The sequence below is a fragment of the Zalophus californianus genome, chromosome 15, assembly GCF_009762305.2.
Source record: "Zalophus californianus isolate mZalCal1 chromosome 15, mZalCal1.pri.v2, whole genome shotgun sequence".
NCBI classification, from domain to species: domain Eukaryota; kingdom Metazoa; phylum Chordata; class Mammalia; order Carnivora; family Otariidae; genus Zalophus; species Zalophus californianus.
The window spans coordinates 24,009,275-24,081,363 of record NC_045609.1 but is presented as its reverse complement, the minus strand read 5'-3'; the positions used below and the strand labels follow the sequence as shown (position 1 = coordinate 24,081,363).

The following is a 72,089-nucleotide window of genomic DNA, read 5'->3' as shown; positions in this document are numbered from 1 at the left end:
GCAGCAGTGAGTGAGAGTCACTGGGGCCGGAGGATGGAATGTTCTGGTTGGCCAGACCTGGGTCCTGTGTTCACGTAGACTGAGAATAAGACAGGTCAAGTCTCCAAATGGAAATGAAAGAGCTATTTTTTTCAGAAGGAGAAACTGATGCTAGGAAGGTGAAAACAAGCAATTTTTACTACAGCAGCTAGTGTTCCATTATTATTACTATAATTTACTTTTATTTTGATGGTAAGTAATAATATAGCAAATAAATTAATAAATAATAGTATTTATTATTATGCTACCATCCCCACTACTACCCTCCACAACTAGTACAAAAATCTGGAGGATCACTCAGTGAACAATGCGCCTGATGGGTAGGTAAAAGGGAAAATCATAGAAAATCATAGAAAAGCTATATCAGGAGGAAAAAAAAGGGTCCTGAATAGAAGGAAATAAGAAGAAAGAGCTCTTAGTAGTAGATGAGAAGTTAAAGCAAAGCCTAACATGGTCAGTTCTAGAAGATGATGTAAGCATCTTTCAAAAACAAAAGCTATCTAACGGCAATGCTATTTTGCAGTTACTAAACTAAAACCACTTCCCCGTGATTGTTAACATAAAGCTTACGTGACCATCGAACCAAGTGTGCTGTGCACCTTTCAGGAGCACATTGTCTCTCAGCTCTGACACAGGAATCCCTGAAACAAGCCAGCAAATTTCCCCGCACAGGAAACCCTTGTCCACAAATACCTCGCTGCAGACACAGTCAGAAATACATTCTTCACATAGAAACTTTAGGATGCTGGAACATTCTCATTTTTCTTTTCCACTCTTTTAAGTGAAATAGGTATGGGATGCGTGTATTGAATTTCTGGCAGAAAGTTCAGGAGCTGTAACCTATAGTGAAACATTGTTTGGCTTTTTGGCAATACTACACGATCCTTGAACAATTGGTTCACTCCAGGATTAATGATGTATACAAGTGTATAAATATAGAGAGAAGAAGTCAGCTGACTGGGCCAAGCAGATCCTTCAGTTCAACGTAAGCAGAATATATGTTCTCTGCTTGTTTGGTTTTTTTAAAAAAGATTCCGCAATGGTTATATCACTTAGGCTCCAATGAGAAAGAACACCTATAAAGTGAACACTTAAGATAGGCTTATTAAGGGCATGAGGGGAGTATCTTTTTTTGACTTGTGGTAGTGTTTTGGGGAAACTAGTCAGTAGTATGATGGGGTCTGATAGGCTCACCAAATAGAAGAGAAAAATATGACTTTACATTTCTAGAATTTTTACACTTTTCAAACCACTTGAGATGTAGTAATTCTCTCAGCCACCCCACGGGCAGGTACGGCTGACACCTAACTTGGTGCCCCCACCCCGCTCCCCGGCCACACACACCTTCTTCTGTAATAACACCAACAGAATGAAAACATTCTTCACCCACATTGAGAAAAGACAGTCATTTGGTTTTCTAAGGCTTTTTTTTTCCTTTCATATTTTGAAGGGTGGTGTAGACCAGATTAAAAAACATGGCTCAGGGAAGCAAGAAATCATTCCCCCAAGTGTTTATTAAGTGAATCACAAATTCATTCAGCATGACTGCTCACCCGGAGAAACAAAGGCAAAATGGTAACAAGCTGTGAGCCTCCGAGTACCTTCCACTTTAGGTTCTCCCTGGGAAAGGGTCACAAGTGTAATCATTTCCAGCTGTCCCTCCTGGCTTCCGCTGTCAGTGGAAATATCCAGGCAGGATGAATACGCTTTCTGACTAGACTCTGGACTGGCCTAGACAGCTTTTTGGAAATTCAGGATATACTTTTCCTGAAGCTTCTTAATTTCTCCCATCCCTCCCTGATTGAAAACATCATTTATCCCATTACAGCATGTGGAAAGAGAGAAGGGAGAAGCAGACGGGATCTGAATTCAGGATAAAAATTACTCTGTGAGTTTATTATTCTCATCCATAACAGATGACAATTTTCATGTCATTTAGTTGTTTCCAGAACGGAATCACCAAGAGAGATATTAAGTACTATTTTTCATACTATTTATCTTGAGGGCCCCAATGAGACATGTACACCTACATTTAATGACGTGATCCATAGCTTGTCTGCTTCCTGGAAGTGTTTGGTTAGGCATTATGATTTCCTTGGCCACACGTGAAAGAATCCCCCTCCTTCACTTATGCTGTGGTGGGTTCCAAAGACTGGGACTGGCTGCCGTGTCTGAGAACTGCCTGGAGCCCTGGAGTTCTAAAAAATTTGTGGACTCGTAGTTTCTGAAGTAACTCTATTCCTCATTTGTTGGATGACAGCTACTTTAATGCCGTGACTCTCCCATCGGCTCTTACATAGGCTCAGCTCTCTCCGATTTGGAAATCTCTTTGAAACCCTAGGATGATGTGTCATTTCGAGGGCAAAAAAGCAAAACTGTTATAAATATGGGCAGATGCTAGAGTCCCAAGGACTTTCAACAGGCTACAGGCCCCTAGCTGCTGACATCAGCAATGTGGTTCTTCTTACACAGTTGGGTTTCAGACTATGGTACTTTCCAAGTATCATTTCTACTTTATGTAAAGAACGTGGATTCAACACAGCTTCTGTTGAGTTAATGGACGATATTTGAAATGGATCTTTCTCTCAGCCATTCCTACAAATTAGGGAGAGGACTGGACCACTAACCCATTCCCAGGGACTAAGATAAAGGGCAAGAATCTGTCTCTGTCATTCATCAGAGCGGAAATTGTCTTTCAGCGGTTAAAACACCCAGCTGGCCCCAACTTTACTGGATAACTTAGAGCTTTCTAAGGCGGTAGGGAAATCACAAGCATCACTAAAACAAACAAAAACAAAAAAATCAGAGTAATCAGGTAGAAACTAACCATTCTGCCCAGAAACAACCTGTTCTCAGTCCGAACTTTTAAGTGAATGGATTGTTAACTTGAATGGGATACTGGGTGTTACGCACAAACAATGAATCGTGGAACACTACATCAAAAACTAATGATGTAATGTATGGTGATTAACATAACAATAAAACATTTTTAAAAATTAAAAAAAAAATCACCCCTTAAGCAAATACTAATCCAGCAGGGCCAAGTTTCTGGCTAAGTTCTGTATAGGTACCATCTCCCGTAACCCTCACAACTGTCCTGTGAGGTGGGTACTTACTGGCCCATTTTACAGATGGTTTACAGATGATGAGATCAAGGCACAGCCTGGCTAGGTAACTGGTCCAAGGTGACACAGAAAGTAAGTCGCAAAGATAGAAACATGAAAACAGTCCCAATTGACTTTAAATCCTGTTAACCATTCTGTTATACTGCCTTGATGATAGGACAAACCACCTGGCCTCAGTGGATTAAAACTGACAAAGAAATAGCAATTGTTACCGAATATTTCACTCTTTGTGTCATCTGTGGCTACCCTTTCCCTCTCCCTGGCCTCCTACTTGCTAGGCTTCTAATGATACTTATATTTTTCATTTGGCAAATCTCCTTTTGCATGCTACCTCTTTTTTTTTTCCTTTGCATTAGAGTGATGCATATTTCATATCAGCAACAAAGTATCCAGGAGAGATCTGTGCACAGCAAGGTGGAAGGAGTCTTCCCAATTTGGTTGGCTTGTAAACTTGACACATGCTGCAAGTCCTAATGGAGCTTCCTGCCCTGTAGAAGTCTCTGGTTTTCCACTCCCAAGATTTCTAGGCCATCCAGAAGCACTTTTCTTACCTCCACAGGAGCAAGTTAAGGCTTCAAAGCAGAATCCAATTTCGTGATTTTTATGCCATTTAGGAAAATGATAAATAATTTTTGTTCTTTGAAAAATGTGTATTATAAGCTATGATTTCTTTTTTTAAAAAAGATTTATTTATTTGAGAGAGAGAGTGCCTGCGAACATGAGCAGGGGGAGGGCCAGAGGGAGGGAGAGAGAAAATCCCAAGCAGACAACACCCCTGAGCGCAGAGCCCAACCCGGGCCCATCTCACCACCCTGAGATCACAGCTTGAGCCAAAGCCAAGAGTCAGACGCTTAAGAGACTGAGCCATCCAAGCGCCCCAATAAGCTAACATTTCTTATTAAAAAAAAGAATATATATATATATATATATATATATATATACTCACTATAGATATAGATATATGCATTGATATGCCTAAACATTGTCTGGAAGGTTAAACAAGAAATTAAAAGCAGCAGTTACTTCTGGAGCTGCTGGGGATGGGAAGTGGCATCTGAGCAGAGGAGGAATGGGGCATTGGGTGGGAGGGAAGTTTCTCACTCAACACCTTTTCTTATTTTTTGATGTTTGAAACACGAGCATTCACTGACTACTCAAAAAAAAATTAAGTTGAAGAAAAAAAATTGCTCTTTTACATTGAAGGCAATCTAAGTTTACAATGTCACCACAAGATTAGTTAGTCAGGAGTTAGGTTAGTCTAGAGACAAATTTTCACAGGCAATGAGTGGCAGTCAAAAGCCTCAAAAGATGTGGTTTCCTTACTGCACACATAAAACATGTAACTCCAGTAAGGCTTTAGGAAGCTGAGATAATAAGAGAGCAGAATTTACCAAAGCATGTCAAATATGAACAGGTTCTCAAACAGCAAAACAACAAGTGGGGACCGCTGCAGGACTTCTCAGAGCCCTTTAACATGCCATTGTGCTTTAAGACCTCAAGAGGTCTTGAGAGAGTAGGCAGTGTTGTCTAAAATTATTTAATGATGGAATTCCACCCCCTTTAAGGAGTATCTCACATAATTAATGTTCTATGGAACACATTTGGGAAAATGCTAGATTGTCAAAGACCCTCCCAAATAAGAGATTCTGCCTAAACTATATGTGGGACCCTGGGTTCTACAGAGAAGTATTGTTATAACCACCACATTCACCAATGCGGTGTATCTTTGACCAAGACCTTCCTTTGAATAAGAAGTATACATTCAGTTCACTGCTGAGCAAGTCAGCTGAATGCTGAGACAGCATCTGTGTAAGGGGCGTGGGGGCGCTGGGTCTCCAGAAAGGAGTAACTAAGGTGCCTGACAAGTGGGATAAAACTGCTTCCCACAGCAGGGAGAGGGGCGAAGCCATCACCAGGGGCAGGGTCTAATTCTGGAGATGACATGACCTCCTTTACTCGAATCTCAGAAGTGCTTGTTTTGAGCTGGAGGGCCCCATACCCACTTCGGAATCGAACGGAGCATGAGCCCTGGCCTTTGACAGCAGCGGAGCTCATCACCCTTCCAAGCAGGGCCATGTCAGTGGACAACAGAGCCATGTGGGGCAAGGAGAGCATTTCCATCTCTGTAAATGGGTAACTTGACTCTCATTTTATGGCTGAAAACCAGAGGGGCCAAGCAGTTTCTCCCGATGTGGGTTGTGACGAGTCAGGAGGTAGGTCCCTGTGTGCACTGTGGACGTCATCTGTGTCTACGGTACAGCTGCACTCGAGGTCCACTTAACCAGCACGGAGGAGCTGGGAGAAGTGAAAGAAATTCTCTGTACATGAACCTTTTAAACTGATGTGGGTGATGAAAATAATAAACAAAGACCACTTTGAGATTTAATAAAACATGTTTAGATGGATCCTTGCCTCTCGCAAAGTCCTCATCACATCCTTGAGAGCGAAGGAGGTTCTCACATTCCCATTTTACAGAAAACCAAACAAAAACTCAGAGAGTCTCACTAGCGTGCCCTTGGTTCCACAGCCGGCACATAATAATGTGGCGAATCCAATCCACCTCTTCTGGGGCCAAATCCCACCCCCGTCTTAGGATACCACAGTTCTGTGGACAGAGCTGCCCCATGAGGGTTTATTCTCAACTCTCACTACTCACTACGAGACAGTATTACAAATTCACAAGCCTCTTCCTGGCTCTGTCACACATACCATGGCTCTCCCCCCTGCGCGATGTATTACCGTCACATCAGCGACACCTTGTCTGAAGACCTTGCCAATGGCCACTAGAAGATGCATAGATGAGGGCCAGAGAGTTCTCAGGGTCTCTGAGTAGGATTTCTGAGCTGGGTGAGATGGGTACCTGGGTTTCTTCCACACGGTGGTTCTCGAAGGTGGGTGTGTGGCATAACCACCTGAGTGAATGTCAACGATGCACACAGATTGCCTGGCTACATCACCAGACATTCTGCTTCACTAGGGTTTCTGGTGGAGCCCGAGGGTCAGCATGGATCCTTTTAAAGATTTTATTTATTTATTTATTTATTTACTTACTTACTTACTTATTTATTTAAGAGAGAGTGCATGAGCCAGGGAGAGGGGGTGGAGAAGAAGAGGGGGAAGAAGAGGGAGAGAGAGAATCCTAAGCAGACTCCCCCCCCCATCTTGGGCTCAATCTCCTAACCCTGAAATCATGACCTGAGCCGAAACCAACAGTCAGATGCTTAATGGACTGAGCCACCCAGGCACCCCTGGAGTGTCTACATTTTTAATGAGTCTCCTAGGTGATTCAGTTCCATAGTTTGAGCCCACCCTTCTTCAGTTCCAGGAACCTGCGGTGTTATCAGAATAAGTCTAGTGTTTCAAATAATTATTCATCCCACTCATCAATAGCTCTTTGAGTGTGCTTAATTGCACAATCATAGAAAATCAGTGATCAATCAAAATTCAATTCAGTTCAGCAGACATCTCCAGTTTACTTCACGCAAGGCTCTGTACGAGGCTGTCGGTATATACAACATGACCTCTGAACTCCACAAACTTATCTTATTAGATGAGATGGATGTGTACACAAATTACATAATCCAGTGAGTTTAAGAAGCAGAATTACTGGTGCCCTCCTGAAGCACAGAAAAAAAAGGACTTAGGCTGCCTGGAAGACTTGGAAAGCTGCAGAGGCAGCATCATTTAAACTGAACCTGGTCTCCTGACAGAGAAGAGGCATTCTCGTGGGGAGCGGGGGGGAACCACTGTGAGCAAAGAGAAGGAAAAAGTAAAATATAGATGTGTTCTACAAACCCTGAGAAGATACCTATGATAGAAAAGTAGCGGTAGTTAATAAAAATAGTTTTTGGTTTCTTGGCTTTTTACACTATTTCATTTAATCCGTTCAACTACCTGTTAGATTGGAGAATCGTTCCTATTTTAAAGGTGAAAATACTGACTTGTTAAAGAAAAAAAAAGCCCACAGGACCTATAACAAAATGCTACTTTTGGGTGATGGGGGGATAATGGGATCATAGAATGATTACGCTGCTATTGTCAATGTAGAAGGGGAGTATTGGTGGTTGGTAAAGCCACGTAGAGTAGTAGGAGAAGATACAGAAACACGCTACACCAAAGTGCAAAATTCTATGCAAACTCATGCCTTCTTTAAAAATGCGCATGTATTACCCCGTTCTGGCAGTAGTCTCACCACCCAATTCTCACTGTGCATTGATCATGCTCAGATTTGGGTCTCTCTAACTTTCCTCCATTAAAAGACCCCAACATCCTTTGGAAGGTAGCTGCCTTCATGTCTTGGGTCTCAGGGAAATGTCAGTATGGGTCTGGGACAGTCCATGCCACCAGATAGCGTGCAAACTTTTATAAAATGTGGAGGCAACAACCAAAGGACAGAAGAGTCAACTGAAAGGGGCTTCCCTTAGCCAGGCTGAAGCAAGGATGAATTAGCCTCTTGTCCTAGAAAAGAGCACTGACCACACAGATTCAATCCCTTCTCTCTTTGGAGATGAGTTGTGCCAACCAATGCTTCCTAAACTTTTCACTTCGTGGCACCTGTAGAGAGGGATAATATTTATTTAATCACGTATTAGTTTGTGACACACGAAAGGCTGCCCTCCCCTAAGGGTCCCGAGCACTGAGGCTCCGAGCAGCTCAGGGTAGAGGGGGTCTCTGTCTTGGCCCCCTGTAATTCATGGGTAGCAATAGGGAATGGCACAGTAGGCTGATTGCAAAGTTCTGCCTTCAGATGGCCCTTAAAAGTATGATAAAATACCAATAGGGTTTATATTCCAGTAAGGTTTATATTCATTTTCAGTAATGCTAAGAGGCCAAATCTACATCTCAAAATGGCAGGACAGTGTGTGAGATACGGCCAGGTGTGCCCAATTAATGAAGAAATCATTTTCAGAAAGGCACTAGGTTCGAAAAATGTACATCTATATGGAAGACAGAAAATTAAAACTCTTATGTTGTAATAGGTGAAACATAGTTATAGAAGGGAGCTTGGCTGGAAAACCAGAGAATAAGAACTACCTTAGATGATGCCACAGGTCAAACATCAGTTCTTTGATTACTCAGACACTGGAAACAGGTCCTTCTTCTTTGGTCAGATGAGATAACTAAAAACCACTAAAATTACTGTGACTTTCAGAAGGCAAACATAGAAATACATGCAAATAAAATAAGAGTATTTAAATCTAAGGTATAATATTATAGTAACTAGTTTTCATTTCAGGGTACGTATCAGCTTTTTATCACTTTAATAGTCCTCATGTCTTTTTAAGTGCTTAAAAGCCAAAGATAGTTATTATGATAGAATTGTGGTTTTAACGAAATGTTTAGAAGTATTGGCATTAGCAATCAATATTTAAATATTTGGGAAATTTTAATTTGATACCTACATATGTTTTCAATTTTTCCGTTTTTGAAGTATGTACAAGTATTTAAAGAAATATTGATTAAGGATTAAAGAAATCCTAATTATCTGATAATTCATAAGAATATTAAGCTCGATGTTAAAGCACAAAAAGTAATAAGTCCCAAAGGATGCTCAAATGTTAAAGAATAATTTATTGATGGTTCCTGTGATAGAGCTCATTTAATTTAATGAGCATACATTAATTAATTAATTAATTTATTTATTTATTTATTATTGAGATATAATCAACATATAACATTCTATTCACTTTAGGTGTACAACGTAATGATTTGTTATATGTGTATATTGTAAAATGATCACAATACCTTTAGTTAACATCCGTCACCACATATAGTTACAAATGCTTTTTGTGTGTGATGAGAACTTTTAAGGTCTACTCTTAGCAACTTTCAAATTATGCAATGCAGTATTGATAACCATAGTCACTATGCTGTTGCTGTATGTTAAATCCCAAGAACTTATTTATTTTGTTTGTACCTTTTTACCCCCTTCACTAATTTCACCCATTTCCTCACCAATCTGTTCTCCGTGTCTATAAGTTTGGAGGATTTTTGTTTGTTTGTTGTTCTATTTTTCTGTTTTTGTTTTGTTTGTTTGTCTTAGACTCATATTTAAGTGATATCATATAGTGTTTATCTTTCTCTGTCTGGCTTATTTCATGCAGCCCTCAAGGTCCATCCATATTGTTGCAAATGGCAGGATTTCTTTCTCTTTTTCATCGCTAAGTAATATTCCCATACATTATTTTTTTTAAGTGAAAAACTTAAAAATGTAAATTAAAAACCCCATCCCCATTTGCCCCACCCCACTCCCTAACACACCACATACGTCCACAAATACAAGACAGCTGAGTGAATCAACACAGTTACTCAGTGCTGCGGTATTTTTGTCTTCTGACCCCTCGCTCAGTATTTTCTTCTATGCCTCATGTGACAGAGGTACAGGTAACTGGACAGGTAAAGGGGACTTAGTCATGAGAGGCCTTGACAATCCTGATCATCTGACACAGGCAGTGAAATATGGCAGAACGTGTACTGGGAAAGAGATATGGTTTATTATCTTAGGTCTGTGAGTTACTAGTGGATGACTGGGGGAAATCTATTATTTTCCCTATGCCCCATTTTCCTCACTGGTTCAATGCAGACTTTAGAACTGCAGTTTCTAATGTCTCTTCCAAATTCTCTAATTCTATGAAATATTGTGAAGGAGGCTGATTAACTTCTGGAATCGAGAGAACCTTGCTAAACTTTCAGGCCCAGCTCCTCAGGATTTACCAACAAGAGTGTAAGTACACTCAAGATGGTCCAAGAAAGTCCCACAGTCTTCTGTCCTCTTCAGTTTTTCAGACATTAACTGAAATCTTTGGTATCATGCTAGTGTTCTTCCCATTCGCTTTGTTCTTATGAGGCTACTCTTTCACAATAATTTTATTGGACTTTTGGAAGGCAGAGAAAATGTTTGGGTCAGGCAGCCATCTTAACTGGCACCTCATCACTTGATTTTTGAGTAGCATTGCCTTACAGGGGCCTGATGTCTTACCTCCTCTTCCTGTCAGAGACATTTCCACATAGTAGTTAAAGTAACAGTCTGAAGAAATGGATAAATCTAAGTTTATTTATTTGAATATAGACAATTGTGTTCTTTAAAATACAAAGATTTTGCTATCGGCCCTCAGTGTTTCAGATGGTACTTTCCAGTATTTTTTGGCTTTAGTTTTGTTTTAATAGTCCCAATTCCCTCCATTTTAAAAGCAAGCTTGGAAGAGAAGAAGGAGTGTCTCAAATTTCAGAGGCAGTAGTAAAATTGCCATCATAAAACTTTGGCCCATATCAGTGGTTCTCAAATTTTAGCCTACATCAGAATCACCTGGAGGGCTTGTTAAAACACAGACTGCCAGACCACAACCCTAGAGTGTCTGGCTCAATATATCTGGAGTGAGGCCTGAGAACTTTCATTTCTACCAAGTTCCCAGGTGGTATCAATGATGCTAGTCCAGGGACCATACTTTGAGAGCCATAGGCCTACATGAAATACAGCATTTAGGTGTTAAAAGTAGATACATGACTTATTTATTCATTTGATAAATGTTGAATACTCTGTATTGAGAATTGTTATAGGCACAGGGTGATGAGCAAAAAAAAAAATGTGGCTTCTGCTCTCGATGAACCTTTCTGATGGAATTTTCCAGTTTTTTTTTAAGATTTTATTTATTTATTTATTTATTTGAGAGAGAGAGACCGAGAGAGAGCAAGAGCAGGGAGGAGAGGGAGAGACAGGTTCCCTGCGAGCAGGTGCTCGATCCCAGGACCCTGAGATCAGGACCTGAGCCAAAGGCAGATGCTTAACCGACTGAGCCACCCAGGCGCCCCAGGAATTTTCCAGTTTTTAAGCAGAGATTTTGATTAGAAGTCTGCTCAGCACAGAAAGTCTCCTCATGGTGCAATAGCATAGCATGTTCATTCTTTTCCTTGTGCTTCATTGTGGTTGTCTTATTTGTTTTTCCTTTCAGTTTTATTGAGATATAATTGATATTCAACACTGTATAAATGTCAGATGTAGACCATAATGACTTGGCATACATATACATTGTGAAATGACTACCAAACAAGTTTAGTGAACATCCATCATGTTCACCGGGGCTCTCTTACTCCTCTTTTAAGTGGAAAGTCCCTTCTCTCTAACAGATCCAAGTCCCTATTCCATCTCTCTCTCTTCCGGAGCCCAGGCCTTGACCAGCATTGTCCACCTTCACCTCCACCATGGCAGTTAGGAGTTCCTAACATACCCTTTACTCTACACTGTTCTGTATCTCCAGCTGCTTCATTTGCACCCTCACCATTTGGAGCCCCTGCAAGGCCATGGGCCATACATTACATTGTTTTTCGGCTCCAACTCTCAGCTCCTCAAGGAGTTAGAAACATTCTAGGAGCTAAATGTGAGCTTAATGATTTGTTTGGAATCCCAACCTTCTTTTTAGAGGATCTAGGGTAGAACTGAAATCGCCATCACCAAAACAACCAGTCAGACCACATGGTCAGACGGTGTTTGTGGTGGCCGGGGTGGAGCTGAGGGATTGGAGACCAGGAAACAAATGGGTGTTTGGGTTAGGATTGTACTAACTGGGAAGAAGCCAAGAATGGTCAATTTCTTTGTAATACAATATTCACCTTCTATAAATGGGGTTTGTGCCTAAGAAAAAGGTAGTGTGGTCAGAATGAACTGGAGAATAAGTTACAGAATCAAATGGCCATCTGTGCTTTCTTGACTAGTGTATCTTAATTTTACTGAAAATTAGTTCTGAGTCAGTTATAATTGAATAAATATGTCTGAGATCACATTTTTATTACAATTGGGTGAACTGCAAATTAACTGCCACAATCTGGTCCAAATACATTCAGATAACAAGGAAACCGTGTTCATCCTGAACTAGAATGTTACATAGAAATAGAGGAAAAGTGCTTTAAAGCTGGAAGAATCTCTGAGATCCTTCCAGAATAATAGTACCAAATAGAAGTTATGTGTGAAGTTCTGACATGGAGACTGGTCTAATCCAAAGTGAATCTTTATTCTTCCTCCTACTATCTATGTGATCTTAAGAAAGTTTCTTTATCTCTCTGAGTCTCAGTTTCCTATGTGTACAGAATTAGAGATTAAAAAGTATCACTTACTAAATAATTAAAAAGTATCACTTATTAAAGGGAGAAATAAATGACAATGTATTAATGTACATGAAACTCCTAGTACAATGTCTAGCACATAGTAATAACTCAATAAATGGCAGTTGCCATGTCGTCCAACCCTATCATTTTACAGATGAAGAAACTGAGGATCAGAGTAATTGAAGTAATTCAAGTAATTCAGGGCTAAGACAAGAACTTGGAATTTCTCAATTCCAACCCAACACTCTATTCAGGGTAATTACCATTTATCACTCACTCCATAATTTGGATCCTTCAAGTATGTAATTTGTGAAAACTTGAACTGGGCTGAAATACATGTTTTCCTACTTTCTGTGAAAATTGGGTTTCAAATTGGAGATATATATATATACACAACCTACCTATAAAAAGGGCTATTTTCAAGCTCTTCAATAGTATCTTTTATTAAATCAACCATAAACATCATTTGTAAGCAAGTTACAGGTCATTCTTAACTGTTTAATCGAAAGATCTTATTCTTGGCAGCATTAATTTGAGTGTTGACTAAATCGGTCTGAGTTGTGGTACACACTTACATGTGCCCAGTAAAAACTGATGATCTCCAGTCACACCACCTAGCAATACAGGAAGTCATCAACCCAAGGTGTCCCTAATGGGAATAGTTGTCTCTTGTGAGTAATTTCAGTGAGAGCAAAGTCATTACACCCAACACATCTAGTTCTGTATTTTAACTCTTGTGATAGTCAAAATGTCCCTCAAGCTCTCAGATAATCTTAAATCTAGCATCTACATGGCACTTAATATATTCCAGAAGTTCCAGCCATCATTGGTCAGCCTGAGAGTTTCTCCTCCCTTTCATTGACAGAGCCTGGGCAAGTTGTGGTTTGTTTATTATGCAGTGTAAGCATAGCCAGATCCCAGGTAGTTCACCTAGTCCAGATGGGAGCCAGTTGTCATGGACAGAGGTATTCAATATATGGTAGTTGAATTGAAAGTGTCAAAGATGTGTAGAAATCCATTCATGTGAGGTGTGTTGATAAAAGTGATTAAAATTTCATTTTAGAGAATGACCTACAGAGAATATGCCCATGAGGAAGCTTTGACCTAATGAAAGAGAAACAGAGAGCTGGACAAATTTTTTCAATGACAGTATGATTCCAGATAAAAGATGTATTGGCCAGAATAATTTGGGGTTCAAGAGACAGAAACCTACTTGAGAAGAGAGGGGAAATGTATTGGCTTATGAACCTATAGGAAGATGAAATGGGGCTGGCTGAACTCAGGGCTACTGACCTCTCTCCACTCATTCTCACACTAGCTTTTCCATAAGGCAAGAGACGCATCTGACATTAGTCATGCGTCCGTATCCTTAACAGCCTTGGGAAGAGAGAAAATAGGTCCTCTTCACTGTTTCAATTGAAATAACTCAGGGAAGGACTCTGAAAGGCCTGACTTTGAGCCACATGCCCACCATGGACAATCGTCATGACCAGGGACGTGAGGTACCCATGAAAGAGGATAACTTTCTGAGCACCCAAAATTTGTCTACGACTGCCAGCACTTACTGAATATTTTCTTTGTGCCAGGCATATAAACTCTCTCATTTACTTCTAGGGTAAGGATTATGACTCCAGGAGGCGTCTGTAGGGAGACATTGAATTGTTCTGAGGGATACAAGGGAGCCTGGCCTGGAAGACGAGAGAGGAGCCCTAAATCACTGGTGAAAATGAAAAGCTGGACCCCCACAGCTGGGTACCCCCTCTATTCCTCAATCCACAGGAACAAGAGTGAATTCCAAAGGCAATCCCCTTCACCATCACCCCCAGCTCTGAACACCTCTCTGAACTGGGGTGGATTCAGGTTTAGGAGGTTTAGAGTTTATACAAGTTGGGATCCCCCTCTAAGAAAAAGAATACAAAAACAATTTACTTTTGCAAATTTTAAAACAACATATGACCACGCAAACAAATTATGAGTGCCCCTTAGGTGTGTCCCAGAATACAAGCTTCACTGGTTTCATGACAAATCCACCTCTGGTACCCAGCAAACTGCAACTGGAGCCAGGACTTAAATGACATCTAGTACTTCAAACACCCATCCTTTTTTTAGAACACCACCCAGTAGGACCCCCTCCCCACTGGCACTTGTCTTTCGAGAACTTATACAATTCAGGCTCTTTACTAATTTAGAATGTCCTTCTACCTCAATTAACTCAAATCCTGGAAATGCATCATTTTTGTAATTATCTGAAACTGACTTCCCACCCATCCCATAGAGGCATGATTTTTCTTTCTTTAGCAAAATATGGTCACTGACTAAGGAGAAAGAGGCTTGAGAACACCACTTATTTCAAGGCAAACACTTTGGCCTCCATGTCACAGGCTTGAACCTGACATTCCAGCCACAGCACTGCTGAAACTGATAGTCTAGTCATGTAGGGGATTTTCCTGACTCCGTGTCTGTCTCCCCATGGCTGTTTATTTGTACTGCTGTCTGCTTTGGTTTGGGACACTGACCTTATAAGCTGCTTCCTCAACCCAAGCCTGCAGCCAGAAAACTAGGAGTTTCCCTCTGTGCTCCTCGCAGCCAACTGGAAGGAACTAGCTATTAATTCACACTGTGTAATTGGAGAGAGAAAAATGTAGAGACAGAGAAAAAGAGAGAGAGAGAGAGATATTGAGAGAGGGGAGTTTTTTAAAATCCACACCAAGCCGGCTGTGGCCCTCTGGACAGCTGAGTCATAGACGACCAGGCAGTTCAGTTGGAAGGCACACTGTACGTGCTAACTCTTGGGTTCCGGCTAGGGCGGGGGATGGTTCAATAAAAAGGGAGGGAGGATAAAAACAGAAAGCCACAATTTAATCTCAGCACTTCATTCTGAGACTTGCTGTGATCAGAGGTGAAGGACAAGAACCTGGTTCCCCTCCAAATGAGATTCCATCCTCATGTAGTTAGTCAAGAATCAATTAGAGAAATCTGCGTATTACTGTTTTGTTTTTTAATACATAAATTACAATAATTGCTAGAAGATGCTGGCTGCTGACGTTTTATTGGAAATGGCTAAAGTTTGTCTTGAAATGTTGGCCACTGAGTCACAAGTTCATAATCAGCTGTGTCATAGCTGGATTTGGCAATCTCACGTCGTATAAGAAGGTCATTATTACAGAAATAATTGGAGTGATGGTTATAGTTCTAAAATTTGTTTGAAATGAAAAAATAATCACTGAAAGATGGCAATAGAGGGTTGAAAAGGATCTAAGGAACATAGATATGAGCATGGTGGAATAGCACTGTCCTGAGCAGGGAATTCATTCCAGGTAGCATTTCCTGGGTAGTGGAATTAACATGTGCCCACTTGCAGTGGGATCTACTCATTGGAGTCATCGCTGGTTTGTTGTATTTGTGATACAAGGACGATCCTCATGGAATCCATCAACCACCTGCTGTCACCCCTTAGTTCTGTGGCTAGAGAGTCCTCTATGTCAATCTTGTCTACCCAAAGTTCTAAGTAACTCCCAGACCTGTTCTTTCCACTTCTGTGCTCAGAGTATGGTGTGTTTCAGAAGGAAACCACAGGGATTTCCCATAAATCCCCACCATCAAGACCCAGGTGGGCCCAAGGCTAGGCAGTGATCCCTTTGTTCATCTCCTCTTACTGCTGTCTTGTTCCCACAAGGTGTTTCTCCTCTTCTAGACAGACTAGACAGACAAAAGGTGTGTGTGTGTGTGTGTGTGTGTGTGTGTGTGTGTGTGTGTGTGTGTGTGTGATGAGGAGATAGGAACCATGGTCTCTTCTTTGTGGATGACCTGAGCACACTCTTGCCTCAGGCCTCGGCTGCCAACATCCTCTCCTGCCCAACTCCAGATCTTGTTTTGCTCTAAGTTAGTGGTTTTCCACCCAGTCTAAACCAGAATCACTTGGGGCACTTTAAAAAGTACAACTAGCTGGGGGTCCCTGGGTGGCTCATTCAGTTGGGTGGCTGACTCTTGATTTTGGCTCAGGTCATGATCTTAGGATCCTGGGATTGAGCGCCAAGTGGGCTCCACACTCAGTGGGGAGTCTGCTGAAGGATTCTCTCTCCCTCTGCCCTTCCCCCCACTCATGCACACATGCGCACACACTCTCTCAAATAAATAAATAAATCTTTTAAAAAATTAAAAGAAAAAAGTACAGATATCAGGGCACCATCCCACCTCCAAATTCTAGATTCAGATCATCTAGTATGGCCCCACAAGGGTAATCAATATTATTTTTAAAGCTCCTCACATAATCCTAATGTGAAATCACCAGTCACCTCTCAATTGCTTTCTTACTGAGGTTACAGCAGCATTTTAGTGTCTGTCATGTAAAGGTCTTGTAACATTTAGCAGAAGCTCTTACACAGTACATGGAAAATCTTGGTTAACGATCACTCTGGCTGGTATAATTAAATTCATTTTGGTTTTGTCCGCTTCTAAGGAGAAGGCAGAAAGCCTGAGTTTCGGTCCAGACTCGGCTTGTAAAGCTTTGGGCAAGTAACTTATCCTCTTTGGAGCTGTATTTTCTCTCCTAGCAAAACGAATTGCTTAAATTAAATACTTTTTGAAGATTACTTTCAGTTCCAGGCTATCAGGATTATACAATCTAATGGGCTTTTGTTCAGTACTATCATTAAATGAGGCTATCGTTTATCAGCTGTGAGACCTTGGGTGTCTCATCCATCTCCTCCAAGCTCCTCAGGGCCACAGGTGTGAAATCAGATGGGAAGACCAGGTCCGGGTTTCCAGAACTGTTGTGCAGAACATCCCTAGCCCAAGAAAGGCAAAATGGATTCTCAGTGCACAGCAAAGAAGCTGACAAATCTTGAAGTAACACATCTAGGTTGACTCTCTGTAACTCAAAAAATTTCCAGTTATTTGACCATGAAGCTACTGTTTTTTTTATAAATCCGACTGACATCCCATAGAACTAACTGTGATACATGTGATCAGATTTCTTCCACTTCTTAAGTTCTACTGCTTTGTGGTCAAGGCCACAAGTTTGTTAGATAAAAGAATGAATAATTTACTTGTTTCTTTGACATGGAAAATAGAAGATTATTTGTTCACTGCTCCACCCCAGCCTTTGGCTGCTCAGCAGGCAAGGACACAATCTGCGTGTTTTGGGGCTTGCCTACTTTTGAGAAGACAATTTTTTAAAATGAGATGAAATGTCAGAAGTCATTCTGGCTCAAGTCTAAAATGGATTCTAACTCTCTTCACTGTAACCTGTATGAAACAGGTCGTGCACAAAAGAAGTAAACAAGAGTTGCTCACTAACGCACTTTCTTTAGTTTGGTCAAATAAGACCAATTTCACATAATCAAGAGTTCAGAATCAGAGAAATCATCTATGGAGGCAACACAGAGTGCCAAAAATGGGTCTAATGTTAGACTTCTCGGCTGGCCAGGTAACTTGGGCTCATCACTTCATTCTTTTGTGCCTTGGCTTTCTCATCTGTAAAATGGAGGTAGTAATTGTCCCTAATAAGAGTGACTTAATTATAGAAATAAGTGACTTAATACGTGTAAAGAACCTAGAACAATGTTAGCACAAGGTAAGTACTTAATAAATCTTTTATTATTGTCTGGACCACGAATCACCACTTTGTGATCAATGTTAAATACATCTTGTAGACCTATTTTATTCTGGCCCACAAAATGAGTATAATTTTCACATTTGAATGCCATTAGTGGAGTTTATACTCTCTAGTTTGCCTCAGGCCCCATGTCTCCCTGTTGTCATATCTGACCACTGCAGGCATGTGCTACCTGCTGGGCCCCGGGTCTAGAATGTAGACTTAGTAAGGCAGAAACTCAGTGTCATGTTTCAATGCTGACTCATCAGTGCTGAACAGGTAGATGGGGCTTTCTTAGTATTTGTTGAATGAACAAATAAGGACACACACACACATACACCAAATCCTTTCTATGATACCCTGTGCAAGGAGTTGTATTAGCTTTTGTATCAACATCTCCATGATAGGGCATTCAGTATCTGCCATTCTGTATTTGGACATTTCTGCTTGATGGGAATTTATTTATATATTGAGCTTTTTAATTCTCATTCAATTCTCTGACATTTTGAAGCTAGAGGACACACAGGAGAAAATCTGGTCCACTTCTCTTACTTAACAGTGTTGGGAGGCCTAGTGACTCCCAGAAAGTCATGTCCCATTGTTGTGATCCCAGCCTGTGCGTATGCACTTCCCTTATGAATCAGCATGCACCTTTGTAGTGTAATTGAGAGTCTCTAATGCCTTAAAATGCCAGTTCCTCTGGCAGTCATTCAACCATCCCTTGAATCCTGAAGAACTTTCCAAATCTACTTGATAATCTTCTCTTGAAATGTAATCATGAGTTCCTTCCTTTGTCAACCAAAACCTCAGTTATAAATTGTCAACCAATACCTCAGTTAATTAATCCTTTGGTGAGGATGAAGATGCACAAGAAGAATGGAACACAGGATAGACCCTAAGGGGAAAGACACATGTTTGGAGGATGAGGGTCTAGAAGGGAGAATAGAGGAGGGGGCACTGGAACCAAGCCTCATCTTCTTCACAAGAAGGCCAGACACAGCCAAGATCCACACGCAGCCTGGTCAGGATATTGCTCAACGTTCCCTGGGGAAAGGATGGGAGTAGGGGATAGGCAGTGGCTAACTTAATATAATCAACACGCAATAGGCTTCTTCACCATTAAAGGGAAAAGAAAAAAGAAGAAGAAGGATCTATTAGTATACTTTCTAGAGAATCTCAGTTCTAGCTGGAAATGGTTTCAGGGAAAGTGAGATGATGCAAGTCCAGCTCAGCTGGAATCGCCCTCATTCCTTGGCTCCCCACCAAACAATAGAAATCATTCATCAGGGATTGTGTCTCTCTCTCTCTTTCTCTCTCCTCCTTTTTCTCTGGAGTAGTGACTCTTAAACCCTTTTGATCATCGTCCTCTTGAAGCTGGTAAAAGTTATAAATGTTATCCCAGAAAAAAATTCACAAACATGAAGAATTTTGCACACAAACTCAGGCACTATCCTCACCCCCTAAAACCAGTGCTCATGGACTCAAGTTAGGAATCTCTGCTCTTTAATATCTGAGGGATGTGTTGGGGTCTTTCCCCTCTTGGCCCTTATATTACCTGGGGCATTCCTGGGGATCAGGAGAAAGCAAGGGTGTCCTGAGAACCTTGAGTAATGGTAATACACCCAACCAATTCTCTGACCCTTCCAGTAGGAAGGTCCTTATCTTTATGCTCATGCCACCCTATGTCTAATTCTATGCTAGTGGGGACCACTCTGTATTATAACTATCCATTTACCTGTCTATGCCATTATCTGTGAGCTCTGTGAGCAAGGTCAGACTTTGACTCATGTCTTCATGCTTGTATTTTCAGTGATTGGTACATAGGATCTCAGTCCATTCTTGTGGAAGGGAAGGAAGGGGGGAGGGAGAGAGGGAAGGAGGGAAGAGAAAAGGGAGGAAGATATCCATGGAGTTCTCTAGAACTTTTCAAAACTTCTAATTCAATAGTGGGGAACTAGGTGAGAAGGATGATCTGGTTCACAACATAGGTAGTCCTCTGGCATGTTAGTATGGTTGACCATCAGAGTAATAGAAGGCTAGACATTTTACTGAGCTATATTTGTTTATATTCAACATTCATGTCCTTGGAGAAACAGTCATGATGTTGGGCCTATTTTAAAGCCTACAAAAAGAAAGAAAAATTAGCTGGAGTAGTTGAGAACCTGCCAAATAGGATAAAAGCTTTTGGAGAATTCAGTGTGTTTGGCTAATGGAGATTTCAACAGCTGCCTTGCCTTCTCCCTCTTCCATGCCTGATTCTGCCTGAGCAGGGATGATATGAGAAAAGACCCTACGGGCGGAAGTAGGCACCCAATGGGAAGGTATGGCTGGTGTGTGGTAGAATTACTCTGAGTCATAATAGGAGTTGGTAGATCGGTGTCCAGGCTTTACTGGCTCATCTCCATTAGCTTTTTAGCATAAATGTTGGTTTTATTCTCTCAGCATCCATTTATACCTACACTGGTAACAATACAATTGTTTTCCTTTGGGCAGTGACTATACTCAAACTCTAAATCCTAGGTCTAGGTGGTTATGGTCTTTGACCCTTTATCTCTAGAGATAACTTGTGGACCAGATCTGCTTAATCAGTGTATTGCAACTTTTCAATCATAACAATCCACTTTCAGGAGCCATAAGACCTAAGCCCAGCCAATGAGTCAATTCTGGGATGCTTGTAGGAATTATTAGAAAGAGAAGCTCTCTCTCCATTTGACTGCAAGCCAGGAAGATACAAGCCTGGATCTGCTGGGAGCCATGAATGATGAAGTCAGGTGTGTGCATGGAGCCAAGACAGAGCAAAACAGGGCAGAGATGGGGAGCAATTGGGTCTTGGGTGCTGTCTGAGCCCTTGTATCCAACTCTTCTGAAGTTTTCCAGACCCTCCTTTCTTTGGTGAATGTTGGAGCCTAAGCCAGTTTGAGTTGGGCTTCTAATCTTATGAATAAAGGAGTCTTGTCTGCTATTTCTCTTTTCTGACCTTTCATTTTTTGTTAGGAACCTACCATTATGACTTTGACTTTTGTAGATTTCCTCCTCCCTCTCTCTATCTTATTATGTTAATGTTATTTCCTTGGTATCTATTTCCATTATGGAATATGGATGAGAAGGAAGTGTTCAGAGAGTGACCATAACCAAAGTGAGGTCTTCTGTTAGACCATCGGCTAAGAAACTGTCCCTGCGGTTTGAAGTGTTCAGGAGTCCAGAGAACCCCATGGAAGGTAGTAAGGATACAGAGTTCTCTGTCCAAAGATATTGGTATGCAGAACGTCAGTTGAGGAGTGTAGTGCATGTGTTAACCCATACTGAGCAGCCTGCCAATCTGGTATCCAGCATAAGATATGCCATGGATTGCAAACTTGAAAAATAGGAAAGAGTGGAGTGTGTCAAGAAGAAAGGAAGAATGGTGGAAGCATTTAGCAATTTTTCAGGGCAGAAATACTAGGTTACCAAAACAGCTCTTAGAACATAAGCAAACAAACAAGCAAATAAATAAAATTATTGTGAGTTATCAAATGCATCAAATTTAGTATATTATGCTTTAAAAAGCACAGCATGCATAATACACTTCAGGACTATTTTTATCTACTCCAACACTGCAAAATTTTCTAAAGATTTGGCATGAAAAATAGTAAGGTTTGATTATCTGGAAAATTTGCTTGTATGCAATACCTCTTTCTCTGATGATGCCTGATAAATTGAATACTACTACATTAGACATTATCCTGCCAAAAGATGAATTCTCTAAAAGGTCCTTTGTAAGTCTATCCTAAAGGATCCTAGGGAAGTATATTTCTTACATTTTGAAAGTAAAAGTCATATGTAAAATGCTATCTCAGGTGCAAAAAAGGAGAGACCCAGGGTCACCAAGAGTTCAGGGACCAAATGCTAATGATCAGTGGGCAAGTTGATAGTGAGGTTCCAGTACTGGTCACCCAAACCTATGTCTTTTCACTTGCAGCCAAACAACCCCTTTCCCATCTAGGTCTGATGAAACAGTACCCCCAAACCCCAAACTCCAGGAAAGTGGGCCTCTGAGATGTGTTGAGATAGAGGAGGACATCTTACTACATCCTCTCCACAGGATCATTAGCCCATTTAAGAATAAGGAAATTAAGAAGCCCACACATCTAGTCAGAGGACAAGGCCCAGGAGAGACTCAGAAATTCCTGGCTTGGATGAATAAACTCTGACTCTCATCAGTTCCTACTGCCAACTAAATGGTGACAGATTGAGGCCTTTAAAACACTCCAAGGCAGACGACATGTCAACCAGCACCACCTAGTGGAACAGAAGCTTTAATCAACTCACAACATTATCTTTACTTTTGCAGGGTTGTTTATTCATTCAACTATAGACTTATGAGAGCTGATTCTGTATCATGCACCTTGCAGGAAAAGTTGGAAATTACAAAGAAGAGAAATGCGTATGCCAAGAGCTGAAAATAGTTTGACCTTTGGAATGCTCTAGAAATGTGGGGAGAGAGAACTGAAATGGCTTATCATCACTGACCGTCACTGGGATTTAAACTTCTAAAAAAAAAAAAAAAAAAAAAAACAACCAGAAAGCATGTATTCTAAAGTGACCAAGGAGAGTATTATTTTGAAAGTAAAAGCCATATTTAATATGCAATCTCATGAGCAAAAAAAGGAGAAAATCTATAGGTATTTAGAGGAACACCTTGGGTTTGGCTCTGCCCATTCCTCTCCATCCAGTGGTCATTTGTATTCAGTCAGCAGAAGGGAGGCCATGAGAATTTGTTGGTGAACAAAAGATCAAAGTGCATAGAAGCTAATCGAGAAGCTTCCGGTTGAAAACTGTACTCTAACCCTTAGAACCAGTAAAACTGTGATTCTTACCTATTGCTCTCTTAATTGTCGTTGGCAGATTGGGAAAAAAAGTATAACTCGATAAATTGCAAACTTCCCCTTGTCCCAGAAACCATTAGAATGGCCTGATTGATGTCTGGTTATGAACTCTCAAGTATATATGTATAATTAGGACTCTTGAGCGCAAATATGCAAAATCCCAACTGGAACTAACTTAGTTCAGGAAAAAAATTTATTGGACGGTTTCTGGAGATATTTTATATAATCAAAGCAATAGTTGAACATCAAACTGTGCCAATGGGAGCAGTGCCTCTGGATGTCAAGAACAGTGGGAACCAGGGGCTGGAGGAGTTCCTGGGCTTTCTTACCTCATCCTTACCTTTGGTCTCTCTCTGGGTCAGTTTCACTTTTTCTCATTGCAAATCAATTTTTCCTTTATAATGAGAAACATGACCACTGAACATTCAAATCTCTCTTCTTACTGCTTCTGCCACCTAAGAGAGGCTGGCCCCCTTTCCTCAACTCTGATTTTTAAAATTCCATGGGGGACTGATTGGCTGAGGTCAGATGCCCACAGATGTTGTGCTGATAGTGCTGCAGGTACCCTTACAAATTATGAAAATAATGGCATTTTGGAATCACCACTACAACCTCCCATGAGATCTCACACCAGCCAATTCCTCACATTAGGAAATCTTCATTTTGGGACTCTCTCTCTCAGACACCTCCTATATATTCCTGACCATCCAGAATTCAACAGGGATAGGTCACTTGCCAGGGGAAACCAAAATTGCCTACATGCAAACCAAATCAGCTGCTGAAGTCCAATCCACACCCATATTCATATGGGAGAGCAAAATATTTCCAAACATAAGAATATTGATTCAGAACTGAACAGAATCATAATGTTGCATGTTCATTGGGCTAAGAAGCTGGAAAAGTGCTTCAACCTGGGCTTTTTTCCACAATGAGAAAACCAGAAGAAGAGGATTTTTATCTATGCCTAGGCTCCTTGAGTGGGGAGACAGAAATATCTCTGGAGGGAGGTAGCAAGGGTTGGATTTGAGAACAGAAAATTTAGGCTTTCCTGTGGTTGTATGTCCATCCGTTAGTCATGTCTCAAGGTTTCAAAATCATTGCCTATACACAGCACAGCCCTATTGCAAGCTTTTGTTCCCATTGCCTAAAATGTTGAAGCCCCTTTCCCCCTACACTGTAAGTCTAGACACTTTTGCAACCAAATTAAGGCAACTTGGGTTAAATAGTTCTCAGAAGTGACAAATGAAAACAATGGAGTCAATCTTCAAATGATTGAATTAGTGTGTTCTTGTCCTAGTTTTCAGCTGCTATGGGTGGCTGAAAATCGGTCTAATGTAAGATAGCATTCTAAATTGTGACAATGATTTGTCAGGGTATAAAAGACTCTAGGGTAGTATCAATTTTCTCCTCTTCATCCCACTGAGATCAGGATTTCTCCGTCAGTAATTGCAGCAAACCCAGAGGAAGAGGTGATAATGAGAGGAGAGGAAATCAATTAAGGAATGACACATAAGAGCCCAAAATATGGGTAACTAATTTCACAGTCATTGTGAATAGTTATTTTATCCAAAAAGCAATAAACCATAATATTTAAATGGCAGCTCATGAAAGAATTGAGAAGTTATTAGTACAAAGATAAAGAGATTCCATCTTTGGTAGAAAAGATAATACCGGTAAGCCAATAGAATGATGAAATTAACTACAGGAAAATGGAGAGGATTATTAGCAGAAGGGATCTTTGATGGGAAATGGGGCAGGTTGCATCACAGGACACTTGATGAAGCCAGTAACCCATCAAAATGAAGTTCTGTCTTGAGAGGGATTGTGGTAAGGGTAGATGAGATGAAGAGGTAGAATCATGGATGCAAGTATGGGTTGAACCACATAATATTTGTGATGGTTACAATTAAATGTTTCACTCTAAGCCCTAATTTTCTTCTACAAAATAATTGCTTTCTGATACTGAAGACCAGAATTTTCAATTCATTGGTTGGTGCTAAACTATATTTCTGGTTCCAGCGTAAGAAAAATAAGCTACCACAAAATAATTTTAAGTCCACTCTTTGAAGATCTAAATTTATAAAGCCTACCACACGATTAAAGATGTAACTGGCCCTTTTGGGGCAATAGACGTTGACATAGAATACCCAGAAGCTCCACTATATTTTCTCTTTATCAGAATTGGGTGCATACCTGGTGTGGAAAAGATTTCATTTGTAAATAAACTTTCATGTGTCCCATACAAGAATGCTGAGGAAAATGTCCAGGGAGAGGAGTTAGATGATTGGAAGGCCTCTGAAGGGAGTAGAAAACAGAAATATAGTCTTGGGAGGGTAAACTAGGGATCATTACATTTTTGTTACTGGAATTAAGTTCTAAGTTGAAAAATTTGTATTCATTAATTGCTTATCATATAGGTACTAGAAATAATTGCAGTAGACTCTAGAGATACAAATGTAAAAAGGCACACCAGCACTTCCTCTGCCCTCTAGGACGCAAAAGCTCTTATGCAGGGTCACCTTATTTCACTCCAATATTATTCAGGGATCAGGGTTGCAAGACACAGAAATGCACTCAAGTCTCTTAGGCAAAGAGAATTAGTAGGATTAGAGTCCTGATAATAGGAACATCCAAATCTCTATCTCTCTCCTCCTGACCCAACTCTTTTGTTCAGAGTGACTTATAATTGCTTTCCTGAGATTAGAGCCTTAGCTTTTGAAACAAGACTTTATAGTTATAGCACCTGCTGCTGACTTCTTCTCTTTGCACCCAATTCCAAATCAAGGAGAAAGAGACTCTGATGGAAACGATTCAGGTCAGATAATGACTCCCGAAGTCAACAAATATTATTGAGCACATACTATGTGCTAGGCACTCACTATTCAAGACCTCGGAGCCCCACCCATGGACAAAACTGATAACTTCATATGCTTACATTTAGGGTCAGGATGGGTAGGGTGCATCATGGATAATAGAGAGTGAATTTTCTAATAGACGCTCAAGGATGGTAAGTGTTAGAAGGATATCAACAAAGCATCTCTGAGGAGGTCTGACTTGAGCTGGAGCCCTAAGAAAGCAAGAGGGCAGGCCATGAGAATACGTGGAGAATAGCCTTTTGGTGAAGGGCCAGCAAGTGTAGAAGCGCTGAGGTGGGCCCACTTGGAAGACCCCAGAGGCTGAAGCAGAACAGGCAAGAGCAGAGTGGGCCGCAAAAAGGTCCGAAGTGGCACCAGACACAGCCCACATAGACTGTGCTAAAGTCTTGGGGAGCCATTAGAGGGATTTGAGCAGGAGAGTGTCAAGACCCAACTTTTATTGTACAATGAAGTTTGCCCAAGGTCTCCCAGCCAGGAAGTGGCAGACCCAGGATTTAAGCCCGAGCAGTCCGGTACCAGAGCCCAAGCTCTCAACCACGATTTGACTCCCTCTAATTATGATGCAGGGTCTCAGAATAAGATCTTCATGAACGTTTTCAGACAGTCCGGAAGTTCACCCATGCTCCCAACTACGCTGGGCTTGCCCTCTGAAGACAATGAGAGAAAATCTAGCAGTTGGAGCCTATTTTATAGTCAAAAGACACAGACATCTTGCTGTGACCAATACTCCACTCAGTTAATTCGCCATTGAAAGTCCTGGTTTCAGCTGCCAAGTATCTATAGTACTACTCAGAAGAGGTTTTTCTCCATCCCTTACTGCTCAGATACCTTCCACGTATCTTGTACAAACAGCACGTGGATTACCTTTTTTAATTAAGAGGGGGAAAAAGTCACTTAAGCAGGGTCACATAGCAAGGTCAGGACTATGCTGGCAACAGCGTTTCCGAAACAGCACAAGAAAGTCAACTGCTGGGTGTTATACACAACCAATGAATTGTTGAACACTAAATAAATAAATAAATAAATAAATAAATAAATAAATAAATAATAAATCTGACATTCAAGAGTTTAAAAAAAAGAAAGAAAGTTACCTGCAAATGGATGGCTCTGTGAGTATGCTGCACTTGCAGGAAACTCTAGAGCAGATTCACAAAATAGGAACCTGCTTTCTTTAGAACAGAGTCCTTTTCAAAGTGCATATCCTTTGTTAAAGAGTGAATGTGTTTAACATGATGCATGCTCCGCATAAAAGAATGCACAGCGTAAAAAGCAGAGCACACAAGAGACCACTTCTTTCCTTCAAATTGTAAGACACCTTGATGGACTGATTCCAACTGACCAGAAGCCTTGATTTGCTAAAATTGCGGCCCTGTGTCCATTTGCAGGAGGAAGAATCAGATCATGTGGCAACAGCTTTATTATAAAGTCCAACCCTAAGTGCCCTGAGGTGGGCCACAGGGTGTCATGGACACACAGATTCAGCCCAATCTACTTGAGCAAGGGGACTAAATGGTTAGAATTCATATTTAACTGGATTCATTCGTTCATCCCATAATATTTGTTTGAGTACTTACTACATTTCAGGCACCGTCCTAGGCCCTGGAGAAACAACTCTGGATGTTATGAAGGCCCTTCTCTCATGAAGCTTACATTGAAGGGAGATAGACAAAAAATAAACAAGTATGTAACATCTCAATTAGTGATACATGCTTTGAGGGGAAAAGGCAAAGCGGTGCAAGGGGGAAGAAAGGCTGAGGGGCGAGTGGGAGTGATTTTATTTTTTATCAAGTATGGTCATAAAAGGGCTCTCTGATTAGGTGAAAGTTGAGCAGAGATCTGGTCGACTATGTCATGATCAGAGAAAAAGTTGCATTTAGTTGCCATATTCTGCTAAGCCAAGGAAGAAGATGGGTGCATTTCAAGAACTATCTCAGCAAGATTTTTAAAGGAAACATTAACCCTCAGCTAATTAGAAAATCCAATTAGCCAGAATTCCTCCTAACCCTATTTCCTAGGCATTGCAGTTATAGGGAAGCAGCAATATATACATTTAAGCATCCTTGGTAATTTATCCAGAGACCACATGGTATAGTTGGCAAAGAATTGTTTTCAAAATAATTGAAGAGAAGAGGCTGTGTAATTGGTGGGCTCTGCTTAGAATTCCAAATCTATCTCTTAGTGATTTTGAGTCCACTGGTTAACCTACCGAAGTTCCACTTTATCTATGGAAAAATGATCACAACCTACTTTTTGGACTGGCCATAAGGATTAAATCAGATGCTATATATAAGATCTGGGCACCTAGGGTGTACCTAGAAACATGTTAAAACATGTTAATCATAGTCCCCCTAAAATCCCTAGAGAATAACAAATCCATGAAGAGTGTTGCAGAGCAATGTAATAAACATAACATTTTATTTCATTTTCCAGAAACAATTGTAAATTTTAGAAAATCCAGGAAACCAGTACTCAACTGCACTTAAGATTTATTGAAATGATTATACTACTACATTGTTGGTGTCAGTCTCCCATCTGGACTATTTGTTTAAAATCTTCTATTCCAGCTAAATAATCAGGTCAACAGACAATAAAGAGAATGAGTACCACGTCTGGAATTTGATACTAAGCCCTAACATTATAACAGCTAGTCAAGCATACTGGGCAATATACTTGGATACAACCTCTCATGGTCTACAAGATTTTCCCTTAGTCTAGAGGGATGGGTCTGAGATGGGCATCCAGAAATTTCCATGTAACCCTCGTTACAACAATTTTAGAAACCCAGTACATACTTCATTGGATTTCCCTAAAATAGAATGATGGGACCTGCTCAGTTCTATTTTAAACTGACTTGTGTATTATTCTTTCCCTTATTGCATATTTACAGCATTAGGGTTTGAAAAAATTCCTGCATCCTGTCTAGTACTTAGTGCTGCATGTGGTGGTTTCTTTATAATATATGAATGAGCTATTTTCTCATTTCTGTTAGTTATTTGAGGAGGCTAGTGGCATCAGAGCTCCAGGGTGCTCATTATTCTGCTCTTTCCAAAATTAGTTTTAAGTTTTCCATGGACAAATCTAGCAAAGAGAGCTTGAACCACTGTTGAACATCCCCATGCTATCCTTACCCCAAAATTTTCTTCTGAGGTTCATACCATTTTTACAGATGTGATTCCAGACTTTCTCAAAATGGGAAGGTAGTATCTTGCTTCATTATAAACCCCCTTTTACCATGGGTGTGAACTCTCCTTGAGCTGGCATTATGTGCATACCTGGAATGAACCCCACTGACTTGACATCTGAGGATTTTCTTTAAGCCTTCTAACAGAGTCAGCCCACTCATGGAAGAACCAGAGTGCCTAATACTTATCCACTATTTCAGAGGCCCTTGTATGCTTACTAGCCCTGGAATAAGTGGACTTGTCAGCTTTGCTTCCCAGTACCAAGTGTGAAGTCAACAGGAAGCACTGAACTTAGTTAGAGGGGCATTCTGATAAAGTGATAATAATCAAATCTATATGAAGAAGTCTGTTGCTGGAATGAGTGTCACTTTTAAATAAAACTTTGTACCTCATTATAAAGGTTTGCATAACACTTTCAAGGATATTAGCTTTTATGATCATTGCAAGTCAATGTGGAGGAAATTACCATGTTCATTTTACAGATGAGAAAATCCAAGGCTTAAGAAGTTAAGCAATTAGCCCAAGATTACACAACTAGTAAATGTCAAGTGGAACCGGACCCAGGTCCTCAGGGTTCAAGTCTCCCGCTCTCCTCTTTCCCCCGAGGTCATCCAATTCCTATACCCTATAGATATACTTATTCATTAGTTCATTACATCAGCTACCAACTTCTTTTTTAAAGATTTGTTATTTATTTGAGAAAGAGAGCACAGTAGGGGAGAGTTTGGGGGAGAGGGAGGGAGAGAATCTCAAGCAGACTCCCCACTGAACATGCGCAACTTGGGGCTCCATCTCATGATCCTGAGATCATGACCTGGGCTGAAACCAAGAGTTGGAAGCTTAACTGACTGAGCCATCCAGGCACCACCCTCCAACATTTTTTAATGCTGTTTTGCCTTATCACGAGACTTCTGATTTTCAGGTAGCTGATTTTCAGGTCATGGATCCTCAAAAAATCTCTAAATTCTGAAATGGATTGTGTATTGAAGAAGGTGGGGAGCAGATAATAAAATTACAGCAGACAGATGTAGTTCTGGGGCTTAATGACAAAAGAAGACATTTAATTTTCTGTTTCATTCCTTGTAAGTTATACCTCAAACGCTTTCTACTCTTCAAAACCCATCCTGTTCATCACAAATCACAGTGGGATCCTTCAGCATTTACTATCTAGATCTTCAGTCTCTTGCTGTCTAACTACTATCCGGATCCTTCAACATTTACTATTTAGATCACTCAATGGGTATTTCATGATGAATGCCTTGTGTACCCCCATGTTATTGACTTGTATTATTATTGTTGTTGTTGTTATTGTTATTATTGTCCTGAATTGACTCTCAGCTAGAGGCTAAGCTGATAGAAAGAAAGCAGGAGCCATATCTTAAACTTTTCTCAATTTCTTAGATTTAAGGTTGCCTATCAAAACATTTATAAAAATGGAACCAGACAAAATATGTTGTTATAGCTATGATAATTGGGTAGTCATGTGATCCAGAAAGGCCAGGGAGATATAAGTAGATTCATTCTGGAAAAGCTTTCATTTCCTTTTAAAATGGTCAGGGAGAAGAGAACTTGCTGGCCCATCCTTTCTCTTTTCTCTTGAACTGAATGTGGACATATGGTCTTGTCCTGTAACTGCCATTACGTGACATGAGGCGCTAAGCATTAGATTGAAAAGACACCAGCCAAAAATGGCAGGGCTGAAAAATCATGAGAAAAATCCTGTGTCTTTGATGACATCAATGAGCAGCCACACCAGTATCAGCAATCACCTCCCTCTAGTCTTCTTATTAATGAGACACCACATGTTTGCATTGGTTAAGCCATTTCTAACTCCGACTACCTATATTCAAAGTTTCCTACTGAAGTTGAACCACACATCTGTCTTTGAGCTTTCTGACAGACAAGACAACAACAACAAAAGAGATATTTGATCAGTTAATACTTGTCATCGTCCTTAAGGAGAAAAATATCAGTTACTCAAGGGAAGCGCTGCTTTTCATGGAACTTAGTTCTTCAACAAATGTCTCAGGAAGGGCATCAAAGAAAGACGCTGAATTAAGTAGAAAACATATTCAAATCATATCCCCACATTAAATGCAAAATTATATTTCATGTGGTTGTTTCTTGGAGCACTTTTTAATGTATATTAAGGACATAATACCAAACCCTCATTCAGTGAAAACAATTACTTAAGAGATATGGATTTTGCCATTTGTGACAACAGGGATGGACCTAGAGGGTATTACGCTAAGTGAAATGAGTCAGACAAAGACAAATACCATATGATTTCACTTATATGTGGAGTCTAAAAAGCATGACAAATGAATAAACAAACAAACAAAAGGCAGAATCAGACCTATAAATACAGAGAACAAACTGATGGTAGCCAGAGAGGCAGGGGATGGTGAGAGGCTGGGCAAAACGGGTGAAGGGGTGTGGGAGAGACAGGCTTCCAGTTATGGAGTGAGTAAGTCATGGGAATAAGAGGCACAGCACAGGGAATATAGTCAATGGTATTGTCATAGTGATGTACGGTGGTAACCATCCTACCAGAGTATAATGTAAAAACTTGTTGAATCATTATGTTGTACCCCTAAAACTAAGGTAACATTGTATGTAAACTATACTGAAAAAACAAACAAAAGCAAACCTAAATAACAAGGAAAATAAAGAAAGAGACACATATAAGGCCATATGGCCTTTAACAGTGTTTTGTTGGGCTTTGCAGTCATATAAATAATAAATAATACTTTTTATTTCTTCATCTAAGGAATTTTGATCCACCTAGGTTGCCATACGATCGATGGAGGATAAAACATTGTTCCCTGTTATATAATTTAAAGTTTCATAAGACAAATTACTCGACTATAGAAACTTCCCAAAATATTGCTATGGAGGAAAGAGGCTTTAGGATCTAATCGGCTTCCCTAGTCTTCTATGACTTCATTAATTAAATCATTGCTTAACTGTCTTTTTCCTGGTTAGATGAAGTCTGAAGAAGGTCATTTAATTGGCTCTTAGTCTATCAGACAAACCCAGCTGGCCCATTGCTGAATTAGGGAGAGAGGAAATACTGACTCAACCCATTTGAGCAGAGAGCAGCGTGGGCAGGGAGGGTCAACCTTACACATCTTTTATTGCAAAAGAGCTCCAAATCTCTTGAGACTGGATGAGTGGGAGAGAATGGATTATGCTTCTGAAGTAGAAACTATCTAGGAGGACAGGATAACAACCTTTTGGTACAAAAAAAAAAAAAAAAAAAAAAGAATGAGAGCCTGCCTTCAACATAGGCCACCATTTGACCATTTTGGTATCGGTGCAATAATTGGGAGTTCTAAGCCTTAAGAATATGCAATCATTAATACAAAACTGGAACTAATCTTAGCCTTGGTATTTTGTCTTAAAAACAGAATTGGCCCTGTGATCCATAAGTGACTCATTGAGGAAATACTTGGGCATGCCGCACAATATGAGGGCAATATTTTAACAACAGACAAACATGTATTACATGGGGAAAGATCATAAATGAAAGGAAAATAAATTAAGGAGTCAAGAACCAGAGGGAGGCTCACAGCAAGAGGCAGATACCATTACCCTGGAAGTGAAACGCCAGCACTTTGGAAACAAAACATATGTGCTGGAATCATCAATGAACTTGAAATGAGACTTAAGAAATACCCACACCAGTTTGCCTTCCCTTCCTTTTGTGCTTGCTGCATGCCAAATAGTTGAATATAAAGTGTCTTAATGGATGTAAAAGCATTTTACAAATTAAGTGCTCTGAAAATATAAGCCGTTATTATCATTATTGAGAAAGAGGAGACCACCATGTTACTCAGATGATGATGTCTAATAGCCAAATAGTTTCCCCAGAAGGAAGCTATGAAATTCTAAACAAAATTAAAACACACACACACACACACACACACACACACACACACACACACACACACACAATTTTTCAGCGTTTGGTCTTGAACTGGGTTATAGCTTCCTACCAATAAGAATCCCTTTTCAACATCCAGGGTGTTCAAATTGTGGTAACCAGGAAGGAGAATGTACTTTTCTACACTTTCAGAAGAGCAGAAAGAAGCTGAGCCATGGCCCGGAGTTCCTAGGCCAGCGTTGGCAAATAAGCAGAGTATTGCCCTTTCTCCTCCCACTCTGTGGCAGACATTGATAATACACCATGGCACTCTGTGAATCTCATCAGCAGCCTTAGAATTCTTGTCCACACAGTCTTCCAAGAAGCTACGATCAACTAATCAGTACACTGAACTGAAAACCTACTTGCCGTCTTGGCCCTAGGTGCACGGGAGTGCTATTTTAGCTCTCTACCCAGCCTGATTGGCAGAGTGGCTCCAACTCTGGATGGAGACATCCACTTAAGGAATAATAATTATGTCAATGATAAAAAAAAAATCAAGAGCAACAATAATGATAATAATAATACCTGCTATTTAGTTAGCCCTGGAACATTTTCCAGGGAACAGGATGAAGTGCCTTACATACTCTTATGACCTCCATTTTACAGAGGAGAAAACTGAACAAAAGTTAATAACTTGTCCAGACTCACAGATTTAAACCCAGTTCTCTGACTCCAGAGCCCACACTATTAACCATGCAATGAATAGAACTTGAGGTACAGAGGCTTTATAACATGGTTAACTATCTGCAACCCATATCAGAGCCTCTATTAATTGGAGAAGGAATTCTGCCCTTCCTTTTTTGGAGGGAAGCTAGTAGGTCTGTCTACCTCCTGAGAAGTGACACTTGCTGAAGTTGGAGGTTACTCTAGACAGCACAGAGTGAAATCCAGTCATCTCAGACTTCAAAGTATTCAGCGAAGTTCTCACAGTTTACACAAAAAGATTTTTGTGGGAAATGAAGATGTCATCTCTCTACTTCACATGTACAGTCATCTTTCCCCCCCACTCTGCTCCCTGCCCCGACCCCAACCCTAGGGCTTGGCCAGTTATCGCAAAGACGGAGCATGTGCTGATTTCAGGCAAAACGTCTTCAAACACAGTGGGAAAACCAGTCAGACTTTCTGGGCTTTCAAGAGCTATTTTGGTAAGTATTCTCTTAGAAAATGAGAATTTTATTCAGATACTAGATAATAGTCCAGTCTTGGTCACATCCGGGACACGACTTGAGTTTTGTCTTTCCAGAAGTATCATTTATGGACATGGGAACACAGCCAGGGGAAAAACACACACAAAGGTTTACAGCTTTCCAAGTCTTGCTTGTGGTGAATAAAGGCAAAATTAAGGCAACCAACTTCAAAGTGATGATACATCCCACTTTATCACTAAATCCCAACATCTTCAGATTTCCTGCTAGTCAACAAAGATTACTGAAAGGGTAATAACAAGATAAGACACAGAGAATAATCAATTATTGAATCATTCTCTTATTTATGAGCCTTAGAAGGAGTAGGTACATTTCTTCTGATGGAGTGGGCGAAACTGTTTATATTAACCTCTGTTCTTATTTGTGCTCTCCTTTCCCCCCCATCTCCATCCTGCACACTTAAACTCCCCCGTGTATTCTTTCTACTCCTAATCCTTTTTGCTCTTTCTGCTTTAAAGTTCCCATCAAAAGTTGTCTTCCCTGGGGCACCTGGGTGGCTCACTCGGTTAAGTATCTGACTCTTGGTTTGGGCTCAGGTCGTGATCTCAGGGTCTTGAGATCCAGTCCCACATCAGGTTCCATGCTCAGTGGGGAGTCTGCTGGAGATTCTCTCTCCCTCCGCCCCTCTGGTTTGTGCACTCTCTCTCTCTCTCTCTCTCTCTCTCTAAAATAAATAAATAAATCTTAAAAAAAAAAAAGTTGTCTTCCTTGAGTCCCTTACCCTTTGGTCCTGCCCTTTACTAAAAGATTGATAGATTAAGTCTGGCCAAAATATTAGCCCAGATTTAATAATCTTGATACTTCTAGCAGCATGTCTGGGCTCATGGGAATATGAATTGGAGTAGGAGGAAAGGGCTTTCCGATGCTCATTTAAACTATTTAGGCAGGCAGCCCTCTGATTATGAATAGGGGCAGGACCCATGCTGAGTTGAGGTGGATTGAGGTTTTCCACGCTATCCCTTTCTAACACTGAATCTCATAAACGCAAGTGAGCAAAAGGGACAGCCCACAACTATCCTTCACCTCCGACTGGAAATAATGTAGACAGCTAATAAGCTAGAAGCAAAGGTCGCTACCAAACCCCTGCCAACCCCAAGGGAGAGGGTAGCTTCCATGGGCCTGTGCTATAGTGTGGAAAGCAACAGTCCCCGTCATGCGGGGAACATCCGTCTGTGGACCGTAGTGGCAGTTGAGCCATCGAGAGGAACAATTACAAGGCTCTGCTGACGTCAATTCTTGGAAAAGAGCTTTGCCTGTTATAAAAAGCTGCTGCCCATTGATTGTATTAAGCCACATCACTTAAAGCAATCAAGGTGATCTATATGAATAATAATAGCCAGGGTGCTTGTCATTTCTGTTCCTGCTTCACAAGGACATGAGTGCAGCGAGCTAACTAGAGGTGCTCTGCTCAGAAAAGTTACTACTTTTTCTCTGCTCCTCTCCCTCCCTGCTTGTTAGTCCTAATCTTGACTACTCTTTTCTTGTCTCTGAGACCAAGTGTACATATACTGACCTGCCTTCGAATTCCACTATCGTCGCTTATTAAACGTGTGACTTTTTGTCAAGTTCCTTAATCACGCTCTTCCAAGAAATTTTTTTTACCGCATGTGATACTGTTTCGGTTCTGCCTGCTTCTTTGTTTCACAATTGATTATTTTTTTATGAGTATTATTTCTTCATTTATATCAGAAATGCTAAGCATACTGTTTGTGTTCTGTTTTCTCTATTATTTAAATCAACATCCAATAAAAGGGACTTTTTTGATGTAGGGCTTTATGCATTTTGACAAACACAGGATTCATGTAACCTTCACTGGTACTCCATAAAGAACATCTGACTAGGAATTTAAAATATTCTTGGACATCTACTCAGGAAGTGATTATTAGGCAACTGCAATGAGAAAGTGGTGAGGGGTGGGGTGAAGAGTAGAAGGAAGACTGTGTTTTGTTTGTTTGTTTGTTTATCAAACAGACCTAAATTCAATTTTCTTCCTCTATGTCTATAACCAAATATGAACCCTAAGGGTTTGTGTTCTTTGTGGAAACACTAACATACCAGCTACGGAGCACATTTACAGGGTACTGTTTTAAAACTCTTGACAGCGCAGGTGCTACTTTAGTTACCAGTGGAGAAACCAGGTCTCCAAGCGGTTAAGAACTGTCCTTTCTTCAGCTCTTATTACATGCCAGATGATATATTAAGCATTTTCTATACACGTGACAAAACTTGATTAAGCAGGTCCTGCTATTAATCTCATTTTCCGGACGAGGTAACATCCCATGCTGGAAGGCAGCATGGAGCCAGGATTCACCAGCAGGCATCTGGAGTCCTTGTCCAATGTTCTCACCATAGACTAACCACTGACCATAGACACTTCACAGCGTGGTGCTCTAACCCCCCTTCCGAGTCCAGGTCAGCCAGCCTGCCTTCGAATCCCATGGTCTCTTATTAAATTGTGACTTTTGTCAAGTTACTTACTCTCTTCCAAAAAACTTTTTCACACCCATGTGATACCATTTCAGTTCTGCCTGCTATTATGTTTCGCAATCTTATTCTTCTTTTTATGAGTAGGATTTCATCTGTATCTAAAATGCTAAGTATAAAGTTTTGTTCTTTTTTTTAATTAACATCCAATAAAACTGACTTCTTTGATGTACAGCTCAATGCATTTTAACACACATATAGATTCATGTTAAACTTCTCCACAAACAGGTTACAGAAAAGCCCAGTGCCGTCAAAATTCCCGGTGCCGCCCCCTCTAGTCACACCCTCCTCCTATGCCATTCCCCTGGCAACCATCGATCTTTTCTCTATCATTTTAGTTTTCTAGAATGTCATTAATTGAAATCATACAGGATGCAGCCTCTTAAGACTCTTTGACTCAGCTGAAACATTTGATATACACCCATGTTGTTGCATGTATCATTAACTAGTTCCTTTTTAAAAAAAAATTGAGAGAAAGTGCATGGCAGGGAGGGGCAGAGGAAGACAGAGAATCCTAAGCAGACTCCCCACTGAGCACGGAGCCCAACGATGACTCGGGGGCTCATCTCTTCACCCTGAGATCATGACCTGAGCTGAAACCAAGAGTTGATGCTCAACTGACTGAATTGCCCAGGCTCCCCTAACGTACTCCTTCTAATTCCTGAGTTGTATTTCATCATATCACAATTTGTTCATCCATTGATCTGTTGCAGGACATTTGGGTTGTTTCCAGTTTGGGGCAACTAAATTCATTCCCACCAGCAATATATGACAGTTCAAGTGCTCTTCATCCTTCTCGGCACTTAGCATGGTCGATATTTTTTTTTCATTATAATAGTTCTTGATGGTAGAATTATACTGGGAAACAATCACAACGAAGAGTAATCTTTCGAATAGAATAGTTCACAAAGTAAAACACTCCTTTGAAACAACATGTGAAAGATAGTCAAATATGTCAGTATGGAAGCCCTTGGATTTATATGTAGACATCTTAGCAGTAATTCGCACAATGTCTACTCCACATCACCTCTTATTGATGTGTGTGTCAATATTTATTTTAGTTATTCTACTAGGTGTGGTGGTATCTCATCATGCTTTTAATTTCCATTTCTCTAACTCTTAATGGTGTTGAGCATCCTTCCTTGTCCTTATATGCCATCTGTATATCATCTTTGGTGAAGTACAGTTCAAGTCCTTTGCCCAATTTTTAATTGGGTAGTCTACTTTCTTACTGTTGAGTTTTGAGAATTCTTTCTATATTCTGGATATAAGCCTTTGTTGTATATGTGACTTGTAAATATTTCTCCAAGTATATAGCTTGGCTTTTCATTCTCTTAAGAGTATCGTTCACAGAGCAAAAGTTTTAATGCTGATGAAATCCAGTTTATCCTTATTTTTTGTTTTTATGGATCATGCTTTTTGTGATAAATTTAAAAATGCTTTCCCTAACTCCAAGTCATGAAGACTTTTTTTCTATGCTTCCTTTAAAAAGTTTTATAGTTGGGCCTGAGCCTGGGTGGCTCAGTTGGTTAAGCGACTGCCTTTGGCTCAGGTCATGATCCTGGAGTCCCTGGATTGAGTCCCGTATCGGGCTCCCTGCTTGGCGGGGAGTCTGCTTCTCCCTCTGACCCTCCCCCTCTCATGAGCTCTCTCTCTCTCATTCTCTCTCCCCCAAATAAATAAAATCTTTTTAAAAAAAGTTTTATAGTTGTACATTTTACACTTAAATTTATTATGGATTTTTAACATTGGTACGGACCGTAAGGCTTATGTTAAATTTTATTATTTTGCTTAGGGATACCCAATTGTTTCATTACCATTTGTTGAAAAGACTATATTTTCTTTACTGAATTGCATTTCCATCTTGGTCAAATGCCCATTGACTGTATTTGTGTGCATCTTTTTCTGAACTCTTGTTCTGTTCATTGACCTATGTGTCTATCCCTTCACTGATGCTACACATCTTGATTACTGTAGTTTTATAGTTAAGTCTTTAAAAAGGGAAGTTTCAGTCCTCCAACTTTGTTCTTCTTTTTTCAAAATTGTTTTGGCTAATCTAGTTCCTTTCCCTTTCCATATAAATGTTAGAATCAGTGTTTCTGTAGTTACCAAAAAAATCAGCTGTGATTGCATTAAAATTATAGATCCATTTGAAGAGAATTGACATCTTAACTCTTCCAGAATCTTCCATTCCACTGAGAATAATTCAAGAGATTTAAAAGAACACAGTATGTTTCTTTTATTTATGTCTTCTTTGATTTCTTTCATCAGCATTTTGTAGATCTAAGCCTACACATGACTTTTAGATTTATACCTAAATAGTTCATTTTGGGGAATCTATGGAAATTGATATTATTTTATTTCTGTTTCAATTTCTGCATTGTTGGCATATATAAATATGATAGATTTTTGTGGGTTGACTTTCTAGCCTGCAATCTGGCTAACCTCAGCTGTAGAAACTTTTATGTAGTTTTGTCATTTTCTATATAGACAATGTCATCTGTGAATAGGATGTTTTACTTCTTCCTTTCTGACCTGTATGTCTTTCATTGATTTTTCTTTGCTGTTTTGCGTTGCCTAGAATCTCCAGTGTAATAACAAATAGGACTGGTGAGAGTAGAATCCTTGTTTTGTTCCCAGTTTGGAGAGCTAGGATTCAGTCTTTCACCAGTTAAGTATGAAGTTAGCTTTAGGATCCTCGTAGCTTCCCTCTATTTGGTTTTAAAAGTTTTCTTCTATTCCTAGCTTGCTCGTTGTTTTTATCATGAATGGATGTTGTGTTTCGTGAAGTGTTTTTTGTTTTTTGTTTTTTTCTGCATCAACTTAAATGATTATGTGGCTTTTATCTTTTTTGGTCTATTAATATGGTGGCTTACATACAGTAATTGCTTTTATTTTATTCTATTAAAATTTTTAAAAATTGTGTTAAAATGCCCACAACACATTTACTATTTTAGCCATTTTTAAGTGTGTAGCCCAGTGTCATTAAGTACCTTATTGTGCAATCAATACCACCATCGATCTCAAGAATTTTTTTCATGTTCGCAATTCATTTATTTTTATACTCACACTTTACCAACCTTTCCCTCTCCCTCAGACCTCTGATATCATTTCCCTTCCATTGGATAATTTCCTTTAGCATTTCCTTTAGAGCAGGTCTGCTTATGACACATCCTTTTAGTTTTTCTACATTGAGAAATGTTACTTCACTCTCATTCTTGACAGTATAACAGTCACTGGATAGAATATTTTCACTGGTTATTAATTTGGAGTTGACTTTTTTTCTTTCAGCCCTTAAAAATGTTATATCACTCTCTTCTGGCCTCCCTGGTTTCTGATGAGAAATCTGCCACCACTCATATCCTTGTCCATCTATATGAGATATACTGGTTTCCTCTGACTGATTTCAGGATTGTTCTTTGTCTTTTGCTTTCAGCCATTTGATTATGCCGTGTTTGGAGATGGACTTCTTTGAGTTTATTCCTTTTGGAATTTACTGAACTTCTTGAATTAAAAAAAAATGTGTCTTTTGTCAGATTTAGAAGGTTTTCAGCCATTATTCCATCAAATAATTTTTCTACTCCATGCTCTTTCTTCTCCTTTTCTGAGAGTCTGATGATACAACATTGATGTTAGAGCTTTTGGTATTTCCCACGGTTCCCGGAAGCTCTGTTCATTTTTAAAATCTTTTCCTTCTGTGCTGTTAATAGTGCATGTTTTACATTGATCTACTTTTCCTCTGTCATTCTTGTTCTACTATTGAGCCCATCCAGTGAATTTCTCAGTTTGGACATCTTATTTTTCACTTTTAAAGTATCCATTTGTTTCTCCTTAGTATCTTTTATTTCTTCACTGAGATAGTCTACCTTTCTGTTTCAAGAGCATTTAGCCTTCTTCCTTACAGATAATCTGTGTCATCTCAGAGTTGACACCTGTTCATTGTGTTTTCTTGAGAGTTAAGATTTCCCTGGGTTTTCTCTCTCTCTCTGCTCTCCTCTCCTAAATAACTCTGGATTGAGTCCTAGGCATTTAGAATGTCATGTTACGAGATTCTAAATCTTGTTTAAGTCCTGAGGGAAATGACTTTTTTGTTTTAGCAGGCAATTGTCCAGGTTCCGTTCAAGCGACATGTTCTAACTTGCCTTCTATGGGCGATGTTTCCAGTATCAGTTCAATTTCAAAAAGTGTTTTCAATGTTATTCAGTCCCACATGTGTACCATACAGTGGCCAGTCTGCAGGGAGTCTTCTAATCCTATGGAATGCTCAGATCCATGTATGTGCATATCAAAGGTAGGCCCAGTATTCATATATAATGTTAGGGAATTACTCTTGATTTCCCTTCTCTCTGCAATCTCACCATTATGTTTCAGCTCATTGGGACTTCCAGCCAGAAAATTGAATCTTTACTTTTTCTACTCTGTAGGGTACTTCTTATGACTAGTGCCAAGCAGTAGGAGGACAGAGAAAGAAAACAAAACAAAACAAAAAACAGAAACAAAAACAAAAATCACTGCTACTCCTTTATTGCTTGGGATTTGGAAAAGGAGAAAATAGGGGCAAAACCCGGATTGTTCTCCACTCTCTGTTTCATAGAATCTCCTTTTCCTTGTCTTTTGAAACAGAAATCTAAAGCTTCTCTTAGATCTCTTCCTGACAACAGCCAGGATGCCTTTCAGATTTGGGGCTGCATTTGAGTCCAGGCTCTATGACACTGGAGGAAAAAACTGGTAAATTCACCAGTTTGGGTTAAATTTCAAATTCAGGTCTTATTCCTCAATCTTCATGTTGTTATTTGTTTATTTACTTATTTATTTATTTATCAGAGAAAGAGTGCACAAGCAGGGCGGGCGGCAGGCAGAGGGAGAAGCAGGCTCCCTGCTGAGCTCGATCCCAGGGCCCTGAGCTCATGACCCGAGCAGGAGGCAGATGCTTAACCAACTGAGCCACCCAGGCATCCCTGCCATTTATTTTTTAAAGGTTTCACATAGCTGTCTCATGCAATCAGTCCAGGACTTAGTTGCATTCAGCAGAAGAGATGGGGTGCAGTGTGTTTATTCCATCTTTCTTAGACTGGAACCCTAAGTCTTTTAAAGTTATCTTCAAATGTGCATTATTTTCATTTCATCTGGAGTAATTTTATGGCCTAATTGTTGATTTTGTTGGCTGTCCTTCGTTTTCTAATAGGCTGTAAACGAAAACAGTCTTGGTGTCAATTTTTCCGCTTACTGTTCCATGACCTTAAGTAAATTACTTATTTAAACTCTATATCAGTAAACTTATCTATAAGGTAGGGACACAGGCTGGAAAAGGAAGAGGAGGAGAAAGAGGAGGAGGAGGAGAGGAGGAGGGGCAGGGGAGGGGGGAGGGGAAAGAGGAAGGAGTATTTAGAAGGCTATTGCAGTAGTCCTGGAAAAAAAAATAATAGTGGTTTGAACCAGGGTATTAGTGGTGGTAACATGGAGAGCCTCTTTGGCTTTCCTCCATCCCATATTCATAGTCTATTCATCCTAATGTTCAAGATGAATAAGAGGATGTGGTCCAAAAAAAAAAGGGGAAAAACAACCCCAGTGTTTCAGTTCTTTTTTTCAGTTGCCTCAAAAACAACCTTGATTTATGTTAAGTTTTAGTATGAGGAACTGGGTTGGTTTGCTCTACAGAAAGCTCAAGGGTGGGGCAGAAGGGGCTGGAGATAGGATAGTGTCTTCAAAAGCCTAAGGAAACACTGTCTATGAGAAGAAACACCAAATGTATGATAAGCAAGCAGGTGGGCACAAATAGAACTACAGGAAAGACATTATTAGGAGTTAGTTTAGTTTAATACCAGGATGAACTTTATAATTGTTAAAACTGGAATGAGCAGTTTTGGGCATGGGAAAATATTGGTTGTAGGATGATAATGCTTTTGACAATATATAAATTTTGGTATTTTTTCCACTTACACTAGCTTCGTCTTCTTCATTTTGTTCAAACAGATTTGTGGAAGCAGCTTAAGTCAGTGACAGCCATTTTGCATGAGAATGGATTCTACTCTGTCTTTCCACCCTCATTTCTTAAAGCATAATTTCTTAATTATGGTATGGTACGGTACACAAAGTACCAGGCCCTGTGCTAAGTACTCTAGATGCATTATCTCATTATATTTTCACAATATTTTGAGAAACCTAGTATCATTATCATCATTGTGCACATGAAAAAACAAGGCTTGGCTCTCTGCTCCTCCCCATTCGACAGACAGCCGCATCTTCTGGTGCATTGCCAGCCACGTCCCCGAGACACGATGGTGAAGGTCGGAGTAAACGGATTTGGCCGTATTGGGCGCCTGGTCACCAGGGCTGCTTTTAACACTGGCAAAGCGGATATTGACCCCTTCATTGACCTCAACTACATGGTCTACATGTTCCAATATGATTCCACCCATGGCAAATTCCACGGCACAGTCAAGGCTGAGAACGGGAAGTTTGTCATCAATGGAAAGTCCATCTCCATCTTCCAGGAGCAAGATCCTGCCAACATCAAATGGGGTGATGCTGGTGCTGAGTATGTTGTGGAGTCCACTGGGGTCTTCGCCACCATGGAGAAGGCTGGGGCTCACTTTGAAGAGCGGGGCCAAGAGGGTCATCATCTCTGCTCCCTCTGCCAATGCCCCCATGTTCGTGATGGGTGTGAATCATGAGAAGTATGACAACTCCCTCAAGATTGTCAGCAGTGCCCCCTGTGCCACCAACTGCTTGGCTCCTCTGGGCAAGGTCATCCATGACAACTTCGGCATCATGGAGGGACTCATGACCACCGTCCATGCCATCACTGCCACCCAGAAGACTGTGGATGGCGCCTCTGGGAAGCTGTGGTGCGATGGCCGAGGGGCTGCCCAGAACATCATCCCTACTTCCACTGGCACTGCCAAGGCTGTGGGCAAGGTCATCCCTGAGCTGAAGGGGAAGCTCACTGGCATGGCCTTCTGTGTCCCCACCCCCAACATGTCCATCATGGATCTGACCTGCTGCCTGGAGAAAGCTGCCAAATACGACAACATCAAGGTGGTGAAGCAGGTGTCAGAGGGCCCCCTCAAGGGCATCCTGGGGTACACTGAGGACCAGGTTGTCTCCTGAGACTTTAACAGTGACACCCACTCCTCCAACTTCGATGCTGGGGCTGGCATTGCTCTCAACGACCACTTTGTCAAGCTCATTTCCTGGTATGACAATAAATTTGGCTACAGCAAACTGGGTGGTGGACCATAAGGCCTCCAAGGAGTAAGAGCCCTTTGGACCACCAGCCCTAGTGAGAGCAAGAGGAGGAGAGAGGCCCTCAGCTGCTGGGGAATCCCTGCCCCCAACTTATCCCCCAAAACACTGAGAATCTCCCGACCTCCACCGTTTCCATCCCAGACCCCCTGAAGAAGGGGAGGGGCTTGGGGAGCCCTATCTTGTCATGTACTATCAATAAAGTATAATGTACCCAACCAAAAAAACAAAAAACAAAAAACAAACAAAAAAAGAGGCTTGGAGATGTAATAATCTACTTGAGTTCACATGACTATGTAGGCAGAATAATCGTCCCCCAAAGATATCCAAGTCCCAACTCCTAGAAACTGTGAATATGTTACCTTACGTAACAAAGAGACCTTGCAGGTGTAATGAAGTTAAAGATCTTGAGATGGGAAGATCATCCTGGATTATCCAGATAATCCAGGGCCCAGTATAATCACATGTGTCCTTAAAATAGAAGGTCAGGATCCGAGAAAATGTAACTACAGAAGCAGAATCAGAGAGAGATTAAAGACACTACTTTGCTGGCTTTGAAGACTGAGGAAGAGGCCATGACCCAAATAATAGAGGTGGTCTCCAGAAGTTGGAAAAGGCAAGAAAACAGATACTTCCTTAGAATGTCCAGAAGGAATCAGACCTGCTAACATCTTTATTTCACCCCCGTTGGACCTGTTTTGGAGCCATGATTTGAACTAAGTGGAAGACGTGTGCTCTACAGTACGTGCATCATAGAGTGTTTGCTTTAATGCTGACCGTGGTTTTAGTGTCCTGTACACACAGACAGATCTAAACCACACAGACTGTCCACATATTACAGATGGTGTTCTTTCTGGAAATTTCATAATCATGGAGGCCATGAGCAGGAGGAGGAATGCACTGTTAACAGTAATATGTCACTCATGACTTAGATTCAGAATTAGAATTGTAATGGGACCATCAAAGTTCTTTCATCTCATCTCTGCTTCTGAGGCTTGACCTCCCTCCACAGTGTCCTTGTCAAGGATTGTCCAGCCCTGCCTGCACACCTCCAGTGACTGGAACTGCACATTTCCTGTGGAAAGCCATGACATTTTAAAGCAACTCTGTTAGAAATTTCTATTTCAGATTGACCAAAAACCCTTCCTTACAACTGCCGTTACTATTATTATTGTTTACTGGCACATGGAATTTGTTGTTATTGGTTCTCTATTGGGGAATGTTAAAGTGGATGGCCTCTAAGCAGGCTTTTAACTCTTAAGATTCAAGTCCGATCCTTATTCAGGACATGAATACCAGTCTTGTAGGGTTGCTGTGAGAATTATAGCTAATGTTCATAAAAATTTCAGCATGCCAAGGATCTTCATAAAAGGTGATGATGATGATGACAGTTTCACAAATCTGAAGGCAGCTTTCTCATCTTTTGTAGTTTTTTAAGCACCAGACTAAATCCCCCTCCCCAAATCCCAGTGCCTTCGAATGTCCGTGTATGTGAAATTGTGTCAAGTACTCCACCTTCCTATCCTTTAAATATGCTCCAGTTTGACAATAACCCTCAAAGTATGAGTCTAGACCTCATCGTGAAATATCTTGTCTTGTGTGCTTTCTTAATACCTAGTTGGGGTAAGACCAGCCACAGTGGAGTGAGTAGACTGGAAGATATTAAGTAGTCAAATAGGCCTGCGTGGACTATGGTAGGGGGACTCAGGGGGCTTAGGACTGCCTATAGCAAGAGGAAGGCAGTTGTGACTTGCATCAGGAGGGGAGAGTAAATAAGAAGATCCAAATGGTGTGAAAGGTCCAGAATGAGTAAGTTGTGGGGATTCAAAGACAAATTTCACTTGCTTCATAATCTTGTCCTTGACATATAATTTAGGCATATATGGACATTTCAACTGGAGGTATCAAAGCAACAAAGGTGTTACAAAATTTACTGGCAACAAAGAGGAGAGTTGAACCTTGCAATGGGAACATCTACTTTCATAGGTTTTCACTTGTCTAAAGCCAATTTAAAAGAACTTGGCTCACAACTTGAACTATCTGTTACATATTGTTCTCATTAGTCTGGCCGCCCCTTCTTTTGATAACCAGGCATTCTTGCTTTTTCCCATTAGAACTCAATATGCACTTGAACACAGTCATTGACTCCAATCACACTCCAATCATACTTGAGACAGTACATGACCGACTCAAATATTCTTTAGTTAATCTTCCTATTAGGCATTATTAATCATGAAATATCATCTTCTACCACACTTAGTATGACCACTTGACAATGTTCAGTGAATCAAATCTTTTAGGTAAAGTCACAAATTGGATTTACTTTTGATTATGAACACAATGCAATCATATTCATTGGAAGCACCCAAATTCTGACTAATGAACTTGTATCGAGAAGTTAATAGTCATAAAATGGACTTGTACCATAGACTCAATATCCTTGATCAGACTTTCCCTTCGTTTGAATCAAGTGAAGAGAAAACTACCTAACCACCTTGTTGTTCAGATTGGTTCCTCACCCATTATACAGACTACAGTAATAATTTGTGATTAGCAAAATCAACAGCTATGGTGAAAATTATTTTGAAAACCCATTATGTTTATAACATCCACAAATCTAGAAATATCATAAATTACCTCTACAAGAACATTCACAGTGAAATGAAATGAACAGACTAAACTTGACTGAAATAGGGTCAATAGGGTTTATTTGTGGTGGGAAAAAGGCATCTGAGGCCTCAGAGTGAAACATTTTCAAGTCATTGGCCAAAAAAATGAACAATTATTAAAATGAGCCTGACAATTTGCCACATGCGATGCTCTCGATAGCTTAACTAGATATTCTAACCACCAATTATTCACGAGGACAAAGAATAAAATTAAGCACTGGAGAAAGAGAGCTAAGAGTAATCAGTTCTGTAATTTGAACAAATAATGTTTCAATGTTATCAAAAGCATTTCTGTGCAAAATAGATCCCATTGCAACTAAAATCCTAAATCTAAGACTAAGGCAATTTCTCAGCAGCTTTCACATTCTGCCCCAATTGTAAAGGGTAAGTAGAGCTATCAAGAAAGAGTGACTGGGTTTTCAATTTGTGATAGGCCCTGTGCTAAATGCTATAGGGAATCCAAGAAATTTATATTTCAAGGAGATTAGGACACCTAGTTGGCTGGATCAGGAATGAAACTTAACATATCATTTGTGCTACATGAGTACAGGGACAAAACAAAATCATTGGCCAAGGATAGGTCAAGGGCCACCAGATAGGTCAATCCAAGTCAAGGTGCAACTAGAAAGTAAGGTCAGGGTAAAAGGAGAGTATGAGTCAGGGTAATATCCATTAGTCCATTACTTTATATACCAAACACTAATTGCTGGACTGAATTGTGTCCCCTCAGCCCCAAATTCATATATTGAAGCCTTAACCCCTAATGTGATCATATTTAGAGACGGCGTCTTTGGGAGGTAATTAGGTTTAGATGAAGTCAAGAGGGTGGGCCCACATGATGGAATATATGAAAATATCAGAGAGATTGCTCTTACTTTTTCCCCAAGAGCATGTAAGGAGGAGTCACTTGAGCATACAGAGAGATGGCAGCTGCCTACAAACCAAGAGAAGAGGCTTCAGAATGAAACCTACCTTTTGGGCACCTTGATCTTGAACTTCCCAGCTCGCACAAATGTGAGAAATAAGTTTGTTGTTTAAGTCACTCAGTCTAAGGTATTTTGCTATGGCAGCCCAAGCTAAGACACTAATTAAATGCCTACCATCTCTCAACACTCCCAACACTTCCCCAACAGGGAAACAAAGATGAGTAGAACACAGTATCTGCTTCCCAAGGGTGTGGAGGCTTAGAACAATTAATCATGGCCATGTGTTAACTGTCATAACAGAGAGAACTCGAGAATGGAGCTCATAACTGTCAAGAGAGCCCAGGGAAGCCTTCCTGGAAAGGGGGACATTTAAGCAGGATCCTGAAGGATGAGCAGGAGTTCGTCTGATGCTCAAGGGTTTCCTCAGAGGTTGGGATTTAGCTTACAATTGATGACAAGTTATAGTTTACTTGATGGTGTTCTTTCCCCCCTCTTTCTTAGTGCAACATAAAATAATTTGATGTGGTATAACCAATGGTGCATTAGATTTGGTGAAATAAGGCTGTTCATTTTAGCTTGAGCACAAAGACACATCACAAAGGAGGAGATCAGAAAAGCAGCAGGGCTCATAACTAGAAGGGCTTTGCCCTTTGTCTCCTAAGAACTGTGCTCCTTTGAGAGGTTTTAAGCAGATTTGTGTACCGGACCATGTCTGAGGCAGAGGGACAATTAGAAAGCTAATGACATAAACTGTTCTGGAAGAAGTAAGTGGCCTGATCTAAGGGATCAGTGATGGCCGCAGAGAAGAGCTATTGAGAAGGCTGACTCTCAGCCTTTCAGGACCCGCGGCCGATGCACCAGAGGGCATGTGAGTAAGGGAATTAGGCTGACTCCCAGGTTTCTGATCTGGAGAGACTGAGGGATGGAGCCAGTCATCAGGATGGGTGATATGAAGAGAAGGACATGGCCACAGGGAGGAAGAGGAAGCAGATTGGCACTGGGATGTCGTGAGAAATACAGACGGGGGTACAAAGTTGGTATTAGAAACGGGGGCCTGACATCAGAAGAGAATCAGTACAGCAGCTGGAGCCTGGAGGGCCACTCATGCGCTGTAGGAGGAGTAGCAGCCACCGTGGGCATGGTGGGGCCTGTCCAGCAGGAGAATATCTGGTGCATGAATGAAAGAGGAAGGTCTGCTAATGAAATCTGGAGAAATCCAACATGAAAGCAGCAGATAAAGGAAAAGATAGTTTACCCAAAGCCCTTGCTAGGCTCTATTTTGCACAAACAGAAAAATCTACAGACCAAACCAGTTCTGGGAAATTGCTTCCGAGGTCCCCCCCATTTACTTTATATCAGCTTGATTTTGCCTGTAGTCTCCTGGTTTATGAACCACGAGCTCGGTAGCACAGCTTTAGAGGAGGAGACAGGTGAAAACCAGAGGCAAACAACAACAACAAAAAAACGAAAGGTGCCCTTAAAGGCAATAGCAAAGAATCAAGAAGGCAACAAAATTCGAAGGTCAAGAGCAGATAAGAGGAAGATGCCAGCACACGTAAGAAAGGTGTCAAGCTTTGCGAAGTCGGGATGCCTGAAGAGAAGTTCTTTTAATCAGATTCCTTAACAGGAACTGCCAAAGGTTGAAAGGGATCCCCATTCACTTGTCTTTCCTCCAGCAGCCACATAGTTGAAAGAGTAAATGAACTTGGCATCTTCAGTGTCCTTCTCACCATGATTATGCTCATTCTTTCCAATCTCCCAGGGGGTAGAATCTAATGGGTAGAATAAGGACTTTAGAGCTGGCAAGATCTGGGTTCAGACTTAGGCTGTGCTACATATTCGCTGAGTGGCCTTGGGAAAATTATGTAATCACTTCAAGTCTCCATGTTCCCATCAGTAAAATGAGGAAACCTACCGCCCCTGGTTGTTGTACCAAGTGAGTTGCCTCATATTAAGAGAGTATTCCCGGTAACATTTGAACTCAAATCAAATCGTCTTCAGAGCCAACATTCCAGTCCCAGGAGCCGACCCTCTCACCACTACTTCCCCACGTATCAATCCTATTCGGCTCCAATGCTGTTTTCAGGAAACCGCTGGTTTTTCAGAGACTATTATAAACCATGGGAGATTAAACATCCACAAACCCCCATCCTTCCCCTCCAGGGATTTATAATCAATTAAAAGATAAAATACAGAACATTAAAAAATAAGTAACAGGGGCGCCTGGATGGCTCAGTCGTTAAGCGGTCTGCCTTTAGCTCAGGTCATGATCCTAGGGTCCTGGGATCGAGCCCCACATGGGGCTCCCTGCTCGGCGGGAAGCCTGTTTCTCCCTCTCCCACTCCCCCTGCTTGTGTTCCCTCTCTCGTTGTCTCTCTCTCTGTCAAATAAAATCTTAAAAAAAAAAATTAACAAATTAATGTATCAATATAAAATATATTAAATATATACATAAAATATATAAAAAATAACAATATTTAACTATGTATTCATAAGCATGTGAATGTATAGAAAAATACATGGACAGACACACTTCAAGTTGGTAACAGTGATTATTTCCAAGTAAACCATGGATCCGTAGAGTTGATTGTACAGTCTGAATTTTACACGATGACAATGGATTTAAGAGCTACATAAAATGAGAGGGCCAGAAAAGAAAAGGACAACTAGTGATAAATGTAGCAGCATAAAGAAATGAGGGGTTCCTTTGGCCAATGCCAACGGCACTGTTGGCTGGGACAGCAGCTGGACAGAGAGCAGAGAGGTGGAACAGCACGGATGAGTTTCGTTGACAATGAAGACAGCAGGGTACCCAAAACAGACCGTTTGAGTAGATGCAGAGCAGGAGATAGGCTTGGGATACTAAATTGATGCCAAGTAATGGAGGGGGTTGAGTGTGATGCTAAAATATTTGGATTTTTTAGTGCCCAATCAAAGCACACTCCAGCACCGTCATAAAGCCTTCAGTCTCTCTCCCTCTGCATAATTAATCCTGAATTCCAATCAGATCTTAGACAGTTTCCGCTAAGCCATCAGGGGTAGTTGTAAGCAAGAAAAGCCCAGTCTCCACATGGTGCCATTGTGAATCCAAGGCACTGGGGAGCCACTGAAGTTTCTTGAGCAGTGGAAAAAATGTATTTGGAATATTTGCCTACAGAAACAAAGTGCTCTCATGGGGGCATTGTTGTACGATAAATACAGCTTTGTTTATAAAGTTTATCTTTCCCTTACACTTGCCACGCCCTGAAGGAAGGTCTGTGGTGTTTTCTGGCCTGACTCATCACCCACTGTTCAGTCTGCCATGAGTGTAACAGGTGTAAGAGTCAAGGTCAAAGCACAGACTAGAGTGAGCTCCAGATTCTGTGTGACCGGGACCAACTAAGCCTGTGACGCTTAATTTGCATTCGAGAGATGAGACAAGATTCTGTTTTTTGAAAGATGACAATAGGTAACCAAGTATCCCAGACTCCATGTGAATAATCTATAAAAATTCACTTCCATCTCTTTGTGTCTGAAGTGCTTTGTGTATAAAACGCTTGTGTGGAATATTCTTGTTATTACTTCTATAAATAAAACTATATTCCTACTGACTTCAATACTTTATATTACTCATAGTTCAAATCTCTGAGTTTTCAGTTTTAAAACTCAATTCTCTTAGGAGTCGCAGAGTTTGTCCAGCACATTTTTTTCCAGGGCTGAATGCAAGCATCAGAAAGGGTCTGACAGGATCTCAGCTGGGGTTTGCCACCGAATGGGACCAGAAACATTTAGTCACTGCAAGGGCACCAGATGCTGTGGTTTGGTTTCCTACATCAGACAAAGGGTTAAATGGGGGGTAGGGGAGAATGAGCAAACAGCAAAACAAAAACACACAAGGTGGACCGGCTCCAAGAAGGAAACTTAGATGAGAGATGTTCTGTTAGAGACTGACTCAATGAAGTGCTTGATATTTCCCTCACACCCCCAGGATTTCTCTTCATTTTATGTTCATTTATGTAGTACTTACTATATGCCAGATACTGCTCTAAGCATTTGATATCTACCGATCCATCCATCCATCTATCTATAGATATATAAGTACCTATATAATCTTACAGGGTAGATACTATTCTTGTCCCCATTTTGAAAATGGGGAAACTGAGGCACAGAGGCTTGAATAACACGTCCAAGGTCACACAGATGAGTTAGGGTCAAAGTGGTCATTGGAACCCTGGCAGTCTGACTCCAGGGTCCATGGCCTTGGCCACCACGCCACAATACTGTTTAGATTTTATACAATGAGAAGGTGTATGTATTTGGGGGTTCCCTCATCTCCACCTGTAGCTATTTCCTTTCAAGGTGAGAGTCTCCTCATTTGTCATTAATCTGGTTCTTTCCAGCTCCTTCAGTAACCCCCTCCGCTGCTCCTCAGTCCCCCTTCTCAGAAGCTCCTTCCCCGGCACAGATTCAGATGACCTCCCTTCTTAAAGAGCAAAACCACGTAGGTGAGCTCGGTCTCTCACCCTCACTCTTCCCTCGTGTCATCACCAATCTTGGAATAGCCATCAGAATCATCCGTCCACGACGCCTGAGCACCTGGCAGTCAGGCTTCTGTTGCAACGTTCTGTTGCGCCCACCTTCTCAGAAGCCACATCAGGCCTTGCAGGCACCACCATCTGGTGGCTTTCCCACGGCTCTTTTCTGCCCAGTGTCTGTGCTGCATTTGACTCCACGGATCCCACCTTCTTTCAAAGTCCCAGCTCTTCTTGCTCGTGCTCCCCTGTCTGCTGGCGCTCCTCACCTCCTCCTGTGCTTAGCTGGCCCTCCTTAGTCCCCCTGCCCCTCCTCCTGTTCCTGCGCCTGCTTCCCTGGACTGCATCCACACCACACACCCGCAACTTCAATGATGACCTCCCTCTGCATCTCTGTTTCTAGTCCGAGCCCCCACTGACGCCTCCACCTGCATCTCCAACTCGGTCCGGGACTCCACATGTGGCAGAGTGAGGCCAGGAGAACGCTCATTTCACGTGGTAGAGTCTCACTGACTGTGCATTAAACACCTCAAGGATCAATGCAGGTTTCATTCTGCCTGCAAGAACAATCAGTTAAAAGGGTGACTCACTGCTCATAGTCCAGTGAATGTAAAAAAAAAAAAAAAAAATGAACGGGGAATATAAAGTGTAAACGTGAATCAGATGGAGAAGGAAAGAACAGTTCATATTTTATGCTGACTGTATAATGACTAACCAGGATACCCTTTCATGTATTGCTGATGTCTTCATTCCTCCTTTCCCTCTTGATGGTTTTGAAAGAGCCACTGTCTTTTACCCTATTCTGTAATTTCCATGGCCTCCTTAGATTGTCCCTTGAGGTTCCACCAGGATTTCTGCAGATGAAAATTTCGGGTCTCCTTCCTTTCAAACAATACATTTGAGATGGTTTTCTCTTCTTTGATGAAGATCCCGTATGACGGGTCAGAACTTGTCAGAACTTAGCAGCAAACCTGAAAAGACTAGAATCTGTTAGGAGTTACCTCTTAGCACAAGCAGAAACCCTTGAATAGAATTGAAAAGAGATCTGGAGGCAAAAGAAACTCATTAAAACCTAGAGTAGATGATCCTCCTTGTAAAGATCTCCAAGAATGGACTTTACACGTCCTTCCTTGGTAACTCATTCCATCAATTAAACAATTACAGACTCTCAGAACGCAAAGCAACAGGCTTAAATCGCCTGCAGAGATATTCAAAAGTGTCTTGGCCGCATGTCCAAGGGATCTGTTTCAGAACTAACAAGCCAAGCTGGACGCTCTGAGTCTCCCCCTGATTAAACAAAGAATGAATACGTTCTCGTGGGCCTGTTCTAAGGAAGCTCTGACTTCGCACAGAGGACCAGGGAGGAAACCACCCTGAGGGCAGTGTGAATCCTAAATCTGGGCATCTAGTGAGTCCCTTAAATAGGTGAGCGCACTAGCGAGCACACACAAGAGGAGCAGAGCAGGAAGGACTAAAGGAGGAATTCAGATTATCCTGTGCTCTACTGAGGGGCCGCGGGCACCATGGGGCCACAAACGAGGCTCAGAAGCAACTGGATGGGCCCCTGGCAGGTAAATGGAGATCCTCTCAAGGGGGCAGGCTCTAATTAACCGTTTAATTCTTCCCCTTATGGTGTCATTCTTTGTGGCATAAACCCTCAGAAACTTGTCCCCAGGCCTCCCTCCTCAGGGGAGAGAACCAGGCCCCGCGGAGCCCTTGCACACATTTCTGCTTCCCGAATTTGCATGTGACTTTTCTGACCGAACTGCTCTTGCCATAGGATGGAGCCTCTGCAGGGAAACCAGGAACGGAGTCTGCACAGCACCTTGACCCAGATCTTTGTCCTATTTGGTCACTGTCCGACTCAGTTCCTGACTAACTAACCCCGCTTTGGTGTTTAAAAAGTGCAAATCAGGGCGCCTGGGTGGTTCAGTTGGTTAAGCAACTGCCTTCGGCTCAGGTCATGATCCTGGAGTCAAGGAAGGGATCGAGTCCCGCATCGGACTCCCTGCTCAGCAGGGAGTCTGCTTCTCCCTCTGACCCTCCCCCCTCTCATGTGCTCTCTCTCTCTCATTCTCTCTCTCAAATAAATAAAATCTTTAAAAAAAGTGCAAATCATTCCACTTTTCCCCCATCCCCCTCTCTCTTTATATGTATTTAAATGTTTTTCTCCCACTTAACTGTAACTTCTTCCCCTGCCCCACAGACTGCCCCCTGCAAGTGCCTTGTCCATAGTGGGCATTTCACAGACACTTTCTGAATGAATAAGCGAATGTCCTACTAACACCCTCAAGTATATCAACACCGCCTTCTACTTTCCCAGCCAGGGTCAAATCCATCCCTCCTCTCTTACAGGGAGGGCTTGTGTTCTAAATCTCTGTAGATATAATAGCGATTTTCCACTTCTTTCCTTCCCTATCTTTTTTCTTTTCTTTTTCCAACTCGACATTCAGAAAACTCACTCTGGAAGATGACAGGCCCTCCCTTTCCTCAACTGTTCACCTCCAGGGAACGGAGCCTCGCCCAGCCTCCAGAGGCCCAGAGTGTGTCTCTCTCCAAGAGGGAGTCAGCCAGTTTGGTGGTCTCAATTCTCACCCTCCAGAGACCTGGCTTTACCTCCTCATTCACACATTCCTGTCTTCCTCAGCACATCACAGCCCGGAGTGCAAGGGAAGGTCACAAGAAGCTGGCAATCAAAACAGGTAACAATTCAGAGTTTCTCGTAACCCACGGCCTGAAGTTGAAGGGCTGGGGATGGCCACTGCCTGGGGGTCATCCTCAGAGATCAGCAGCCCTGGAGTCTGACCGCCCACCAAGGTTCCCGCCAGACCTCAGCAGATGACCTGAACTCTGACCCTTCATCTAACACCAACCAGCAGTGTAACCTTCGATAAAGAATTTAACCTCTCTGAGTCTATTTCTTCTTCTCTGAAATGGGCATAAATTTAATTTTCCTACAGTGACATAGATGTTTATGTTTCCTCATCTACGTTTTCTGGGAAATCTAAATGACACAAAATCAGAGCCTGGTGTGCATAAAGAACCAGAAGTCTATAGAAGAAAAATGGTTTGCCCAGGTCTACACAGCATTTTCCAGAGCCTTGTCCAACCTAAAGTCCAAGCTTCAACTGTTGTTCTCAGAGGGCCCCAGACTCCCAGCTGCTCCCACTGCTCCAGACTGCAAGTAAAAGCACTTAGAAACTGATAAGACACTAGGTCTGATGCATTGTTATTATTATATTTATAATCAATATAAAGATTATTGTGCCTTCTTGTCCTATAACATTATGGCTGGTTTGCTCTCTACGCTCTCACCTTAGTTCTTTAAAAACAGAAATGACAAAATTTTATTGCTTAAAAAAACCCACACTTTTATGCTTCCTCTGCTTTACTTTTTTTTTAATGACAACAGAAACTTTTAGGTTGTGAAGCATGTTTCCATCCTACATAGCTGCACCTGTGTGCAGATACTATGGTTCCAAGGAGACTCATAACAACTTAAAGACAGAAATTACTGCCTACCATCTTCCCCTAATCCCCAAATCCTTCACGGATTTTGGCCCAAGTCCACTGAAAGATGGGCAAAGAGCAAAGGTAGAATTCTTGGTGAGAGTTGTGCAGGGTGATCCAAAGGGGGGGGGGGGGAATTGGCCAACAGTCCTCCTGGGGCTTGCACAATTACTAAAACGAGAAAAAATAAGGTGGGGGGGCGACAAAACATCTGGGGATGATAAGGAGGAAATAAGCAAACTCAAGAATTAAAAAAAACCCAAAAAACTGTTGTCCAGAAAGGAGCACAGCACTTCAAAACAGATGTTTTGGCTTGAAATTTTCCAGAATGGAACAAATGAGAGGGGGGAAGCAGCTGGAGAACCAGAGTATGGTGAGTGAGGACATCCTACAAGAGCCACTGGCTCTCAAAGAGTTAATGCGCATTTGGAGCACCATCAAGCCCTCATCTTTTACTTAGAAACTCAATCCCTTCAAAACATGCTTATTTGTCTTACAACAGCTCCAAGTGCAAGGTTTGGCGTGCTTAGTAGCAAACTCCCCCAAAAAGGCACACCTATGGAAAACACTAAGCCAAGGGCAAATCTCCTTGGACAGGAGAGTGATTCAGGGCGGGGGGGGGGGGGGGGGGGGGGGGAGGGAGAGCGCAGTGGAACAGCGGTGCTCCCTGGAACACAACTGATGGTCCGAGTTAGAGATCCAATGGCAGGAAAAGGGATTTTTTCCTGCTCCTTTCTGTTATCTAACCTGGGTATGCATCTGAATTAAAGTGAACTTTATGAAAGCCACAGACCAAAGTGTCACTGAAGATAAGATAAAGAACGTGCAGAGCTTCCATATTAACCTAAAACGGAAGGAGACATTGCCTGTTCTTGGCCTCCTGTGGATGTGTACATCCTGAAGGGTTTTAAAAGTCCAGAACAGGGCACCTGGGTGGCTCAGTCAGTTAAGTGTCTGCCTTCGACTCAGGTCATGATCCCAGGGTCCTGGGAATGAGCCCTGCATCAGGCTCCCTGCTCTGTGGGGAGTCTGCTTCTCCCTCTCCCTCTGTGATCTCTCTCGCTCTCACAATCTCTCAAATAAATAAATAAAATCTTTAAAAAAAATAAAATTCAGAACAGGACCAAACCAGTTCTAAATGACTTTTACATATCATGGCTACAGTGTAATAGTATATCTATTCAAGCATCGTTTAGCTCTAGGCAGCTATTGGAAAACTTCATTGATCTGACCATGTTTTCTTATATATTAATAAGGCAGTTCTTTCACGTTCTAATAAACATCTGATTCCATACCAGCAGTATCTGAAAGATACATAATGAGAGCCGCATATGGAATTTAAAGCTTTATAGTAGCCACATTTTTTAAAAGGTAAAAAGAAACAGATAAAATTAATTTGAACAATGTATTTGTGATATATCCAAAATTAACATTTCAATATGTAATCAACATAAAAAGTATTAATGGGCTATTTCACAATTTTCTTTTGCACTAAGCCTTCAATATTTGATGTGTATTGTTCACTTAAAGCACATCTCAATTTGGACTAGCCATATTTCAAGACAATAGCCACATGTGATGAATGGCTACCATATTGGAGAGTATAGGTCTAAACTGTCACTGGGTTGACATAATTATTTTCCTTTTACGCCTTATTTTTGGAACACCATACCTTAAATCTTATTGTAGGAACTGCTGGCAATGTTTCATCTAACCTATCACAGAATATGTACCCTCAGTTGAAACAAAAATAAATTTTATGCAACAATGAAAATTTGGTGGCACTCCTATGAAAGAGACAATATGTCAGTGTATCCTAATTTACCTGTTAGGAACCACTGGTATAGTGAAGGACACAGTGTCACCCTGAAAGGCATGCCAGGATGTGACTTTTTTTTTTTAAGGATTTTATTTATTTGAGAGAGAGAGAGAGAGAGAGAGAGAGATTGCGTGCAGGTGCATGAATGGGGGGAGGAGCAGAGGGATAGAGAAGGAGATAATCCCAAGCAGACTCCCCACTGAGCATGGAGCCCGACTCAGGGCTCAATCCCACCACCCTGAGATCATGATCTGAGCCGAAACTGAGTCTGACACTCAACTGACTGAGCCACCCAGGTGCCCCACCAGGATTTGACATCTAATGGAACATGTGAGAGTTTAGTGATCAGGAGAGTTAAAGGACCAGGAAATTACAGATATGTGTAATATATGTAATATGTATATATGACTCTACACATTTTAAGACTAATTTACATAGTATGAAAACTGGCTAGAGCATTAAATAACCTTCATCCCAAATCATTTTATATTTTCATCATTGAGATGTTTTAAGACTGTTGATTGTTAGTACATGTGCTGTGTAAATAATATTTACTTTAAAGTTAAGAAATGGCCCCATGCTGAAAAAAACAAGTAAATTAACTATGGATATAGAGGTCAAAGGAAAGCGTTTTTGCCTTCTGGCAGAATAATTCACATTTCTGAACAACTGCCAAAACACTTAAAGAACATGCATTTGCATTCTGCATTTAACGTAACAAACAACAACAAAAAATAATTTAGATATACTTCCCCTTATTAATTTGCTTTTCTGAAGTCAGGTGTAAGTATGTTGATCCCCCCTTCTCCCTTTGTTTTTCCCCTGGGATGGTGCCTGACCGCAACGAGGCCATAATTGAAGAACACAGAAGGATTGATTTGAAAATGTCACGAATGTTGTTGATAAACTCGCACTGACACAAAAGGTTCATTAATTCATTCTGCAGGCAATCAAGTTCACCATGTCTAGGGTATATTGTAGAGAATGAAACTAAATGGATGAAAAGGCAGATAAAAGGCATTTTTGAATATTTTTTAAAGTGAAATAGCAAAGGATGTAAAACTCAGGGTTAGAGTTGCCAAAATACATTAGGCTTTTATGTATACAACATTTCAGCTAAACAGCTCCGGAAAAAATCTTTTGCCCACAGAAGAGTGTTCTTTTCACTCCCTAGTAATCTCAATTCCCTGCTAAATCTTCAGTTATAATTTAATCTATGCAAATTACAGTGAATTTGTTCTGGTGATCAAAAGCAAAAAAAAAATAAGGAAATAAACTGCATATTCCTTAAGTCACTCAGTTCATTCTAAAAGATTATTTTTATAACAAATCGATTTGATTTTCACAGTTGCTTTCAATTAGATCAAATGGCTCTTTTTAGAATGTACAAAAAACAGAAAGGTATAAAAACAAACTCTTTTTAAAGTGGATAAAGTGCTACCCACAACTTCATTAGATGTATTTTTCCACTGCATACTATTTATTAACATAGTGTGTCATTAGCCTTGATCATATATGGTCCAGAAGTCAAACTTGCACTGAGAAATTTTTTTAATTTGCCATGCAATTATTCCATTAGGATTTTGTTTGTCAACTGAAAAAACTTGAGTACCTCTATGAGATGTAGGTTAACCATGCGTTGACCTCTGCATGAAACTTATAGTCTGGCTAACGAAGTTGTTACAGAATTATGGAAACTCTTCGTCCATAAAATGCTTCTTATTAAAAAAAAAAACAAATCTGTCTGAGAAGAAAAGAAATAAACTTTTCAAATATCCTTACATGGCTTGGAATTATTTGTTAGAAGGTGCTACTTTGACTCTCAATATCTCAGATAGTCAATCATCACTAATCTGGCAGTTGTAGTTAATAGTAAATGCACATATGACTTGAGTGAGTAGGTTTTTTGGGGAACTCAAAGAAAGGGGGCTGCATTTTACATCTGGACAGTTTTTGTATTTTTGATTTAAATTTAATTAATTAACATGTAGTATATTATTAGTTGAGAGGCCTGTGGCTGGAGGGGCTTAAGCTGACTTCTGGAATGCAGAGTTTTAATGAGAATCTTTGCCCACCTGAAGGTGACTGATTCCCAAGTCTAAGTATGGCTGTGCCTGAAAAGAGAAGGCCTTCCATTTTTAGCTACAAGAACACTCTCTCTAAACCTTATATTCCTGGAACAGTGGTGCATTCAAATTTTACCCAAGCAGTGCTCACCATGTAATAGGTGCCTGTTAAATGCAATTGAAAAACCAACTGAGCAAAGCTAAGGGAGGTCGGCACAATTGTAGAGGTGAGACTATGCTCACATTTAGGCCCAGACAAGAGCTATTAAACACTAACTCAGCAAACACGGGCCAGTCAAAATCAGGAACACAAAGATCTTCACCTAGACAAGTCAGATCTGTGCAAAGTGATTTGTCTTGCTTTTCTTAGTCGACTTATCTTGGAAAGTAACTATTTTTTTTTCATATTTATACATATTCCAATACACTGTACCTTCTAAAGAAAACTAAATCTGACTCAAATCAGTAGTAACACACAAATTACTGAAGAAGTTAGATTCTTTTCTCAAGACCCCCAAGAAAAATTTCCAAATAAACCAACCACAAAATCCACCACTACTTTGTTGGTAATTGACGTCTGAAAATGGCATTTTCACTGGACTAGGTATCATTAAGGAATCATAATGGCAACTTGGTCTTATGACAACCTTGCCTTGTGGTTGCATTCTTGAATGGTCACCAATAGACAGTGACTTTCTCCTGTAACCAGAAGTACTCAATTTCCCATGCTTGTAACTTATTTATCAATAATTCATCTTACAAGAAGTAAGCCATTGTCATCATTGGAGTTGAAATAAAAACTCAGTTTTTCGTGTTGCTATTTCAAGAGAGGGCACTGTTAAAGATAGCTCAATAATTTGCTACTCAGGCTATAACATATTCTGTATACACAATTCTTGCAAGCTCTAACTTTTGAGGTAGGCAGTAAATGCAAAGACAGCTCATTGTTAAAGAAACTGGACAACAGTTTCATCCTCAACTCTCTACTTATGGAAATGAAATAATCAGGAATGGGTAAAAGATTCTATCTTTGTGGCAGCAAAGAAAAACTAGGCTATTAACCTACCCATGGCATACAAATTATAGAGGGCTTGGGGGTGGTTCTTCAAACTAAAGGATATATTTCACAATTGTAATTCATAATATGCTACAAAAAAATTAAATCCAGGAAGTCCAGGACTCGCCAATCATTGCTACGTAATTAATATTCAATGGGGAAACGAATGATATAAGAACATCAAGGATCTTGTCTTTATACAATACAATCTCCCCTCCCCCCTTCCCTCTCCCTTTCCCTCTCTCTCCCTCATTGAGTTCACAGAGTAATTCAAAGAAGGCTTCGGTGTCAAACAGACCTCTAGTGATACATATTTGGACAAGTTACCTAAGTCCACGGAGCCTTGGTTGTCTCACCTAGAAAATGAAGGTAATTATCATTAGAATAATACTAAAGGTATTTACTTCACAAGGTTGCAAGGATCAAATGAGATTACATGTGAACATCTGTTACAAAAAGATACCCAGCAGGTGCTTATGAAACTTTCTTTCCTTCCTCCCTTTTTTTTTAAGATTTTATTTATTTATTTGACAGAGAGAGAGAGAGAGCACAAGCAGGGGGAGTGGCAGGCAGAGGCAGAGGGAGAAGCAGGCTCCCTGCAGAGCAGGGGGAGCCTGATGTGGGACTCGATCCCAGGACCCCGGGATCATGACCTGAGCCGAAGGCAGTTGCTTAACCAACTGAGGCACCCAGGCGCCCCATCTTTCCTTCCTCCTTTAAAGACAAACTAGATTACAGTACATTCCTCGCTGAATACTTTCTCTATGAATCACCTAGAGGTAAAGGGGAGTATTATATCTTTTTAGGAAGACAAGACAAACACATTAACTTCATACATATTTACTTAATATATACGCAAACCCTATATGGCTGTCCTCCCATGGGCAGGCGCTGTTGCCTTGTACAAACTTCGAGGTCTAACTCAGCATAGGCTTAGTCCTAAATAGCAAATCCACCCATTAAGCACTGGCAAGCAATGCAGATTTTACTGAAGTTTTGTGAACGGACAGGGGAGAGGGTTAGAACTGCAGACCACATGGAAATCAGCCTCAATAAACTCCTCTTTGAGCCTTTGTATTTTCGCCCACAGCCGTTTTTTGATACCCGTCAGAAACATTTCATACATGCTTATCGCTGGGCCAGGTGCCAGGGGTACAGGCATGTGATCCTTGGCCTTGCGGACTTCCCTTTCCCCTTAGAAGCCATTCTCCAAATCTCTGCTACTGTCCCAAACAATTCAAAGTGGTGTGCGCTACAAAACGAAGCAAAAGCTGGTATAATTAACCAGGCCAAAGTTCTCTGGAAGTCAGTTAAGCAACTATCTGTGGTCATCCCAACAGTCCCCTTGGGGTAAGGATGTCATCTCCAAACCCGAATGGCTTATCTAATTATCCACGTATCAAAACCAAACATTTCTGGCTTAGGGGAGTGGGGAGAGAAATTCTTTGCTAAGGAAAAAAATACTAGGACTTTCTCCATGCCTTTGCTTTTACCATATACAAGGCACCACAGCAGGTGCCATGGAAGATACAAATTTGTCTAAGACACAGTCTGTGGGAGATTTACTATTGATCCTCTCTGTGACAGGAAAGTAGGGAGTTCCTGTATATAGAGAATTTCCTATAGAATGTTGTTATGAGTAACTCACTTTTGGGAAAGAAGATGGAAAAATCAAGGTGGCTATTTTTGGTTGGAATATAACATATACATTATTGAATCAAATATATCTTTGTATTGGTCAATGAGACCTGGACAGAAAAGTGTTCCAAATTACTAGTATTTGCCTTCCTATGCAATGGTAAGCGATTGAGCCAATAATCCAGGTCCAATAGGCCAAAGAGCTAGGTAGGCAGAATCTATCCCCTGATAACCAGGAGCAGGGAGTGCTAGAAAAAAACTGAGGTGGCTACTTGCCACACAATATAAGGAATTATGTTGTGGAAATCTTCCAACTCTGGGTTGAGGGCTTCTAGTCTGTGGCCAGTGGGAAACCACGGTGATTCATGAAGAGGGAAGTGGCGGGATATAATCCTTTTTTGTGAAGATTACTTTGAAAACTCTACAAAGTAGCTTAGACGTGGAGAGAAGGAAAGCAGGGAGGCCAAGTGTGAGGGTCTAGATTGGGGAGTGTGGTAAAAAAGGAATGTACCCAAGTGTTGAGAATCAACCTTAGGAAACTCCTCTCTGGACCTATTTTCTCCCAGAGGCTTTTGTAGAGACCTTTCCCATCAGAACTCATTCTCCAAATCTCTGAAAAACAATTTTAAGAAAATTGCTGACTGATCAGATGTAGAGGAAGAAGTGCAAAAGGGAAGAGTCAAATCCAACTCTGATCTGGATTTCAAGTTACTGAGATGACAGAAATGCCATTTATAGAAATGGGGAACTGGCGATGAGAGGCCAATCTGTGGTTACGGGCAAAGCAAAATTAGTTAGGTGAGAAACATTTCATACATGCTCATCGCTGGGCCAGGTGCCAGGGGTACAGGCACGTGATCCTTGGCCTCACGGAGCTCACAGACGAGGGGAAAGACCGACACTACATAGTTACACATCATTTACTACCTAACGATAAGTGTAATAAATTCTGTAGGGTTGTCAAGGAATAAACAATATTTTGTGTTGTAGTTTCAGACTTAGAAATATTCAAGCCATCTTTTATTTTTAAATGACTACAGGGAGGAAAGAAAGGAGCAAGCAGATCTCAGAGCTCAGAAATCATCCCACATTCACAGCAGCATTATTTGCAAAAGCCAAAAAGCAGAGGCAACAGAGAGGTCCATCAACTGATAAATGGGCACATAAAATGTGGTACATCCATACAATAGAATATTATTCAATCATAAAAAGGAATGAAGTACTGATTCGTGCCATAACATGGATGAACTCTGAAAACATTTTGCTAAGTGAGAGAAGCTGGTCACAAGGTTTTGCATATTGTATGATTCCATGTATATGAAATGTCCAGAATAGGAAAAGCCATCAAGACAGAAAGCTGATTAGTGTTCATCTAGGTCTGGGGGCTGGGGGTGGCTAGAAAGATTGGGTAGTGACAGCTGAGACATATAGGATTTCTTGACCATGGTGACTGTCGCACAACTCTGAATATACTCAAATCCATTGAATTGTACACTTTAAATGGGTGAATTGTATGGTATGTAAATTACATCATAAGAGAGATCTTTTAAATTTATTTTTTATTTTTTTAAAGATATTTATTTGAGAGAGAGACAGCATGAGCGGGGTTGGGGGGAGGCAGAGGGAGAGGGAGAAGCAGCCTCTCCGCTAAGCAGGGAGCCCAATATGTGACTCGATCCCAGGATCTTGAGATCCTGACCTGAGGTGAAGGCAGATGCTTAACCGACTGAGCCACCCAGGAGCCCCAAAAGAGATTTTTTTTAAATCACCTATATGGCAGAATAAAGAGGTGAGCTATATTTTTTAAAAACCTAAGAGAGTTTATTTTAAGTCCAGTTCTATCTAAAATGGTTAACAATAGATATAATTCATGAACAGTCTTCTACACCAGCCATGGTTTATGCTTTTACACAATTATCTAAACATTGAGGTTTAAATGTCAGATGGATAATGACAAGCTCTGTCTTAAAACAGCATAACAACTTTGCATGCTAGCAAGCAGAGCATATCATATTTGATCATTCTTAGGACCTTTACTTTGTCACTGAGTCACCTAACCAAAGCTCTTGGTTCAGTTCACTAAGTTGTAAATTCAGCTTCCCTGTATTTTACAACATGGTTTCTGAAAAACAAAATATTTTTAGTTCCAATTGATGTGCTTCATATTTCCCTTTAATTGAAACTGACTTCCTTCTTAAAGGGGGACTAATTTTAATTTTTTTTCCTCAAAAAATATATTTTAAATAATTCTTTTTTTCTGCCAGGTGCTAAGAAAGCCTACAATGGGGAGCCAATGTAGTCTGGGCAGTCAGAGAATGCTTCCAAAAGGAAGTGATATTTAAACTGTGATCTGCAAAGAAGGACTGTCAGAGAGAAGGAACAACATATGCAAGGAGCCTAGGACAGAAGAGACCCTGTACATATTGAAGGTTGCTGGTATATGACAGGTGATGACCTACCCAGGTAGCATTGTCTGATGGGTGGTTTTATTTATTTATTTATTTTAAAGATTTTATTTATTTTATTTTATTTTATTTATTTGACACAGAGAGAGAGCACAAGCAGGCAGAATGGCAGGCAGAGAGAGAGGGAGAGGGAGAAGCAGGCTCCCCACCAAGCAGGAAGACTGATATGGGGTTCGATCCCAGGACTTCGGGATCATGACCTGAGCCGAAGGCAGATGCTTAACGACTGAGCCACCCAGGCACCCCTGATGGGTGTTTTTAGATACTGGGTTGGAGATCAGGATAAAAAGAGTCTTACCTTGTCATCAAAATGAAAGTGAGCATGGAGAAGAAAGAGAGCAGGAAATGAGTACTTGCACGGAGAGATGCCTACAATTAAAGAGAAAGCTACGGAAGAGGAGCTTAGGCATGATGACTGGATGGGTCAGAGGGAAGTCAGGGAAGAGCAAAGTTACATGGATAGAAGAAGAGAGCTTCAAAATGGTCAGGGAAAATGAAGATCAGATCAATAAAATCTCAGGAGATTTAGAGTTTTTAATAACTGTCTTAGTCTCCCCTCTTTAATAACTGACTGCCAATTCTTCCTCCCCACATTAAGAAATGGGGAAAATAGGGGCACCTGGGTGGCTCAGTAGGTTAAGCATCCGACTTTTGATTTCAGCTCAGGTCACAATCTCAGGGTTGTGAAATCGAGCCCCAGGTCAGGCTCCACACCGGGCATAGAGCCTGCTTAAGATTCTCTCTCCTTCCCCCTCTGTTCCTCCCCCTGGCGTCTCTCTCCTTCTCTTTAAAAAAAGGAATGGGGAAAATAGCTGAGAATCAAAAACCCAACACTAGGTCTCAGGCTGTTCTGACGGGACGAGCAGGATCATCATAATGACCTGACATGCTTCTCCCTATAAAGTGGGTTTTTGTGGGGACATACGCTCTATTTGATACTGATGCAGGGGGAAATAAGTAAAAAGAAAACATATCTTCTGCAGACATATTCAAGAAATGCTCAAAGAGTTATTTCAGAAGACAAAATCAGGTTTTCCTTAAGCATTTTTATTAGACTCAAATGAAAACAAAGGCTAATTTAAAATCCAGGGGAGGATTTCCCCATTTATTATTTCTTCCAATGAGATTTAACACTGAAATTCATTTAACATTAAAACAGATACAGTTGAGTTACGTGTTGATTTTCAATGGCTTTTTTCTGTTTGTCTTCCTTCATTTATTTCTCCTTCCATCAACAGTAACTTGAGTCTCACCCCATGTAAAGTGGAAGGCTTCACTTCCTTTTGGAAACATAGACTGTTGAGCAAATACTGTTGAGCACAGTATTTCCACAAACACAAGGAGTCTTCTGATTTGGAGGAAGTGACACGAGGGTCTATCTTTCAATAGTTCTTTTGCAGTGAACTAACAAGACTATAGGATGACACTATGAAATTAGGCTTCAAAACTGATGTGGGGGTGAGGAGCAGGATGACAACAACAAAACAAATGAAGTAGGGAACCTTTGGCTGTTGGATTCCTTTCCTATCACTGCTGTTACAAATTACCACAAACTCAGTGGCTTAAAAGAGCACAAATGTATTCTGTTATAGTTCTGGAGGCCACACATCCTAAATCAGTTCACTGAGCTTAAGTCAAGAGTGTGGGCAGGGATGGTTCCTTCTAGAGTCTCTGGGGGAGAATCTGTTTCCTTGCCTTTTCCAGCTTTTGGAGGATGCCTGCATTCCTTGGCTCATGGCTCCTTCCTCCCATCACTCCAGCCTCTTACTTCTGTTATCACTTCTCCTACTTCCTCCTTTGACTTTCTTGGCTCCCTCATACAAGGACCCTTGTGATTACATTTAGGGCCCATCCAGATAATGCAAGATAATCTCACCATCTCAAGATCCTTAACATAATCACATCTGCAAGTCCCTCTCACCATACAAGGTAATATTCACAGTTTCTGAGAAGTGGGACGTGGACATCTCTTGGGGGCCATTATTCAGCCTCCCATGGGTGACTTTCCAGTTCTTGATTTCCTTTCTCTGAGGATTAACTCTCCGTCCACAACACAGGGATGGAACCTTGCTGGCGTGTCCTCTACCTCTTGGCCAGAGCTATTTGAACTAGGGGCGGACACTCTCTCTCCAGCAGATTTACAATGAGGACACAGATGCCAGCAGGCCTGCTGGAGTTACCCAACTCAGCTGCAGAGAGCCCCAAAACCCAGCTGGGATTTCAGCTTTGTCTCCGGGTGGATTTTGATTGCTGTGCTAACGTAACAAGTTGCCCACCAGTCATAGTAAGCTATGAACACTAAAGGATAGAAGCCAGTTTAATCTGTATTTCAATCTCAGCTTAATTGTCCTGTTTGTAAAGTTTAAAGACATTTGGAAAAGTTTTGCCAACCATTAAAACTTGCCAATCATTCCTTCCTGTCGCTCATAATATCACAAATGGTTATAAAGCGAACCCAATGGGGAAATTCAAAGTCAAGATTAATGTCCCACTTATTTGTATAAGTAAACTCAGTGGTTCATTTATCAGCTCCCACTAAGTTGCACCAACTGTCTCTCCAGATTATAAATCGTTCTTATTAAGCCAGAAGCATTTCAGTGGCAAGGTTGGGCACTATAGCCAGGAAGATAACTCACCCCAAATGCTCTTAAGCCAGGGGAGTTTGATTTAAGAATCGAAGTTCAGATTCTTTATTATTAGTCACACATTATTTCTCCTTCACCAGAAACATTTGATTCCCACATTGGTGAAATCACCATAATGAAAATTACTAATTTCCTTATTTATTTTAAATTCTTCTTAAATGTTTTTCCTTCCCCCAATACTTTCTACCCTCCATTAACCAAGATTTAACCAAGGACAAAAATGTCCATTGCAGAACCATACTTAGATTTTTTTTTTTTCCTTTTTAAAGGCCAAGAGTTTCTTGGCTCACTGAGGCCATCTTAATGTGTGGCTCAAGACAAAAAGGTGCTATGCTTCCTATAAAGATCTTAACTGCAATAGCTAGGCCCTGGAACCGCATTCTAAATTATCCATTGTCCTTTGTAGGCATCTGCTGTGCCCCATCGTGTCAGATAACCACAGCTAACATTCTGTGGGCAAACATGGTCCCATTCATTCCATCAAGCAGTGAATAATTCATATAGCAAGTTTTACCCTGGGCAAAATACACTGACATCAGGAGGCATTAAACTGGAGTCATTCAAGGAACAAAATGGTTATTCATGCTTTCAATGTGAACCATTAAATCTCGCCAGTTAAGTTAAAGAATGAATTAACTCAATTCATCAGTTAATATCACACGAGTCCATAATAACGCAACTGCATGAACAAGTTTTTTACTTGGAGTATTTCTACCTGAGAACGGAAATGCCAGTCATTGTGTCAAGCAAGTCTATACCGGTTGGGGGGTGGGGTGGGGCTGGGGAAACACTGCTTCTTTTGAGAGCCCCTTAAAAGAAAATGGTTTCCATTTATCATTTTTGTTCCATCTTGTTCCGATCCCCCCTCTCTTTATTATTTTACCACCCACCTGAAGCCAAAAGAAGGGCTGATGGGTTGCTGGCTTTTCTCTACTGCAACTAACATAATGAACTTGGGTATGTTTGGCATTTGTTGGCTATTGCTGGCTATGGGTCCACTATTTGCTTTTTTAAAAGAAGGACGAGAATGATGGTTCCATGTGCCTTTTGGAATTAATTTTCCAGAGCCAAAGACACAATACACTTGACTACTCCTGAAATGGTGCGTCCCTTTGCCCCCCAGTCTCAGCTATGGCTCCAGATGCCCACAGACACCTGACTTAGCCCAAATTCTTCCCAAAGGGGTCTCTGAGGAGAGTACAAATCTCTGCAAAAGATGGAGCAAGAAAAGGGAGGTTTCCCAACTCTACGCACGCATTTTCCAACGCACTTCCTCCTAGCACCTGACCCAGCTTATCTGCTCAAGGAGGGAGAGCCTTGACTCCATTTCCTCAGCACCTGCAGTGGGACCGTTTATTGTGAGCCTGTATTATCATGTTTAAGGTTTCCAGTCAGACTGAAGGAATCCAGGGAAAAGAGTAAAGAGGATGGCAACCAAATACACATCAGAGGGAAATCATAAAACTCCAGGCTGAAATGTCAAAACTGCCACTGAAATTGAGGTGTTTTACAGCATCATGATATTCTTATTCCAGAACTCCTCCCCCACCCTGCACCCCAAGTTATAGGTGTCAGGTAAACAGCAAACCCTTATGAGTTGATATTAGACTTTCAGCATTCAATATAGGAGAGTATTTGAGGATATGAGCGATACAGAGGTGGGGAAATGGAAGACCAACAGTGTATACGTGAGCTCATTGAATTCTACCTCTGAGTCTGCATTATTAACATCTGCCTTTTATAAATGAGGTTCAGAGAGGTCAAAGGAGATACCCGGCTAATAAATGACTGAACTGAGATTTGGTTCATAGGATTTCAAAGTCTGTGCTCTTTCAACTGCCCGATAGTACTAGAAGATCATGATGTAATCTTCCTCTCTAGGGAAAAGAAGAAAGAATAAAATCCTAGGTAAAGAATTTAAGGATTCAAGCCTTGTACCCAACCTACCTTTCTAGGCACATCTCCCACTCTTTTCCTGTATAAACCTTCTCTAGCCAACTGGGTCTCTCACCATGCTTTGAGATTGCCAGATATAATTCAAAAGTATTTGCAATCTAAGGAGATCTATATCCCCAGTGAAAAGGAATAAAGGAATGAATGACTAAAAATTTTTTTTCAGAAAGTGATCCTTTTCACCATGAGCCAAACAGGTTTTATCATTGTAAATCTCCACGGTCTTCAGTAAAGACAGATCAACATGGGGGGTATTTGTTCTTGCGCAGGTCAATATAAGGCCAAGGTTTATTTCTGAACACTTGTCAAACAGTTGCACTCTGTCTCTTCCACCCCTCTATCCAGTACTAAAACGAGAGGGAAGGGGAAACAGGATGATACATTGACTTCATTTTAGGTGGATAAACGATTTCCGCCTAAACCTTGCCCACTCTAAGAAGGTAGCAGGGATCAGAGGGAGAATAGCTATAAATATCTTACTGGGAAAACTGATGAAATCGGGTTATTGACTGTGATTTACCTAATAGTCTTGTATCCATGTAAGTACCTGATTTTGATAAATTTCTATGCATATATAAGAGAATGTCTTAATTCTTAGAAAATTAACCCGGGAATATTTAAGGGTAAAGTGACATGATGTCTCCAACTTATCCTCAAAGGGCTCAGGAAAAAAAAAAAAAAAAAAAAAAAAAAAAAATTAGAGACAGAATAAAGCGGGGAAAATATAAACAATGAATGAATCTGGGAAAAGAGTATATGGAAATTACTTGTGTATCATTTTCACAACTTTCTGTAAGTTTCAAGTTAGATCAACTAAAACATTTGACATAAAAATGTTCACAGAGTTAAGTTTCAGGATCTCATGGGAAAAAATGATGGACTGTTATGGTGAGAAACAACTGTGGAGATCTCCCCAGCCGATCTCAGGGACGGAGAGATTGAGGCTGAGAGTGGGCAAGAACCCGTCTGAGCAACTGTCAAAGGCAGAGGATACACAAGCGCAGCACCAAGCCCACGGACTCCCGGTTGAATATCCTTCACCCAGGCTGCCCCTTTGTCGTTATAGACTTCTTCCTGCCTAGTTTATGTCTCCTCTGATTATTTTCTCTGACTTTCTCAACTTCCCTCATATCATTTTTATACACTTCCACAAAAGTGTATTTCATGCACAGCACACTAATTCTGCAGGATTTTAATAGATGTTATATAGAGAAGTCTGTGCCCAAATAAGCGTGGGAAATAGGCGGTCAAATAAGGTAAAACAGACATCTCAAGGCCTTTAAGATGACGATGTGCACATTGTGGGAAAGCAGGGGGTATAGCATGTAGCATTTTCCAGACGTATTTGGACAGGGAAGACTCTTCATTCCCACCCCCTTCCCCCAGAGTCTTAGGGCTACACATCCCAACACATTTTAGAAAAGCTAGTACAGAGCAGCAAATGAATCATGATGAAATGCTGCATGACAGGTGCCACATGTCGTTTCTCCCATTCAGCGTGACGAAGCTCCATGCTTCTGGGACCGTCGGGATACCTTACACAGTGTCGCTGAAGAAGGGGTGGAACAGAGGGCTGAGTCCTAATTCTGGCTCTGAGCCTAATTCTGGCACTGCATCTTTGGACACATCAGCAAATCCCTTTGAGCCTGTTTCCTCATCTGTAAAAGAACGATAACATCTATACTGCAGAGTGCTCCGTGCTGGCTAGGAGATTTTATCTGCGAAAGTTCTTTGTCATCTACAGAGCGCCCCTGAAACACATAAGGTAGCATATGACTGTTGCCTGGAAGGTGAGGGTGGTCTCTGAAAAATAAACGGAAATAAAATCCTGCTGCAGACGATGGAAGAGTACTGGACGTGGCTTGCGTAGACCGTTATTCTGCAGAAGTAGTGTGTGTGCAGTTCCAGACTTGCTAACAACTACCTTTGGAAAGTCCCTTTGAAAAACAAAGAAATGGGGTACATCAATGGCAGACGCTCAGAACTGTTTAAGATACAACTAGGGAAATGCAGGTTTTGCACTTTGGTTTGTCATTCCTGGGCAAGGAACACTGCTGTGACACCTCCAGCATCATTTTGAATGGTGTTGTAACTAAAAGGTCTCAACTCCCTAAAAGGCAGGTCTTTATCTCCAGCAGAAGGCATTTCCCTTGCATTCAGCCCAGTCTGAGGGAACAGCGGTCACCGCCCATCGCCCAGCACTTGGTCTCGACGGTGGTGGGCTCTTTGGGCAATGCTTGCCTCCCATCTGGCTGAAGCCACCGGGTCAGGTTCATGGATCCCACCACGACCCTAAGATTTAGACCAACGTACCTCCCAATACATAAGCCAGTTGCACAATGGTTTTAGTTGCTGTTTTGACATCCCGTGGGTGCAGAGCATTTACAACCTGGAGAGTCTCTTAAAATAGTTATTTGATTGTATTCCTCTTCACAATAGTTCTTTGAAGTGGGCTTGGCTGATGCAGTCAGCCCCACTGCAGAGATGAGGATACTGAGGCCCAGGGTAGTAAGGATGTTCCCAAACTGAGGTCACAGTGCTGAGATGAGCCTCGGCTGATTTCTGGTCCCGCACACTGACACCTGGTCCAGGCTGCCCCCAAATCTTCAGTTCCAGCATCTTGCCCACAAGTTGGAGGTAGTAGCCATTGCAGGACTGCTCTCTCATTTTAGTGAAGAAAAAATAAAGTGGATCATCCAGTGTGGTAACCCTAAGTGTCCCCACACATCTCCCTGCCTGGGTACTTCAGTGCTAAAAACTGCATCACTAAACCATCGTCCTGTCCAGTTCCCTTCTTTGATGCCCTGTTTTACAGTCTCCCAAAGTCTCCCAGACGGCCACACCACAAACAGACCTGAAGGAAGATAAGAGAAGAGAGCAATTGGCAATTGTCTCCTCGGGGGCTAAGAACAAACCAGAACGTTAGGCCTGGAAAGAGGGAGAGCTGTGCCGACAGGGGAGGCAAGGGATGGCTTGGGCCCGTTGCCCCTGCTTCCCACCGGCCCAGAAGGTGAAGGTGTGGCATTGAAAAGACTCTCAAGTGCCCCGGCACTGAACAAATTTGGCCCAAAACACTGCTCTAAGGTGCTGTGTCTCCAGGGTCCAGGGGTTGTCTGCTTGCATATGTGAATTCCAGAGGGGACGGGAGGCTTTTATTAAAATTCAGGATCCTACGGAACCCAGAAG

General features: G+C 41.1%; 1 protein-coding gene across 1 annotated transcript; it reads left to right on the top strand.

Annotated features, from left to right (window-relative positions):
- Window positions 1-42,677: 42,677 nt before the first annotated feature.
- On the top strand, window positions 42,678-43,509 carry LOC113923369 (glyceraldehyde-3-phosphate dehydrogenase-like). The gene is made up of 2 exons (XM_035724129.1): window positions 42,678-42,937; window positions 42,981-43,509. The coding sequence occupies exons 1-2, from the start codon at window positions 42,678-42,680 to the stop codon at window positions 43,507-43,509; spliced, it is 789 nt and encodes a 262-aa protein (XP_035580022.1).
- Window positions 43,510-72,089: the final 28,580 nt, after the last annotated feature.

Coding starts and splice junctions, on each gene's coding strand:
- LOC113923369 (XM_035724129.1), top strand. CDS start 42,678: ATGGTGAAGGTCGGAGTAAACGGATTTGGCCGTATTGGGCGCCTGGTC. Junction 42,938..42,980: donor TGGGGTGATGCTGGTGCTGA/GTATGTTGTGGA, acceptor ACCATGGAGAAG/GCTGGGGCTCACTTTGAAGA.